Raw genomic sequence first — 70,078 nt, 5'->3', positions numbered from 1 at the left:
CTTTTGTTTTGACCAATGTAAACGGTGTATTATTTTAAATTGCAGGAGGCCATGTCTTGCACATATTGAAGAGCTATGAGTTTGTGTTAGGGCTCTCTGCCATTGATCTGTCGACCTTTTCATTGACACTTTGCGTTTTTCTTCCTTTGGACCACCTGTTTCGTGTTTTACCTGTGTGGGTTTAATAAAAACCTTTCTGCTGCTCCCCGTGGTGTCTGTGTTTCCTGAACTCTAACATGAGTAGAAATAGCTGATTGATTGTAATTGACAAGTGCAACGACTTGGTGGAGTAACATTCTGTCCTTTCCCAAATAGTCAGGTGCAAATATGACTTGACCCCAAAAAAATTCTAACAAAAGGTTTCTCAGTTGTTTTTTATAGTATTAGATGTCCTTAATAACATACTAAAAGTTTACCAAAGTTTGACCACTAGAAAGGTGTTATTTTCAAGATGGCGTCCAAGATGGATAGGAAGCCTGAGGAGACACCACAGGTGAATAGGGTAAAATTTTTAACTAACAGATATCACCATGAAACTTCCCAAGTTTATCACTTACATTAAGACAAATATTTTTTGTATTACAAGTTTTGTCAAATTGTATGTTTAAATATGTAAATGAGGCAATATCTCATTAAATATGCGCTAATTTGCATATCCGAAATCTGAACAATGGATAAAAGCCACTTTCAAAATTCTTGTTTTATTTTGTTGACATACTAGAGTCAGAAGTTTTTACAGAGGGGATTTTGGATATCTCTCTTTATCACTCTGTAAATGAGAAAATACTGTCACCAGCCCTAAAAATTCAAGTTGGTCGTGTTTTTAGGAGTAAAATGTTGTATAAATGAGGCTATGAATGATATATCAACAATCCCCTCTGTAAAAACCTTCAGAATATAGAAAGGGATCAAACTGGAAGGTTTGGTGTCTGTAAGTGCTGCTGAAGTGGAGATTTCGGGCTCTTATACAACATTTTACTCCTAAAAACACGACGATATTTGAATTTTTAGGGCTGCTAGTTTCAGACCAAACACTCTATAGAAGTGATTGCTGTCGGAAGATATAACTATTTAAGACTTATATTAACACAAACATTCTGCTTACTTCTGCTTTAAAGCATGAAAAGCAGTGTAATTTATTACCTTTATGAAAAACATGACGTTACTATGAAATGGACCGTTATTTCGACTTCTTGACATTATGACGTAGCCTAATCATCGTCTGTAAACTAAAGAGTTACCACGACAACAGTTTCAGTTTCTTTACAATCTAAATAAAGTTTCATGTGAAATGAACTCATTGAAGCTTCATTGTTTATTTACAGCATTTATTGTTTTGTAAACAGTGAAACAGACACAGATTAATGACGAGGAGACAGACGGGCGCTCGCTCTGATTGGTCCAGGAGAGAGACGGGTGCTCTGATTGGTCCAGGAGACAGACGGGCGCTCTGGTTGGCTGTAGAGCACTGGAAAAGAGAGTAACGACACCACCGTTGACTCCCGTGGTAAGGGTTTTGCGCCCCTAGTGGCAGGATATGGGTATTGCAAAAGCGCCCAGAACACTCATTCACTCCAATGTATGTGTGTTGCCCACTTGCTTGTAAATTGATGAAAACGGCCGTGTTTTTGTTTTTAGGTGTCTTGGTCATATCAAATTATACGTATAATTTGTTTATTACAAAATGTAGATTGAAACATTAATGTAGACAACTGTTTTTTGTGTGTGTTTTTTTTACTAGCCTATGTGTTAATATTCATCTGTAAAGGATCGTCAATGATGCTATTAACGTGGGTGATCTATAAATGTCCTTAAATTATTGAAAACACCACACTTGTTCATTCACCAACAATGCAGAGATGTCGGTTCTTGGGCGCTTTTGCAATAACCATATTCCTCCATCAGGAGGCGCTTCCATTGGACCAATGCGTGTCGTTACTCTCTTTTCCAGTGCTCTGATTGGCTGTCAGTCCCGTCACTGCACCATGTGAGTGAAGGCGTCCCACAGGGCGTCCAGCTGCTCCTTCAGCTCCTCCCCGTACGGCGCCAGGTTCTGCTGCAGCGCCGCGGCGAGGGGCGTGGCCTCGCTCCTCAGCTGCTCCGCCTGCCGCTGCAGCGAGGCCGCCAGCTCGGTGGCGAGGGGCGTGGCCTCCTTCTCCACCGCCGCCAGCTGCTGCTCCACACGGGCCCTCAGGCGCTCGGCCTCCTGGCTCAGGCCCGACAGCAGGTCGGAGGTCGCGGGCGCCACCTGAGTCTGCAGGGCGTCGGTGAACTTGTTGACGGCGACGGTGCTCTGGGAGATCAGACTGCTGCTCACACACACACACACACACACACATTTGAAATATTTAGTCATGCCCACATAACAAAGAAGTACAAGGGTTCTTACACAAAGGGACATAAACACTGCCAATGCAGTTGACAATTGAAGACAGTCAGTCACAAAGCGCCTGGGCGGCTGAACAAAGTTACATACAAAATGACCTACAGGTCAGATGAAAACAAACATTCAAGGATACAAAAAACATCGTCTCCTCCAGATTGAACGGCTACCAATAATAACCGAGACTGAGCAGCACCTGGCCAACTGTTTAGCGCTTCTTTTAGGGAGGCCGGTCATCTGAAGGCCCCTCACAACCAACTTATGCACATGCCCCAGACTACCAAATATAAAAACTATAAGTTTACATCTGTAGCCCAGCTGAGAGATGGTCTGCTTCAGCTGCTGGTATTTCAGCACTTTGGTTAGAAAGGCCTCCTCTAGGCTGTAGTCAAAGGTACAGCCGACCTCCAGAATGAATACCTCTCTATGATTTTCATTAACAACAACAACATCAGGAGTATTAGCTGTTAAATTAGAGAACATTGAGACATCATTACACAGGCTGAACATACTCGGCTTCACAGTAGAATGTTTATACAGCATGATGGAAGACCTGAAAATAGAGGAGATATCTGCTGATATCAAATCTACAATTCTGTCATGCCTACATATGTAGAGCCCTCTGTAAACATGGCAACCATTCAAGATAACCCTAACCCTAACCCTACATCCTTGTAAATCTATCTTTGTGAGGACATGTCATTGACATAATATATTCCCTAGCCCCTTACCCTAACCTTAACCATCCAAAACAAATGCCTAAACTTAACCATCACTCTTAACCTAATTTAAACCTGATTATAACCTAACGTCTTAACCCTCAAACAGCCCTTGGAAAAAGTGAGGACCGGCCAAAATGTCCTCACTTCCCAAAAATGTCCTCACTCTGTTGGTTAAAAACTTGTTCCGGTCCTCACAACGTAGTAAGTACAAGAACACACACACACACACACGCACGCACGCACGCACGCACGCACACACACACACACACACACACACACACACACACACACACACACACACACACACACACACACACACACACACACACACACACACACACAGTTTGAAAAAGTCATGACAAAACATCATCATCATCTTCTTCAGGGCCGGAACAAACCTCCACGGGACCCTGGGCAAAATGTTATATTGGTGCCCTCTATTACACTGCAAAAACTCAAAATCTTTCCAAGAATATTTGTCTTATTTCTTGTCAAAATGTCTCATTTCTGATCAAAACGAACCTCTTTCCACTTTAAATAAGACTCATCACCTAAAAATTAACATGTTTTTAGATCATTTTCACTTGTTTCAAACTAATTTTCACTTGAAATAAGTAGAAAAATCTGCCAGTGAAAGCAAGTTTTCTGTGCTTGTAATAAGAAAGAAAAACTTGTTCCACTATCAGATTTTTCTACTTATTTCAAGAGAAAAAATGCTTGAAAGAAGTAAAAAGTGTCTAAAAACCCCAGCTTTCCTTCCTTCTTCCTTCATCTTTCCCTTCGTCTTTCCTTCCTTTCTTCCTTCCTTCCTTCTTCCTTCCTTTTTGACCCAATTGACCAAATCTGTTCCCTCCCAGCTTTCCTTCCTTCTTCCTTCATCTTTCCTTCCTTCCTTCCTTACTTCTTCCTTCCTTTTTGACCCAATTGACCCAATCTGTTCCCTTCCAGCTTTCCTTCCTTCCTCCTTCATCTTTCCCTTCGTCCTTCCTTCCTTTCTTCCTTCCTTCTTCCTTCCTTTTTGACCCAAATGACCCAATCTGTTCCCTCCCAGCTTTCCTTCCTTCTTCCTTCATCTTTCCCTTCGTCCTTCCTTCCTTCTTCCTTCCTTTTTGACCCAATTGACCCAATCTGTTCCCTCCCAGCTTTCCTTCCTTCTTCCTTCATCTTTCCTTCCTTCCTTCCTTCCTTACTTCTTCCTTCCTTTTTGACCCAATTGACCCAATCTGTTCCCTCCCAGCTTTCCTTCCTTCTTCCTTCATCTTTCCCTTCGTCCTTCCTTCCTTTCTTCCTTCCTTCCTTCCTTCCTTCCTTCTTCCTTCCTTTTGGTCTTCATCCTCCTCCTCCTCCTCTTCAGTCTCTTACTTCACGTCCCTCCCCAGCTCCGACTCTCTGATCTGCCTCAGCGAGTCCTCCGCCGTCCTGGTTGCCTTGGCGACGTAGGCCCAGAAAGCGTCTTTGACCATGTCCACCTGAGGCTGGGACGGGTCGCGCCGCGCCAGGTTGGCATGGCAACCTGAGGAGGAAGATGAGCAGAGGAGCAGTTTGGTTTTTTTCAGATACGACAGGGGATTAAAGGGATAGTTCAACATTTTGGCAAATTGGCCCATCGCCATAATCCCTATAGTCATAGCAGTAGGTTTGTTACCTTTAATTGTCGGTGCAAGCTATTTCTAGAACGGCGGAGCAGAGCCGTGAGCTGCTCAGAGCTACGCTATACGGAGGCTCATGGGATTTCTTGGTTTCCCTCATCAAACTCATCAAATACACAATCCAACAACTCCACAACGCTCTGGTGGACAAGTTGTGACCTGCACATTCACCACGCTATGAGATAATAACACAACGTTACCAGACAAAGTTGTTTTAGAGGGAAATGCAGAGACTGCTTGATGAAAAACTGTCCCTGAAGGCAACGCACATCAGTGGTTTTGCATGAATTTACCACTGACACACAACACACCATCAACACACTCTCCCTCAACAGTCCTGTCTCCATCTCTGCTGCACAGAGGTCAGAGGTCACATCTCTGAGTAGCTTCTCTCCCTGAATACTACCAGCTTGACTGTGTTTCAGTTGGACCAGATCTAGTGTCGGTGCAGCGGCTCAGGAACAAGTCGCTCACACATTCTTCACAACTAGAAATCTACACAATTCTACATTTCTATTCTACACAACTTCAGTCACACGTTGATGTTGAAGATCACGAACACAGAACGAACCAGTGAAGGCGACGCAGACGAGCAGCAGCAGGAACCTCATGACGACTCTGGAAACAGAAGAAAGACTCAGTGATGACTCATCAATATACAGTTTATATATATATATAGTATACATACATATACATGTATATATATATAATGATAGATGTGATAATGCAGCTGAGTGTCTGACCTGCAGCAGCTGGTGAATCTGTGTCCGAGTCTCTGCTCTGCTCTGTTTATATACAGCTCATCTATAGGTCAGTATCTATACAGGTCAGTGTGTGTGTGTGTGTGTGTGTCTGTGTGTCTGTGTGTGTGTGTGTGTGTGTGTGTGTGTGTGGAGGCTGAAGTCCGGCTGACTGTGTCGAGCTGTCAGAGTCTCGTCTGACGTAACTTCACATACGTGTTGTCTGTGTGACAGAGTTTGGACGGTCGTTGTCTCTGTGATTCTGTCAATAAAGATTTGATCAAAGAGAAAAAACAAAACAAAACAAAATAAATCTGTGGTTTTATTTATTTATTTACTTCCTGTTTGTGTTTATTGTTAAAGTTGATCAAGTGTTTATCAGTGCAGTGATCAATAATCATCAGTAACAGTGAGTCTGATGCTTCACATTCATTAATAACTGTTGTGTTTATCGTCCTGTTTCCCACTCTAGCAGCAAAAAACTGATATTATTGATCACTGGGGTTGCAAAGGGGTGGAAAATTTCCAGTAAATTTCCAGAAACTTTCCATCCATGGGATATTAAGTTGGGGAATTTTGAAAATATTCCAAATTGGAAACCTTCCATGGGAATTATGACCTGGAAATTGGGGGCAATTTAAAGAAACGGTATCTCCAAACATAAATGTAAATATTTAATTTTGTCATAAGCAGACATTCATGCAAAATAATACAATTAAAAAACATTTCAGATTTATTTGTGAGTAAAATACCCCCCCCCCCCACTGTGTGCATGTGATGGAGGAATAGCATATAGATATTCAAGTGTAGTTGCTGGTTGTTTTAGCCAAGTCTATGCTACAATATATTTTCCCCAACTATATGTATAAGGGCCAACCTTCAATTTAGTAAATTTTCAGATTTATTCCCATTTATTCCCATGGAGAGTTTCCAACTTTGAAAATTCCCGGAATTCTGCAACCCTATTGATCACTGATCAGATCAATAACCATCTGAGAGTTTCACAGTGACTGTTTACTGCACAGTTAGATCAATCAACCAACCAATCAATCAATCAATCAATCAGGACTTACATACCATAGTTTTCCATGTGAACTTCTCCTGGTGGCGTTTTCACTCTCTCTCTTTCACATGTCAAAGTGTTCGTCAGTGATGTCATCACCTGAGAGGACGTGGCGACGACAGACGACCTTTGACCTCCAGCTGCTCCATAACAACCCAGAGCAGCAGCAGCAGCAGCGTCGTTGTCAAGGGAGACAGTATCATTATTATATTTTATTTTATTATTTATTGTCTTTTATTTTCCTCACTCTAAATCTGTGTCTACCATTGATCCTATGTTCTATTTATTATTATTTTATTGAACTGTTTTCTGACACGACTCTTGATCAGAAGTGTTCAGATGATGTGCAGCTGTAAAACCGGTCAGAGAAACGTTTATGTCACGTTCCTGTTGTCAGAGTCCAGAGTTTCACCTTTAACCTTTCAATGGAAACATCTGCAAACAGCAGCTGGACTTTTTCTACATTTCAGAAATATCACTTTTATTTTCTGAAAACCTGTGATGGAAACGCACGCACACACACATACACACACACACTCCTGTGACATCGCACCACATATGTATATTTCATTTTATTAAATAAAACTTGATGAACTGAGCTCTTTGTGTCAGTGTGGTTTCTACCCGGCAACAACAGAGGCTGAGATCTCTGCTCTGATTGGTCGGCTGCTCTGAGTGACGAGGACCAGACTGAGACGGGGAAGTTTAGTAGAAATGGATTTTTATCGTTCAGAGGTAAATATTATTTATATACAGACTGTTCATGATGATGGAGGGAACATAAACAAGGCGACAGAACCAGTGATGAGTGGAGGAGGATGATGGAGCGGCGGTGGCGCCTCCTGCTGGACGACGTTACAGTAAAAAAAGACAAAGAATAAAAACCAAAACAAACCAACGACAACAGAGTCAGTAACGAGTGTGTGAACCGATCACTTCCTGTCACACACACACACACACACCGACCAATCAGGACGATGATCGGAGTCGTTAAGAGTTGATGAGTCATCGTTTGTGACCAGACGCAGCTTCACACAGCTGGACAGTCTGAGGAGGGATAGAGTCCAGGTCCAGGTCCAGGTCCAGGTCCGAGTCCAGGTCCGAGTCCAGGTTCGGGTTTTAGCCGATGGTGACTCCGAAGCCGCACTGGAACTTGTTCTTGTGGTGGTTGAGGAAGGAGCAGAGCACCAGAGAGAGAGGAAGAGGAAGCAGCTTCTTCTCCAACGTGGCTCCGACCACCCAGTTACTGTCCACGGACCCTGGACCAGAGCAGAGACCAGAACCGAGACCAGAACCACAACTATTAATCTAATAATCGTTTTTTTAGTCGTTTTTAAAGAAAAAAAAGTCAAAATTCTCTGATTTCAGCTTCTTAAATGCAGGGGTGCAAACTCATCAGGGGTAAAAAAGGTGACAAGATAGCGACCCCCTAGGGGGGTCCGGGGGTATGCTCCCCCGGGGAAATTTTTTTAAAAACCAACTTTAAAGGTGAATTTACAGTCAATTTTAGCACGAGACTAGGGTCCAGATTTACTCAGGTTTGCACAGCTTTTGCTCCTGTTAAACCTGCACAATCTGTCTCTCTGTGTTTGGTTTTGAAATATGTGAAGGGGGTCTTCAGCCTATGCAGGTTTAGCATGAGCAAAAGCTGTGCAAAACTTAGAGAATCTGTCCCTCGATGTCCATCAGATGAACCTTGCAAACCTTACCTTCAAACTAAATAAAATTTAATACAGACTGATTGGTTCATTGTGAAACATTTATTTATTGATGTAAATGTGTTTTCTGTACGTAGGCTATGCTCCGAGGCAGCGCTGCTCTTTCTGTCCAATAATACACATGAAGCTTAAAAATGCCATAGGTTACATAAAACATATTAAGCAGCAATATGTATTTAAAAGATGTTCAAGCAAACGGTTCGGTTCACGGTTTTGTCGTCATGGTTTTCGGTTCGGTTTGGTATACTTTGATCGTTGGGAAAATCAATCATGTCTTGTATATTCAGGTTAAAACTGAAAGAATGAGGCAGTCTGACATCTGATACATCATTGTGACAGTCTGAGGTTAAAAGTAGGTGATCTGGTGGCAAGAGGAGACATTGATAGTTCCAACATGATTTTAATTTATTGGGCAAAGAAAGTTATCTAACAAATGCTAAGAACAATTAGATATTCACTGAAATATATAAACCTATATTTATTAATTGTGGTTCTTACAAAAAATATATCTTATAAAATATAAAAGCTAAAATGTAAAGCTCTGCCCCTTTAATTAGTGCATACAAAATAATTTAACTTTAGCCTACTACTTTTACAACCACATTATTTACCAGCAACATAAAGTGAAACAGAGGCAGAGGTGTCCTGCCACAGTCAGTCAACCTCCTCCTCCTCCTCTTCTTCCTCCTCCTCCTCCTGCTGCTGCTGAACAGGTCCGTTAATATAATACATCCATGCACAGGTCGCACTGGAGCTAGTCTCGCTCGCCAGACCCTCCTCCAGAGAAGGAGACACTGGAGCTAATAAATGCTAAACGCGCTAATCGCTAATTGGCCGCGATCGCGATCATCACACACACACGGTCCCATACAGCACCTATACAACGCTGCTGGCGCATCTTCTAGCTCCGACTCTTTCACTCGCCATGCTCAAAAAGTCGCGTTAGTTAGTCTGTATGAAAAGTGAAGCTTCAGGTGTGTATTGCTGGACAGAAGAGGAGCGCTGCCACCACTCGTTGTCATCCAGATAAGGTGCATGCGCCTTAAAGAGACAGGTGCCTCGCCTCGCCGGACCCCCCCCCCCCCCTCAAATTTTTTTTTATTGCGGATTTACACGAATCACACAAATGACCAATTTGGGATCCAAAACGGCGAATTTCGCCGAAAGGTGACAAGTTTGCACCCCTGTAAATGTGAATATTTCTGGTTTCTTTGTTCCTTTATGACAATAAACTGAGTCTGAATCTCTTTTATTAGGGTCTCTTTTCATTTTCTACTTTATTTTAATTTTGCTTATTCATTTTCTCCCCTAGCTCAGACCACTACTTAAAAGGGATAGTTCAACATTTTAGAAAATTGGCCCATTGCCATAATCCCTATAGTCATAGCAGTAGGTTCGTTACCTTTAATTGTCGGTGCAAGCTATTTTTAGAACGGCGGAGCAGAGCCGTGAGCTGCTCAAAGCTACGCTACGGAGGCTAATTCACCACGCTATGAGATAATAACACAACGTTACCAGACGGAGTTGTTTTAGAGGTAAATTCATGCAAAACCGTTGATGCGCGTTGCCTTCAGGGACAGTTTTTCATCAAGCAGTCTCTGTATTGAGTTGTTGGATTGTGTATTTGATGAGTTTGATGAGGGAAACCAAGAAATCCCATAATGAGCCTCCGTAGCGTAGCTCTGAGCAGCTCACGGCTCTGCTCTGCCGTTCTAAAAATAGCTTGCACCGACAATTAAAGGTAACAAACCTACTGCTATGACTATAGGGATTATGGCAATGGGCCAATTCGCCAAAATGTTGAACTATCCCTTTAAGATATGTAGTGTTTCCTCAGTTCCTGCTCTACGTGGGTGTTGGGGGGGTGTTTTAACAGATATAGAAACACAGTGTGATAAGACTTGCGTGGTGGTGGTGGTCGTCATGGTAACAGGTGTGAGGTCTGACCTTTGAACAGCAGGTTGGCCTTGGGGACGTCCAGCTGGTACCCGAACGACACGCTGGTGTCCTGCATCCTGGAGCTGGCCTCGAACTCCACACCCAGCTGCAGCTGTGGGGGGCAGAGGTCAGAGGTCAGAGGAGGAGGAGGAGGAGAGGAGGAGAAGAGGAGGGGGGGGAGGAAGAGGAGGAGAAGAGGAGGGGGGAGGGAGAGGAGAAGAGGAGAAAGAGGAGAAGAGGAGGAGACGAGGAAGAGGAGGAGAAGAGGAGGAGGAGGAAGAGGAGGAGAAGGAAGAGGAGGAGGAAGAGGAGGAGAAGAGAAGAGGGGGAGGAGAAGAGGAGGAGGAGAAGAGGAGGAAGAGGAAGAGAAGAGGAGGAGCGGAGGAAGAGGAGGAGAAGAGGAGAAGAGAAGGAAGAGGAGAAGGAAGAGGAGAAGCGGAGGAAGAGGAGGAGAAGAGGAGGAGGGGAGGAAGAGGAGGAGAAGAGGAAGAGGAGAAGAGGAGGGGGGGAGGGAGAGGAGAAGAGGAGGAAGAGGAGAAGAGGAGGAGGAGAAGAGGATGAGACAAGGAGGAGGAAGAGGAGGAGAAGAGGATGAGACAAGGAGGAGGAAGAGGAGAAGAGGGGGAGGAGAAGAGGAAGAGGAGGAGAGGAGGAGAAGAGGAGAAGAGGGGGAGGAGAAGAGGAGGAGATGAGGAGAAAAAGAGGAGAAGGAAGAGGAGGAGAAGAGGAAGAGGAGGAGGAGGAGTAGGAAGAGGAGGAGACGAGGAAGAGGAGGAGAAGAGGAAGAGGAGAAGGGGAGGAGGAAGAGGAGAAGAGGAGGAGGATACGAGGAGAGGAAGAGGAGGAGGAGGGGAGGAAGAGGAGGAGAAGAGGAAGAGGATGAGGGGGAGAAGAGGAGGAGGAAGAGGAGGAGGAGGAGAAAGAGGAGAAGAGGAGAAGGAAGAGGAGAGGATGGGGAGGGTCGTTACCTGGTCGTTGGCTTTGTGGTAGTAGGAGGCGTGAGCCCCCGCTGAGCCCAGCGTCATGGTGGCGATGTAGTTGCTGCCTGTGGAGAGAGGAGGAGGGAGGGAAGGGGGGGTTAGTGAGGAGGGGGGCTATTGGTCCAAACTGCCCCCCACCCCACCTGACCAGCACTCACCTGTGTACCTGCCCACTAGTGACATCACTGCCCCCTCCTCTCCTGGTCGACGGTGGTAAACCAGCTCCCCCCCCAGGGCCAGGGAGGGGGTGACGGACTGGAGGTAGTGGCTCACTACGATACCTGGGGGGGGGGGGGAGGAGAAGAGGAGAAGAGGGGGAGGAGAGGAGGAGGAGAGGAGGGGGAAGAGGAGACGAGAAGGATGGGAGTAGGAAGAGGAGAAGAGGAGAAGGAAGAGAAGAAGAGGAGGAAGAGGAGAAGGATGGGAGGAGGACAAGAGGGGGAGGAGAGGAGGAAGAGGAGGAGGAGGAGAAGAAGAGGAGGAAGAGGATGAGAGGAGGAGAAGAAGAGGAGGAGAAGAAGAGGAGGAGAAGAGGATGAGACAAGGAGGAGGAAGAGGATGAGGAGGAGAAGAGGAGGAAGAGGAAAGGGGGAGGAGAAGAGGAAGAGGAGAAGAAGAGGAGAAGGATGGGAGGAGGACAAGAGGGGGAGGAAAGGAGGAGGAGGAAGAAGAGAAAAGGGGGAGGAGAAGAGAAAGAGGAGGAAGAGGAGAAGAGGAGGAGGAGGAGAAGAGGATGAGACAAGGAGGAGGAAGAGGAGAAGAAGAGGAGGAAGAGGAAGAGGAGAAGAAGAGGAGAAGGAGAGGAGGAGGAGAAGACGAGCAGAAGAGGAGGAGAGGAGGAGAAGAGGAGGAAGAGGAGAAGAAGAGGAGGAGAGGAGGAGGAGAAGAGGAGGAAGAGGAGAAGAGGATGAGACAAGGAGGAGGAAGAGGAGGAGAAGAGGAGGAAGAGGAGAAGAGGATGAGACGAGGAAGAGGAGAAGAGGAGGATGTATTCAGATTCAAATTTAATGTTTAGTCCCTAAAGAGTCATTTTAAATTCATGACTATTTTACTTTCCCACAAAAAAGTTGTTTATAAAAACTAAAAACACGAATACTATTTTTCCTTCATTGAAAAATCCCGAGTCTATGAATATTCATGAGTATGCAAATGAGCCATGACTTGCGTCCCGCTTGGTTTAGGGGGACTTTGATATTTAACTCATCAAATATAATTATTCAAATATCAAAGGGAGACTGATTATTACTGATTGTGTGTTACTGATTATTATGGTCTGTCCCTGTGTGTGTGTGTGTGTGGGGGGGTGGGTGTGGCCTACCGGAGCCGACCGTGACATCAGGGTTGCCCAGGGTGACGGTGGCGGTGAAGTCGTCTCCTCTGAACTCAGCGTCTCCCTGCCAGTTCACAAACTTGTTCTGCTGCGTCTGCAACAGGGGTCACGGTTACACACCGAGTACACACACTGATACAACACACACACACACACACACACTGAACCAACACACACACACACACACACACACACACACACACACACACTGAACCAACACACACACACACACACACACACACACACACACACACACACACACACACACACACACACACACACACACACACACACACACACACACACACACACACACACACACACACACACACACACACACACACACACACACACACACACACACACACACACACACACACACACACACACACACACACACACACACACACACACACACACACACTCAGACAGGTGTGTGAGACAGGTGTGTTACCTGGAAGGCGAGCTTGGAGCGCACCCTGCTGGACAGCTGGTGGATGATCTGAGCGTTGAGGCTGCCGCTGTTGTCCATGTCTCCCACCATGACCGGGAAGAACTGGAGGGGGGGGGGGAGAGAGGAGGAGGAGAGGAGGAGGGGAGGGGGAGGAGAGGAGGAGGAGGAGAAGAGGAGGAGGAGGAGAGGAGAAGAGGTGGAGGAGAGGAGGAGGAAGAGGAGGTGGGGAGGAGGAGAGAAGTGAGGAGGAGGTGGGGAGGAGGAAGAGGAGGAGGAGAGGTGGAGAAGAGGGGGAGGAGAGGAGGAGAAGAGGAGGAGGAAGAGGGGGAGGAGGAGGAAAGGAGGAGGAGAAGAGAGGAGGAAGAGGAAGAGGAGAGGGGGGAGGATTAAGAGGGGGAGGAGGAGAGAAGGAGAGGAGAAGTGAGGAGAGGAGGAGGGGAGGAGAAGAGGGGGAGGAGAGGAGAAGGGGAGGGGGAGAAGAGGAGAAGAGGAGGGGGAGAAGAGGAGAAGAGGGGGAGGAGATGAGAAGAGGAGGAGGAAGAGGAGAAGAGGATGAAAGGAAGAAGAGGAGAAGAGGGGGAAGAGGAGAAGAGGGGGAGGAAGAGAAGAGGATGATGAGTAGATGAGGAGGAGGAGAAGAGGTGAAGAGGAGGAGTAGGAAGAGGAGAAGAGGAAGCGGAGGAGAAGAGGAAGAGGAGAAGAGGAGTAGAAGAGGAGGAGAAGAGGAAGAGGAGGAGAGGAGGAGAAGAAGAAGAGGAGTAGGAGGAGAGGAGAAGAGGGGGGAGAGGAGAGAAGGAAGAGGAGAAGAGAGGGAGGAAGAACTGTTAACACAACACAACACACTAACCACCTGGTGTCCATATGAAGGATGAAGGTCGTGTGTCATGTGACCGTGTCTCTCTCTCTCTCTCTCTCTCTCTCTCTCTCTCACCTCAGCTGGACCCGTCTGACTGGAGCCGACGTACGTGGATCCAAAGCGGTAGGTGGAGTCGCCGGTGGTGCTGAGCAGAACCGTGTGGTTCACCTGCAGCCAGGAGGAGAACATCAACCGGACGAGCCTCATCATCATCATCACTAAATATTGGTGAATGAAGGAGTTTCTCTGCAGATAATGTGATATTTAGAGGCTGCATTCTGCTGCCCTGTAGACTCCATTATAGTCTGGATATACGCCGCTCTCGGCTGGAGATCATTTCATCACAACGACTTGTAATGACACCAAAGCTCTCTGGGTGAAGGTGAGTGAATGAATAGGCCAGTGGTTCTCAACTGGTGGGTCGGGACCCAAAAGTGGGTCGCGGACCCGTTCTGGATGGGTCGCGGACAGCTGGTCAAAAAAGTAAATAATATTTAATGCACATCTGATGTTGGACATGTCTTTTATTTTGAAAAATAACTTATATTGAAAGGTACACGAGACACGTGAACACATGCAGTTGTAATGGTCCTCAGCTTCTTATTATTTGTTCTGAATGCAAAGATATCAGTAATGTGGCCTGAATGCAGTGAATCTTGTTTTGTTTTGTGGGTCTTTATTTTGTGCAATTTGATATTTATTCACTTTTGTGAACATGCTCTGAATGCAGAGATGCATTAGAAGTCAAACTTATCATTTGTTGGTCTCCATTTTGTGCAGTTTGATATTTTTTTATTCACTTCCGTACATGCAGTTGTCATGGTCCTCCTCATTTTCATTCATGTGCTCTGAAATGCAGTTTGCTCAATAAAGAGCAAAATACGTTTTTAAAGGCTTTAAAAAAAAAAATTCTTGGTTTGAATTCTATAAAAGTGGGTCGTGACTTAATGACCATGGGAAAATGTGGAGCCCAGAGTGAGACTAGTTGAGAACCCCTGGAATGGAGTAATAACTCTCCTGATGCACTTGTTTTATGTCTGATTCTATTGATTCTTTTCTTTTATAACAGAAGACGTTGTTAGTTTTGCATTCAAGTGACAGTTAGTCTTTTACATGAGTGACTTTTTGTTGATTTTTTGCCGTTGTACCGAACCGTCACTTGTGTTACAGCCCTGATCAATCCCATTTCACCCCTTGGCCCTACCACTTACCCCTACCCCTCCGTTTTGCGCGTTCACGTGTAGGGGTAGGGGTGTCCCAATCCCCGTTAGGACAGAGGGGTAGGGGGAAGTGGTAGGGCTACATACCCCTCCAAACGTAGATTTTTCAGAGGCACACTCCAAACGGAGGGGTATGAAAAGTTTCCCAGAATGCATCTTGTGGCAGCCGGCAGCGGTGGCTGTAAACGAAACGCTGTTTTATTTCTTGCTGTAGCGCTGTTATTACGTCACTTTCTTAAGTTTTAATATTTTTTCTTGCGAGAAAGTAACTGTTTAGGTCCCAAATGTGCGGTTAGTTTATCCAAATGACGGCTGGTTAGAAGTTTGCTCCGACGATTTTTCGGAGAAGTGAAGCTCCAGGAGGAGCGGCTCCTCACAGAGACAGCAGCCGGTCTGCAGCGCTGCTCCGCCGGCCAAATTACGTCCTCGTCCCGGTCCCGCCGGGAGAGAAGGCGGTCGTTATTTAACTTATCCGCGGGTTTTTAGAGGTTTACCACCGGCATGTTAATGTCTTTTTAGCATTTAAATGTTGGTCTCATTGATGAAATCTGACAATTGTGGCAGTAGCATTAGTTTATTTGAATGAAAAGTGAAGCTTCATGTATCAGACAGAGGAGCAGGCAGCTGCCTCTGGGCTCTGTGTACAGAAATCACCACATTTACATCAGTAAATAAATGTTTTACAATGAACCGATCAGTCTGCATTAAGTTTTATCTTATTTTATTAAGTTATATGGTACACGGCTATTTGATTTCTGGCAAAAGCTCAGCATCAGCTTATGTAAAAGCCAGTGAGACTACGTGATGACGTATGTGACTGTTGAAGGGGTGTCCCAATTCGGAGGGGTTGACTTTCTACCCCTACCCCTTGTAGCTCCGTTTCAAGGGGCGAGGGGCAAGGGGTAGGGGTAGGGGTAGGGGTAAAAAAGAGAAATGGGATTGGGCCTTAATCTTTATTGCAGACACAACAAGCGGTCCAGTACTGTAGGAACTGATAATCATTCATGTAGGAGCTAATGATCGATACTGTAGCAGCTCTAGTGGTTCTGACCTGGAAGTGGTTGCTGAGGCCTTTGTTGACGACGAGCCGGACTCCCTCCATCTGCATGGGGAAGACCTCTGAGGAGGAGGAGGAGGAGGAGGAGGAGAGGGGGAGGAGGAGGAGGAGGAGGAGGAGGAGGAGGAGGAGAGTGACAAGACAGTTATTGGAATTAATACCACTGAATTTCAATAAAATAATTCTGACTTTTTAATCTCATCTTTTATATTCTTTCTTGTATCTCATATTCTTCTATTTCAGTTTTGTCGTTTTTATTTAAGCTTCGTTCACTTTTACATCATGATGCAGTTCAGAACCTCCTGATGGTCCATGTTCATGTTCTGGACCACTGAAGAGGAGGAGAAGAGGAGGAGGAGGAGGTGAGGAGGAAAGGAGGAGAAGAAGAGGGGGAGGAGAAGAGGAGGAGGATGAGGTGAGGAGGAAAGGAGGAGAAGAAGAGGGGGAGGAGAAGAGGAGGAGGAGATAAGGAGGATGAGGGGAGGAGGAGAAGAGAAGGAAGAGACGAGGAGGATGAGGAGAGGAGGAGGAGGAGACAAGGAGGATGAGGGGAGGAGGAGGAAGAGGAGAGGAAAAGGAAGGGAGGAGGAGAAGAGGATGAGACAAGGAGGAGGAGAGGAGGAGAAGAGGAAGAGATGAGGAGGATGAGGTGAGGATGAAAGGAGGAGAAGAGGAGAAGAGGAAGAGACGAGGAGGATGAGGGAAGGAGGAGGAGAAGAGGATGAGACAAGGAGGAAGAAGAGGAGAAGAGGAGGAGGAGGAGAAGAGGGGGAAAAGTAGAGGAAAAGGAGGGGAGGAGAAGAGGATGAGACAAGGAGGAGGAGAGGAGGAAGAGATGAGGAGGAGGAGGAGAAGAAGAGGGGGAAGAGGAGAGGAAAAGGAGGGGAGGAGGAGACAAGGAGGAAGAAGAGGAGAAGGAAGAGAAGAGGAGGAGGAGGAGAGGAGGAAGAGGAGAAGAGGATGAGACAAGGAGGAAGAAGAGGAGACGAGGAGGAGGAGGAGAAGAGGGGGAAGAGGAGAGGAAAAGGAGGGGAGGAGGAGAAGAGGAGGAGGAGATGAGAAGGAGAAGAGGATGAGACAAGGAGGAGGAGGAGGAGAAGAGGATGAGACAAGGAGGAGAAGAGGAGGAAAGGAGGAGTAGAAGAGGAGGACGAGACAAAGAGGATGAGGGGAAGAGGAGAAGAGGAGAAGGAAGAGAAGAGGAAGAGAAGAGGAAGAGACGAGGAGGATGAGGAGAGGAAAAGGAGGGGAGGAGGAGAAGAGGAAGAGATGAGGAGGATGAGGTGAGGATGAAAGGAGGAGAAGAGGAGAAGAGGAAGAGACGAGGAGGATGAGGAGAGGATGAAAGGAGAAGAGGAGAAGAGGGGGAAGACCTGGTTCTGGTTCTGTGTGTGTGTGTGTGTGTGTGTGTGTGTGTCTGTGTGTGTGTGTGTGTGTGTGTGTGTGTGTGTGTGTGCTCACCTTTACATTTGCGGTGACACTCATCGAAGGCCCCCGGGTTGGGGAGGGGGGGCTCGGCATCCTGCTCCTGCCCCGGCGTCGCCCCGGACGACGGGAGGACCGACGACACCGGGGGCATCCCGAAGCCCAGGGGCATCGACAGGGGGGAGGGGGAGGGGGAGGGGGAGGGGGGGCCGCCCGAGGCCGCGGGAGGGGCGGGGCTGGGGGAACTGGCAGCCAACACACTGCCCATACTGAGGAGGGGGGGGGGGGGGGGGGCAGAAACAGGTTGATGACTCATCATAACCATCACATGACTCAGCAATAATGTTAAACATGACAGAACAAACTCTGTTAAACTGTACAATGTAAATATATATTATTATAACAGACATAATCAGAACACACTGATGTGATAATGTGATTATTATGGGATGAGCGGTGTCAGCTGATATTAACTCAAGACTCTTCATCCTGATCAATCAACCAATAACAGATCAGCTGGTCTGAGCCGGTCGCCATGGAGACGATGAAGCTAAAACTCTGATTATCAATGTTATTATGATGTTGAGAGAGGACAGCCAGCTTCATCATCATCATCATCATCATCAGAGGTTAGGAGGAAGGAGGAGGAGGAGGAAGAGGAGGAGCAGGAGGAAGAGGAGGAGCAGGAGGAAGAGGAGGAGCAGGAGGAAGAGGAGCAGGAGGGAGAAGAAGGAGCAGGAAGAGGAGGAAGAGAAAGGAGGAAGAGGAGCAAGAGAAGAAGAAGGAAGAGGAAGAAGAAGAGCAGGAGGAAGAAGGAGGAGGAGGAGGAAGAGGAGCAGGAGGGAGAAGAAGGAGGAGGAAGAAGAGGAGCAGCAGGAGGAAGAGGAGCAGGAGGGAGAAGAAGGAGCAGGAAGAGGAGGAAGAGAAAGTAGGAAGAGGAGCAAGAGAAGAAGAAGGAAGAGGAATAAGAAGAGCAGGAGGAAGAAGGAGGAGGAGGAAGAGGAGCAGGAGGGAGAAGAAGGAGCAGGAAGAGGAGGAAGAGAAAGGAGGAAGAGGAGCAAGAGAAGAAGAAGGAAGAGGAAGAAGAAGAGCAGGAGGAAGAAGGAGGAGGAGAAGGAAGAGGAGCAGGAGGGAGAAGAAGGAGGAGGAAGAAGAGGAGCAGCAGGAGGAAGAGGAGCAGGAGGGAGAAGAAGGAGCAGGAAGAGGAGGAAGAGAAAGGAGGAAGAGGAGCAAGAGAAGAAGAAGGAAGAGGAATAAGAAGAGCAGGAGGAAGAAGGAGGAGGAGGAAGAGGAGCAAGAGGAAGAAGAAGGAAGAGGAAGAAGAGGAGCAGGAGGAAGAAGAAGGGGGAGGAGGAAGAAGAGGAGCAGGAGGAAGAAGAAGGGGGAGGAGGAGGAAGAGGAGCAAGAGGAAGAAGAAGGAGGAGGAGGAAGAGGAAGAAGAGGAGCAGCAGCAGGAGGAAGAGGAGCAGGAGGAAGAAGAAGGAAGAGGAAGAAGAGGAGCAGCAGGAGGAAGAGGAGCAGGAGGAAGAAGAAGGAGGAGGAAGAAGAGGAGCAGCAGGAGGAAGAGGAGCAGGAGGAAGAAGAAGAAGGAGGAGGAGGAAGAAGAGGAGCAGCAGGAAGAAGAAGGAAGAGGAAGAAGAGGAGCAGCAGGAGGAAGAGGAGCAGGAGGAAGAAGAAGGAAGAGGAAGAAGAGGAGCAGCAGGAGGAAGAAGAAAGAGGAGGAAGAAGAGGAGCAGCAGGAGGAAGAGGAGCAGGAGGAAGAAGAAGGAAGAGGAAGAAGAGGAGCAGGAGGAAGAAGGAGGAGGAGGAGGAAGAAGAGGAGCAGCAGGAGGAAGAAGGAGGAGGATGGAGGAGGAGCAGTGTCCCTTTAACCTTTCACCTCCTCCACCTTCATTCATCTGAAGGAGAAACAGGAGGAGGAGGAGGAGCAGACAGGTGGAGGTGACCCTCCCGGCTGCCGTACCCTGACACCACCTCCTCCTGCACCTCCTCCTCCTCCTGCTGCTCCTCTACTTGTTCCTCCTGTTGAATGGATATGAAGGTGTTAGCTTAGCTTAGCATAGCTCCTCCAGCAGCTGTGGCTAACGGCTAGCAGCTATTAGCGGCTAACAGCTAACAGCTAACAGCTAACTGGCACCAATCAGAGCAGCGCGGGAACAGACATGAGCTCGTGAAGCAGCAGCAGCAGCAGCACGCGCACCCGGTCCCGGTGAGAAGAGCCGTTATACCGGAGCTACCGGGGCTAACGAGGCTAACGGAGCTAACGGAGCTAACGGAGCTACTCACGTTGTTTCCAGAGGACGATGCAGCCGGAAGCTGATTCACTGGCACCACAGAAGAAGAAGAAGGAGAAGGGAAAAGGGGGCGGGGCCATGTGCGTAACGCGTCACTTGGCCCCGCCCCCTTTTCCCTCTCAACGCGCTCTGATTGGACGACGGGGCCACGGGCCGCGGAGATGATTGGCAGAAAACAAACCGTCAGTCGTTTCGTCTCGGGCTGACGAGTCGAGGGGCGTGGCTTAGGAGCGATGACGTATGCTGCTGCCCGAATGCGATTGGCTGACTGGAGTGAGGTCAGCGGGGACGAGAAATCCCGAGCTCACTGATTGGCGGAGAGCGCAGACGTCAGCGCGGAGGGGGGCGGGGCATAAAAATGTTGATATGAGAAAATCCTCAAGGTCAAAAGGCAGCGACACACACACACACTGTGTCTATTTATAACTTTAACACATCTGATTGTTGCTGTTGAATTGGTTTTATAGATTTTTATAAAGTCAACTAGAAAATGCATTTCCTGAAGGAAATACGGGTGAATGCTGAAAGCTGGAAGCTGAATGAGCTGATTACAATGTTGAAACAATGCTGAATTAAGTTAAGAAACAATCTTGAAAACATGAAAAAATATGAAGAGTATGAAATGGTTGGAAATTACTTGAATTGTTGAAGATCAGTATGAAGAAATTGAAAGTTTGAAGTCTACTTAGATTTACTTAAAACTGACAGTTTGAAAACATTTTTGAACCATTACTAATGTAGATTAAACAATATCTGAATAGTAAAAGTAGAAGATGAAAGATGGAGGATGTATGAAATGGGTGGTAATTACTTGAATTAGTGAAGAATAGTATGAATGAATTGAAAGGTTAAAGTGCACTCAGATCACACACTCACTGTGTCTATTTATAACTTTAACACATCTCTGATTGTTGAAATGGTTTTATAGATTTTTATAAAGTTAATTACACAAACAAGGAACTTAACCATCTGTGTGTGTGAACCGCTGCAGATCATTTAAACCTGATCAGTTTATTTTTCCTGCTACTTTTCGTTTTGTTTCTTAAGTTTTCTGCATTTTTCTGTCTCAACTTTCTGTTGTTGAACCGATCACAGACATCGATCACAGCTCAGTGTGACTGTATTAACTGTGTCAAATAATCAACAGTTCATTTACCAACGACACGGTGTGTTCAGGGACCAGGGTATCATAATTTTTTATCCATTTGCTATATTCATTGTCATTATTGCACATGAGAGCCCTGATACTGCAACCTTATTGTGTGTCTTGTGTTGTGTATTTTCCTGCCACTGTGAGGACGCAGCTCTTTGAGGATGAATAAAGTCAGGAAACATTTAGCTCCTGTGACAACAACAGAGATGAATGAATGAATGAGGAGCAGACAGTCGTAGATCTCAGCTGAATTTATTGAGTGGTTGTCGGGCCCTGCAGGAGTTTGAGTCGAGGACAAAGTAAAGACACGAGTTCAGTTCACACTCGTCCTGTTTCACCAGGAAACTACAACATTTCAATCAACAGATCAAACAACTCGTTACAGTTTCACCTGATCAACAAGAGAGAGAGAGAGAGAGGTGGGACAATGACTCAGCAAAATAACAAGTCCATCAACTCCAACACATGAGCCTGCTTCTGATTCACACAGAGAGAGGCCTCCGGGGGCCACAGAGAGAGGCCTCCGGGGGCCACACAGGGGCCACAGAGAGAGGCCTCCGGGGGCCACACAGGGGCCACGGAGAGAGGCCTCCGGGGGCCACAGAGAGAGGCCTCCAGGGGCCACAGAGAGAGGCCTCCGGGGGCCACACAGGGGCCACAGAGAGAAGCCTCCGGGGGCCACAGAGAGAAGCCTCCGGGGGCCACGGAGAGAGGCCTCCGGGGGCCACAGAGAGAAGCCTCCGGGGGCCACGGAGAGAGGCCTCCGGGGGCCACAGAGAGAAGCCTCCGGGGGCCACAGAGAGAGGCCTCCGGGGGCCACAGAGAGAGGCCTCCGGGGGCCACACAGGGGCCGACAACTACAAGACAACTGAGGATGTGACTACAGAATTTTCCTGTTCCAATCCAAGCTGAGTCACCTGATCACTGATCTGAGTTCAGATTGATTTGAGTTCAGCCAATCACTGATCTGAGTTCAGACTGATCCGAGTTCAGACTGATCACTGATCTGAGTTCAGAGTGATCACTGATCTGAGTTCAGCCGATCACTGATCTGAGTTCAGACTGCTCACTGATCTAAATTCAGATTGATTTGAGTTCAGATTGATTTGAGTTCAGCTGATCACTGATCTGAATTCAGATTGATCTGAGTTCAGATTGATCACTGATCTGAATTCAGATTGATCTGAGTTCAGACTGATCTGAATTCAGATTGATCTGAGTTCAGACTGATCACTGATCTGAATTCAGATTGATCTGAGTTCAGATTGATCTGAGTTCAGCCGATCACTGATCTGAGTTCAGACTGATTTGAGTTCAGCTGATCACTGATCTGAGTTCAGACTGATCCGAGTTCAGACTGATCACTGATCTGAATTCAGGTTGATCTGAGTTCAGCCGATCACTGATCTGAGTTCAGCCGATCACTGATCTGAATTCAGATTGATCTGAGTTCAGCCGATCACTGATCTGAGTTCAGCCGATCACTGATCTGAGTTCAGACGATCACTGATCTGAATTCAGACTGATCCGAGTTCAGACTGATCACTGATCTGAATTCAGGTTGATCTGAGTTCAGCCGATCACTGATCTGAGTTCAGCCGATCACTGATCTGAGTTCAGACTGATCACTGATCTGAATTTTTCTCAAGTTTTTGGTTTTTTTCCGATGCAGAATTATTGAACCAGCAGAAGAGTCGTCCTGAACCTCTCCTCTTTTTGTTTTTCATCCTTTTTAGCAAGTTTCTGACAAACACCCCCCCTCCCCTTCCCCTCCCCCCACCCACCCACCACCCCCCCCGTCAGCACAACAGACCTGAGGTCAGAGTGCACACACACACACACACACACTCTTCGTCGTCTCCTCTGTGACGGTTCCTTCAGTCTGTTTCTTCCTGAGATCTCGACACTGAGGAAAACGTTACGACTGGAAACTGATCAATCGTCCAATCGTCTGATCAGATCAATGACAGATCTGAAAAGGAACGAGGCTCCGGGTCTGAGCCGGTCACCGTGGAGACGACGAGTCGCCGTCAGGACGCGATGGACAGACAGAGACGTGGAGCATGACTCAGCAGAGACACACGTCCACAAACAAACAAATAAACAAACATCACGTCACCGACGGTGGAAACACTCAGACGGACGTTTAACAGCCAACACACACACACACACACACACAGACACACACACCTGTCTTATTGTCGTCTCTTCAGATGAACCGACATCGACTGAGTCACTGAAACCTGATTCAACAAAAAATAGATTTTAATCCGACGTCAGTTTCACTGAAGCTGCAGGTGAGTCCACACACACACACACACACACACACACACACACACACACACACACACACACACACACACACACACACACACACACACACACACACACACACACACACACACACACACACACACACACACACACACACACACACACACACACACCACACACACACACACACACACACACACACACACACACACACACCACACACACACACACACACACACACACACACACACACACACACACACACACACACACACACACACACACACACACACAATCCTGCTCGTCTCTCTCTCACACTTTACACTCTCAAACAGAAACAGAAACTCACACACACACACACCTGCTGGTCTCTCACACTTTACCTCATGCACACACACACACACACACACACACACACATATACACACTCTCTCTATCACACTCACACACTCTCACACACACTCCACTTTTTTGGTTTTGCTTCAATGTAAATCCTGAAAATCGTTTCCATGGAGATGAACACGACGTCGTCGCCCGTGAAGCAAACTACTATTTTCTCTTTTTTTTTTTCTCTTTTTCAAACTGTAAACGACAAAAGTGTGTAAACAAAGAATCATTTACAATTTTGTCTCCTCAAAAATGATTCATAACCTCGTAGAGGAGGAGGGGGGGGGGGGCTGGAGGGGGGAGAGGGGAGGGGGGCGGGGGGGGCTGAAAACAAATCCCAGCACGTTGACCACGTGGATGAAGGTCACAGTGCTTCGACGCTTCCTCGACTCTGAGGCTCCGACGTGACGTCACTCGAGCAGAGCAGAGCGCGAGTCGGTTCAGGCTCCAGAGTCGAAGTCGCAGCCGAAGCTCCAACATCAGAGAAACAAAGTGAAAGAAAAGAAAGAAAAGAAATGAAAAGAAAGAAAAAAAAACTCCTCTTTTTTTGTGTCTTTTTCTTTTTTATGGTTCGTTGACGCTCGACGGGAAAAAACAAGGAGGAGTCACAGCTGCCGATTCAAAGATGCTACAGTTCTGCTTCACACAGCTCCTCTTCATCCTCCTCTTCCTCCTTCTCCTCCTCCTCCTCCTCATCAGCCTCTTTAGGAAACAACGCTGTGCTTCTGCTGGGGGGGGGGTGATGGGGGTGGGGGGGTTCAGGGGGGTAAAGAAAATCATTTAGATGCTGTCGCTGCTCAAGTCTCCATCACCACCATCATCATCATTATCTTCATTATCATCGAGTCCAGAGAGTTCGTGACGCAGCCGCTCCAGATTCACACGATACTGTACATTCACCAACTGTTCGTCACCAGGAGAGTTGTCGATAAAGTTTCATCTCGGGGTTCAAAACTAAACTAAACTGAACTAAACTAAACTAAACTAAAGCTCAGAAACGAAGGAGCAGAAAATTCAAACTGTTGTTTTGCACCAACGTCTTGAGACTTCACCTGCCACACACACACACACGCACACACACAGACACAGACACACACAGACACACACTGACACACACACTGACACACACACGCTGGGCCGCCGTCAGAACCAGGAGCTGCTTCTTCCTTCGACACTTCGTCACTTTTCTTTTCTTAACTCAGAACCAGCGGCGCCTGTGGTGCAGCGGCGGCACGGGACTGCTGTTCGATTCCCCTGCTCTGTGTGTGTGTGTGTGTGTGAGTGTGAGTGTCGGGGAGAGGGAGGGAGGTGGGGGTGGGGGGGGGGGGGTGCGTGTCTATAACGGTGACGAGGAGGAACAGTCGCGCTGCGTTGAAATAAAGCTGCCGTTTTGTTATTGCAACGTTCACATGGAAAGAAACGTTTCACATTCAGGACGATGGAGTTGGAGACGCACACACACACACACACACCTCAGCAGAGTGTGTGTGTGTGTGTGTGTGTCTGTGTGTGTGTGTGTGTGTGTGTGTGTGTGTGTGTTGTCTTTTCCCTTTGCATAATGCAACGTTTAAATAAAACCAGACGGACGTGGAGTTTGTGCTCGTTCTGAGTTTAAGGCACTTGAGACGACAGAGCGACGCCGGTCTGAGCTGCACCACCACCGATGATGATGATGATGATGATGGAGATGATGAAGACGACAGCTCGTCTCCCTGACGACCAACCAACGCTAACGAGCAGGAAACACTGAGAAGTCCAGTTTGAGGTTGGTGCAAAACAAGAGGAAGAGGGGGAAGAGGAGGAGGAGGAGGAGGAGGAAGAGGAGGAGGCTCTGAGGGAACAGAGAGGAGGAACAGCTGGACGTCCACATGTCGGAGGAGAAACAGGAAACAGCTGATGTGTGAACGCCGGCGTCCTGACGTCCTGCAGGGAGACACCAGAGGTCACATTTAAAAGGTTGCAAACACTATTACATTCAATCTTCAGAACTTCAAACTAATCAGACCTTTTTTAACAACCGGTACCTACATTGTATGATATTTTCCCATATCAACTACTGTTTCACAGGAGCCACGACTCTTAGACCAACTGAACAAGTGTACAAGAGAGCCCATAAGAACACATTCGTATCATCACTGTAACATCCTGGTAAAATATATATTTTTTTAATTTCGACAATCTTAAAGCAGAAGTGAGCGATATTTTTGTGTTAATATAAGTCTTAAGTAAGGGATAATGCCCGACGAGGTGTCGGGCATTATTGCAGAAGCAACCGTCCTCCGCTTCGCGTCGGACGGTTCACGCCTCCGCGTCGTCCATTAATTTCTGATAATGGACACCTCGTCGGGCATTATCCCGCTTATACCATGGTCACTTACGAGATAAATACATATTAAATCAATTACTTATAATTTAATGTTGTTTTTACCGTTAAAATGTTGTTTTTACCGTTAAAATCACATGTCTTTAAGCGGCTGAGCCGAGCGGACTATTTAATAACACTCGTCGGCGATAAAAAAAAAAAGAGGGACCCGCTGTGACCGCAGCATAACGTTACAGTGACTCTGCCACAGCCTGATAGTTGATCAGTGAAGGGAGGTGAGGTGACGGCTTAAATGTTAGGTGACACAAAGTATTATTTCAGACGGCCAGTGCACTTCTTACCGCTTGTGTGTTTACAGACTCCAGTGCCGTGATGCGCTGAAAAAAAGTTGTTATGGTCCGAGTGTCCGTTGCCGTGGTTACCAACAAGCGTTTGAGCCAGCGCAGTAATATTTAGAACGTAATCAGGCTATTTTACCGGAACATCTTTATGGGTGTCCATTATCACTTTTTAATGGACACCCAGCAGCCAATCAGAATCGAGGATTCACCCAGACCATGGTATAAATAGTTCTATCTTCCGACAGCAATCACTTATATAGAGTTTTTGGACCGAAACACGGGTCTGTCAGTCACTCTGCTCTGCTCTGAGCCGAGGAGAAAACTTTTCTCGTATCCTACAACCTTTATCCAATGAGGAGAGAGAACGGCATGCAGGGCTGTGTGTGCAGCCAAGGGATGCGCCTGAATGTGGTGACGTAGGGACGAGGACCAATAGATCCATGACGAGGGCGGGGGCTGCTAACTCCATCGGCTGACAAGAAGTTATGGTGCGTTCAAAGCAACCCGTAACTCGTGTTTTTCCGACCTGTGAAGTCGTACCAGTTCGATCTGGTACGAGTTCACGGGTCGGAAGTTACGAGTGGCCGTTATAGTGACTTTCACAGGTAAAACAGGTCGGAAAAACACGAGTGGGTTGCCTGGAACGCTACAAAGTCGTAAGTCGTGACTTGAAGCTGTAATTTACGGTTTCAAAAGCCTGCCTGGAACGCAGCATTAGCCAAAACGACCGAATCGCATACTTCTGCTTTAAGTATTTTAAACATGTATGTGCGATCTATAAATCTCTACACGGCCTGTACCCACCGCCCCTGGAAGAGTAGATTAAAAAAACAACCACTAAGGAGAATAGGGACCAGAGCTATACACAAGAGGAGACTGAGGTACAATTTAGACGCACAACATTTTCTCAAAACGTGTCACCAATCCAAGGATGTTTAGAATGGAACGAGCTACCCATTAATATTAGAGAGTGTCTGACTTTTAGGACTTTTAAAGCACAACTTACAGACTGGATATTAGACAAACTTGTGAGCACCTGTAATCATATTTAATCTGGGTCTTTCTTGTGTGTGCAGCTGTATGTCTATGACCGGTGCGTGTGCAATAATGTAGTCAAGGTGCAATCATGTAACCATGCTCAGTCTGGGTAAAGTAACCATATCTAGTCTCAGCGTGTGTAATTGTATGTTTTTATAATTCAACGAATCATGCTCAATCCTCCTGCAATCATGCACATCTACTTATTTTGTTATCTATCGGTCCTCTGTCTCTATGGACTTTTTATGTTAATTGTTGTATTGTTTGGGGACCACGGATGTAATCTAGCAGCAGTGTTAAATCCGGTGTATTTAATTTAATATGCACTGTCCCATCTACATAACCAAATAAATAACTAAAATAAAACAAACACAGACGGACTGGGGGGTGTGTGAGGCTCCGCCCACCTGCCTAGGCGCTGCTGTCCTGACGGCGTCCGGGCTTCTCCTCCTCCTCCTCCTCCACGTGGCAGTCGGCGGCGGCGTGGAACTCGGCCACGTACAGACTCTTATCGATGCAGCTGGGGATGGGCTTGATGTCCGTGACCAGCTGGTCCTCGATGGCCTTCAGGTTGAACCGGTCCTCAGACGTGATCAGGTTGATGGCCAGGCCCAGGTGGCCGAACCGCCCTGAGGGGGGGGGGGGGGGGGGGGCAGAGAGAGAGAGGGGGGGGGTATAACATAGCAGCAACACACAGAGAGACCGGGAACACACCCAACAGTCACCGTGGAGACGAGTCGGAGCAGATGGACACGGCGCCGTGACCTAAAGCCACTTGAAATGAAATTTAAGACCGACTTCATAATAAACACAAATGCAGAAAAAAAACAAAAAAACACCACATCAATTACATAGGGTTAGGGACAATTTTACCCACTTTCCTATGTGATCCAAGGTAAAGTGACTGCTACATGAACATTGGATTGTGTCTCTTTCCAGCTGTCCTTTCAAAATAAATGCATAAAAAGTCCGGGAAAAAAAAAAAAAAACACTGACTTGGGAGCTGGTGACGGTGAGAGATTTATCGTTGTAGGCCGCCACTAACTTCTCTATGTCGGAAAGTTACCAATTATCTTGAGATTTGAGACTACTTACAACCATAAAATACCACTTACTAAGTGTTAACATTGATTTTGATTGATTTAAGACATTTTAATGCCAATTAAGGCCTTGTTTTTAGATTAATGAATTCAATGCCTTTTAAGACTTTTTAAGGATCCGTAAGAACCCTGGGCAACCTGTCAGAATAGAGACGTCCTTCGGCTCCTCAATGACCAGCGCGATCGAACTTTGACGTCAGCAAGCGGCTGAAAATATTTGTTGTTATAGAAACTGTCTTGTCTGAAGCGCACCCTCAAACGTTTTTGACGCTTTGGAAGCTTTTGGTGTGAACACAGAGTTATCCTCCTTCATGGGCTTTTAGGTTTAGGTAATAGGTCCTTCAAATTAAAAGCCCTATGGCCTTTCAGTTCAGTCATATTGATTTTGACTCAATTTTGACAAGACAAGGCTCTAAATGTTTTTTTTTTTCCTGCGACCAATCCACCAATGAAATTTTGGTCGGCTAAAGATTTTTTATGACTATTTGGGGGTAGCCTTATTAAATTCTGTGCAAAAAGATGTGAAAGCACAGTGATGTTAAATACTTGACAGTTTAAAACAGTTTTCAATAACGTAGTGAATTTAAAAGTACATGGGTGCTGGGTTTTTTTATAATCGTGATATCAAATTAGTATCGAGAATCGTGGAAATTCACAGGTATTGGTATCGAATACTGAAATTCTGGTATCGTGACAACTCTATCAGGAAGAGGGACAGACACACACACACACACACACACACACAGAGACACAGACAGAGATACACACACACACACACACACACAGACACACACACACCTGATCGTCCGATGCGGTGCAGGTAGGTCTCTGCGTTCTTGGGGAAGTCAAAGTTGATGACGACGTTGACGGCCTGGATGTCGATTCCTCTGGTGAACAGATCTACACAACGACAACAACAACATCATCAACGATCATCGACAGGTTCAGACTGGATCTCATCACCATGACGACGACAACAACAATAATGACAACAACAGTAACAGTGACCTGTGCAGACGAGGTTCCTGCAGAGTCCGTTTCTGAAGTCATGAAACACACGGTTTCTGTATTCCTGAAAGACACAACACACACAGATCACATTGATGCCCTCTGTTGTGGACGTCGGCATCTCAGACCATCATTGTGTATATTTTACTGTAAATTGTTGTTTTATAAAACAAGATATCCGACAGCGAACTGTGAGGAAACGCTATCTCACTCCAGAAGTGGCTGCAAATTTTATCCATCTTTTACATGACACCCCTGCAGATATTTTACCCTCCTCCTGTGATTTTATTGTCGACAGTTTTAACAGTAAACTCAGGTCTACTCTTGATTCTGTTGCCCCTCTACAATTGACCCTTTGTCAAGGCCCCGCCCCCCACGGTTACTGTTGCTAGGTTGGACAAACAATGGTCACGGAAGGGTTAACTCCCATTGGAAACCACTGAAAATTAGGCAGATTTAAATTGCTTGTAAGGAAAATTTTAATTAACTTATACATAAGAAAAATAGTGTCCATGATAGAGGACAGACGTGACTCAATAGCGATTGAACGGGCATTACCTGACTTTTCCGAAAAATGGGGAAAAATCATTGTTTTGGTCACTCACTAGCTAGTAGCTAACGACGCTAGCTAACGTTAGCTACAAGCTAACGCTTAATCTCCGCCGATCTCCCGTTTCTCCTCGTAAAACTTCACAAAGTTCAAAAGACATTAGCAGCGGTAATGTTACGTTTGCTAGATAACTTTGAAGGTATTAGATCTTCTCTGTCTATGAACACGACCAGAGAGTGGACTGGAGGATGAATGAGCTTCAATAGCACTTCAGTACAGCCAGGGAAAAACAGGCTCACTTCTCATGAGGACTGCACAACAACAACAAACAAAACTTTGCAGTTAACCCCTGACCTATGCCTAGAGCTCCCCCTAGTGGACCACCCCCAAACCCTATTATTAAGCTCAACTAACAGAAGGTTAAAGTAATATGTTATACAGTACACATGGGCCAAGTAGCCTATGTTTATTGATGTCTTAGGTTTGGGGAATGGGATAAAAATGACTCCAGGAATACGTTCCAGATATCGTGAGTTGCTATTGCAGGAACCCCAGGCACATTTTAACCATATTGAAAAATTATTAAGTAGTTTTTGCCAAAAAACTTGCTGTCTACCTATCTCGTTTCATAGGGTTTCATTCCAGGGTTGTCCAACCTTAGAATGTTGTGCAACATGTGACATGGGGAGAAGCGCTCTGATTGGTGGATCAGCAGACCAATCAGAAGGCCAACAAAGGGTCAATTGAAAAGAGTATCATCCAATCAAATAGCCCCCTGGAGAAATGATAAAATCAAAAAACTTACTATTTTACCTCATTTGATCTAGTATCTCTCTTATCTTCTCATTCTATCTATTTTACTTCATTTTACCTAGTGTCTTTCTCCTCTTCTCAATTTTATTTATATTATCTAGTGTTTTCCCCACTGCAAATGAGTGAGCATTAGATAGCGTTTCCCCGATAAAATCCAATGTTCTAAAATTATTGTGTGAATGTGTATGTGTTTGCGAATTTATGTATGTCTCCCTAACATGTGTTCCCTATGTCTCCCAATATGTGTCCCCTATATTGCTTGTTTTTAACATGTGAAGCACTTTGAGCTGCCATGGGCATGAAAAGTGCTATACAAATAAAGACTGATTGATTGATAACGATCATTAATCCTCGTTAATCATTGTGTGACATCATGACGTGACATCATGAGTCGTGGTGACGTGTCGTCATGGTGTCTGACCTGCATCATCTTGGCGTGGATGTAGAAGCAGGAGTATCCCAGCTGTGTGATCTTCTTGGCCAGCAGCTCCACGCGCTGCGTCGAGTTACAGAAGATGATGGACTGGTTGATCTGGAGCTGAGACACGAACACACAGACACACAGTGTTGATCTCTACCCTCCTCTGTATGAACGTCTGTATGAACATCTGTGTGTGTGTGTGTGTTACCCTGGAGAAGAGTGTGTTCAGACAGTGGACCTTCTGCCTCTCGGTGACGTAGGCGTAGAACTGCGTGATCCCCTTCAGAGTGAGTTCCTCCATCAGGTTGATCTCATACGGCTTCTGGAGGTGTTTGGCCTGGACACACACACACGGACACACACACACACAGACACACACACACACGGACACAGACAGACAGACAGACAGACACACACACATGAAGTTTTAACATGAAACTGAAGGAAGCTGTGACTGAAGCTGTGAATCATGTTGTTACGTTTACGTTAAATAACTTCATGTCGTTCTTTTGTGATAATGTTGTAATGTTCTAACTGTCTCTGTGGAGAGAACAGTCCTCATTTAGACCCCCCTCCCCCCCCCCGTGACCCCAGTGTGACTTCTCACCATGAACTTCTGCACGCTGATGGGGAAGGTGGCCGAGTAGAGCAGGATCTGTCTGTGCTTGGCCAAGAAGCTGATGATGTCCTCGATCAGAACCACAAAGTCCTGAGACAGCAGCTTGTCCGCCTGAGGAGACACAACCACCAATACTCATCAATATTCATCAATACTCATCACTGACTGATCAATACCAGGGTTTCCTCCAGTGTATTATAAGCCTGGCGGGCCGCCAGGTCTTACTTGCCCCACTGCCAGGCTAAGCATCGTTTATTAATTTTTTAAAATCAGTTTTTATACTCCATCAACACGTGATCAGGTGTCTTTTTCATCACCTGACAACGTCACAACTCCGTCGCGCATAATGGGACACATCACAGACATCCTGCTCATCAGACAATAGACAGCATCAGACCGCTGCTTCACCAGCTGACCGAGAGGAACGCACCGAGTCCACTCAGTCAGCTGCTGTAGCATGGCTGTTAGCTGTTAGCTGTTAGCTGTTAGCACGTCGTCCCCTGCACAGCAGAGCTCCGACTCCTGTGAGCCGCGGGGCTTTCACCAGGTGAGAAAATGATCCACTGTTTCATTTTTCAGCTCGTAAAGTTCGCGATCACACACGTCGTCTTCTCTGGTCTAAACAGCAGATCCGTGAGTGTCACGTTTGCATGACGACTGACCGGAAAAAGAGCGGGGTACGTCATGTGTGCGTGACTCCAGGGCCGCCGATGCCACCCTACCACCGGGCTTAACAAGTTTTCTGGGGGAAAACCCTGAATACTCATCAATATTCATCTATACTGATCAAAACTGATCACTAACTGATCAATACTCATCACTTATCACTGACTGATCCCAGTATTGATCCCAGTATTGATCCTCCCCGTTACCTCGTCCATCACCATCATCTGGACGCGGTCCACTTTGGCCACGCCCTTCTTGATCAGGTCCAGGATGCGTCCCGGCGTGGCGATGACCACGTGCACTGCAACACAGAGACTGATGATGTCACACCTGGACAGCGGATCAATATCTGTTATTGATGAAGAGGATGACGATGATGACGATGATGAAGATGAAGAGGGGTTGAGTCTCACCGGTCTCGTCCAGGCGCATGATGTCGTCCCTCAGGTTGGTGCCGCCGGTCGTCGCCATGACCTTGACTCCGCCCAGGTGCTTACTGATCTGGATGCTGATCTGGCTCACCTGCAGCGCCAGCTCCCGGGTCGGCACCATGACGACGGCTGGTCGGGGGGCAACAAGGGACACGTCAGAACGGGAGGGGGAGGAGGGGGAGGAGGAAGAGGAGCAGGAGGAGTAAAGAAGAAGAAGAGGAGGAGGAGTAAAGAGGAGCAGCAGCAGGAGTAAAGAGAAGGAGCAGGAGGACGTGTAAAGAGGAGGAGCAGCAGGAGTAAAGAGGAGCAGCAGCAGGAGGAGTAAAGAGGAGGAGCGGCAGAAGGAGGAGGAGTAAGGAGGAGCAGAAGCAGGAGGAGTAAAGAGGAGCAGCAGCAGGAGGAAAAAAGAGGAGTAAAGAGGAACAGCAGGAAGAGTAAAGAGGAGGAGGAGTAGTAAAGAGAAAGAGGAGGAGTAAAGAGAAAGAGGAGGAGGAGGAGTAAAGAGGAGCAATAAAGAGGAGGAGTAAAGAGAAAGAGGAGGAGGAGTAAAGAGGAGGAGCAGGAGGAGTAAAGAGAAAGAGGAGTAAAGAGGAGCAGGAGTAAAGTGGAGGAGCAGGACGAGTAAAGAGGAGCAGCAGCAGCAGGAGTAAAGAAGAGGAGCAGCAACAGGAGTAAAGAGGAGCAGCAGGAGGAGGAGGAGTAAAGAGGAGCAGCAGGAGTAAAGAGGAGGAGGAAGAGGAGTAAAGAGAAAGAGGAGCAGCAGGAGTAAAGAGGAGCAGCAGGAGGAGTAAAGTCTGACCCTGGATGTAGACCTTCTTGAGGTCGATCCTCTCCAGCAGGAGGAGGAGGAGTAAAGAGGAGCAGGAGGAGCAGTAAAGAGAAAGAGGAGCAGCAGGAGTAAAGAGGAGGAGCAGGAGGAGCAGTAAAAAGGAGGAGTAAAGAGGAGGAGCAGGAGTAAAGAGGAGTAAAGAGAAAGAGGAGCAGCAGGAGTAAAGAGGAGCAGCAGGAGGAGTAAAGTCTGACCCTGGATGTAGACCTTCTTGAGGTCGATCCTCTCCAGCAGGAGGAGGAGGAGTAAAGAGGGCAGGAGGAGCAGTAAAGAGAAAGAGGAGCAGCAGGAGTAAAGAGAAAGAGGAGCAGGAGGAGCAGTAAAGAGGAGGAGTAAAGAGGAGCAGCAGGAGTAAAGAGGAGTAAAGTCTGACCCTGGATGTAGTCCTTCTTGAGGTCGATCCTCTCCAGCAGCGGGATCAGATACGCTCCGCTCTTCCCGGTCCCGTTCTTGGCTCGAGCCAGAATGTCTCGTCCTGACAGGGCGATGGGGATGCTCTCCTCCTGCAACACAGCGCCATGACGTCACTATGACATCACTTCCTGTCTCTCACCTGTAACCGTCTGGTTCTGTAGCGTCCTGCGGTGCGGTCCAGAAGCGGCCGTACCTGGATGGGGGACGGCTTCTCCCAGCCCATCTCGAAGATTCCCATCAGGAGCTCTCGTTTCAGGCAGTAGTCTTCAAACTCGTTGCCCTTGGTGGACGTGACGTCCTGCGGAGGTCAGAGGTCAGAGAGGTGAGGACACAACAACCAAGGGGGTGGATGATCGGACTACACGCAGGCGTAGCTCACAGTCGGCCATATTGGAACGGGCAACTTGCTCTGACTCTGGCTGCAGTTACAGTGCAGTAGATAGGTGATCCACTCATCTTCATTAAAAAAACAATTCATAACTCGGTGTAAAATAAAATCAGTATGTAGCTATTACTAGGGGTGGGAGATGATCGATTCACATAAATATCGCAATATCTTTTTGGACGATTTTTAAATCAATTTTTTTTTTCAAAAATCTATATTTTTGGGGGGAATTTTTTTTTTTTGGAATTCTTTTTAAAATATTGTGCAATGTGCATTTGTTAGCCTTTTTTACATACAGAGAGTACAGGTTTTGAAAAGGGTTTAAGTTCACTTTATAATGGAGTATGTTAATTTATAGGCTCCTACAGTATTTGTGTGCAGATAAATGTTAAAGATGCAGACTAAAAATCGAGAGAATCTGCAATATCGTAGAATCACAATTTAAATCTAATCGCCATCCAAAAAAATCGTAGAAGAATCGAATCGGGAGAAAAGCATATCGTCCCAGCCCTAGCTATTTGCATAATGTCACTATAATGTTACTTTTACAAAAAAAAAAATACATGATTAAAATTATCCGTGATTCTAAGTATGCAGCATCATAACTGCATAGACGTTCATAAAAAAAATCAAACCGTTTTGAAATCTGACAAAAACTGAGCAAGTTGTGGTCATTATAGCAGAACATGAACCACAGGCTTAATGCTCTGAGGGAGAGAGTTGCCCTTACCAAGATGGCCGCCGTTCTGGCTACGCCTTGTCATTGGGCATCTAGTCTTCTTATATATATCTATGACAACAACAACCACAACAGAAGCAAGTGGACTGAGACTCACGGAGGTTTTGACCCTGTGGTCTTTGGGCGGGAGCTTCAGACTCTTCTTCCAGTCGTCTCCAAACTTGATGCCTCCTCCTCCTCCTCCTCCTCCTCCTCCGTCCTGGGGGGCGCCGCCTGCTTTCTGTGGGGGGGCCAGCATCTTCCCCTGCATGGCGGGCGCCATCGGGCCCGGGCCGGGCTTGGTCTGTCCTCGGAGCTGCCCGTTCTGCTTGTTCAGGCCCATGACCACGGGGCCCACGCTCTCCGTTCTGGCCGTGGCCATGACGACGTATCTCTTGTCTCGGGTTCTTTTTTGTTTTTACCTCTTTTGAGTCTTTGAGTTTCGTCTCTTAGGTTTTTGTCTTTTTAAAAATTCTCTTGAAAAGTAAAAAAGTTTAATAAAGCATTAACAAACGATATTCTCTGTGTGTGAAGTCCAAAGCTTCTCAGCGCAGGTTGCGGGAGTATTTACATATAGACAGGTACGGTCAGTTCGGTCCCTTCAACAACAGAGTGACTGACGTACCGGGAAAAACTAAAACTAAACAAAAACACGTCTTTACACAAGAGCTCTTCAAAATGAAGAGAAATCTGCATTCAATGCATTAATGTACCTGCTCACGATATAGAAAATTATATGTCAGCAGGTATCAAAGCGCTTTAAGTCCTGAAATAGAACAACTAAGGCAATCTGAGCTCGGGGAGAAGCTGCTTCAATATAATCTGAGTTCAATACTTTAACTTGTTTCTACTGGTTCCTCTCTGAGTCCGTCTCTCAGCTCGGCTTGGCTCAGCGTCTCCGTCCTCCAGCTGAGTCGCAGTCTTCCCCCCAAATCATTCAGTCTGTAACGCTCGCTTTTACTTCCACCGTGGGAGTGTGTGTCGCTCCACGCGTGAAAAAAAAAAATCAACAACAAAACCAAAAGGATCCTGAAAACACACGTCACAGCGGCGGCTCCACGGCTCCGCCCCCGACCAGTCGTCGTCTGCTGCAGCTGCTGCTCCTTCGCTCCTGACACCGACGCCGCTCTTCAGCTCCGTGTGTGAGACGCCTCGACGTGTCGCCTGGAGGACACACAACAACAACAACACACAGGACACACAACAACAACATCATCATCATCATTATTATTGTTATATCATATTTATCTGCTGTTTGATTCTCCAGCAGTTGTTCCTCGTGTCTAGAGCTGCAACTATTAACAATTATTTTCACTAGCGATTAATCTGTTGATTATTTAAATGATTAATTGATTAGTTGTTTGGTCAATAAAATGTTAAAAATGTTAAAAACATCAATCAGTGTTTCTCAAACCACCAGACGACATTCTCAAATGTCTTGTTTTGTCCACAAACCAAAGAGAGACTCAGGAACAAAGAAACCAGAAATACTCACATTTTAGAAGCTGGAATCAGAGAATGTGTGAAACATAATTTTGTTTTTATGTGACGCATAAGAATGACAAATAAAACCTATCTATCTAATTTGGACTTTTTTTCTTAAAAACTACTCAAACTGATTATTAGATGATCAGAATAGTTGATGATTAGTTTATTAATTGATTATTGTTGGATTAATTGATTAATTGTTGCAGCTCTACGTCATGTCATCAATAATCTCTCAGTCACTCAGATTAATGTGTCACAGCTCATCAAAGCAAAAATAAGACTAATCATAATAATAATAATAATAGTCTTATCATCTTGCACTATTTACACATTTCACTCCACTATTTAGGCTGCATTTTATACAGTTTAGATATATTTATGTCCAGCACCACCATTGTGGTGAACAAACTGCACACCTGACCTTACACCTTACTGTGTCCTAGTTTCCTTTCTGCTTGACGACTATCAACACTGTGTAAAAATAACTTTTATTCTATTTTGTAAATAACTATATACTCTTGGCACATAACTGTACAGAGTGTCTCTCTCTCTCTCTTTTGTTTCATATAGCCTATTTGTTTTATATCATTTTATATTTGAATATTTTTCTACTTTTTTAGAGTTAAATTTTCCTAACACTATAATAATATATTATAGTGATAGAATTAATTTGATGCACATTTCTACAATTAAAAGTGTAACAACAACAGTGAATGAATGTTTGATTCTCCACAGTCAGAACCAGTAACATGAACATCCACCTGTTTGTCTGTTAGTGTCTCGTGCAGCACATCAGTGAAAACTTGTGCAACAGATTCAGAGTTCAGAGCTTTAGCAGCTAATTCACTAACTGGTTTGGTTCAGACCGACAGGTGGCAGATTAAAGACCCAGTGAACAGACCTGGGATCAGCGCACACAGCTCATATCTGTCCCTGGTGACAGTTTGACATCCTTTACTCAGTCTCTGGTTTAAAAATGTTCAATAATGTGTATTTATTTATCTATCCCTGTGTTTTTACATTCAGTTTATTATTTATAGTTTATCCCTTTTCTCAGTAAATCAACATCTTGTGTTTCATTGTCTTTACAACCAGTGATGAGAATAACAGCCTTATAAAATAAACAGCCTTACTAAAGGTGCTACTTTTTTCCACTAACGAGTAATCAAAAACGTTCCTGTTTCCCCAGTTACAACACCGTTATGGATAATAAAATGCTCCGTTACTAGACTCTTACTAGACATTAGTTTCAGTTAATCAACTGGTCGGAAAAAAGGCGTTTATCAAGAACTAACCAACTCACTCAGTATTTCTCCGGGCGGCTGCTGGGCGGAGGGATTTCAAAAGAGAAAGTAGTTCAGAGTATTTGCTTAATGTGTCGTTATGTTACATGATTATCTCATAGCGTGGTGAATGTGCAGGTCACAACTTGTCCACCAGATCGTTGTGGATTGTGTATTTGATGAGTTTGATGAGGTACAGGGCGACCTGTACTGTTCACCTCCACCATTGTGTTCACTGAGCAGCTCACGTCTCTGCCCCGCCGATCTCACAACAACATGCACCGATAATTAAAGGTAATGAACCTACTGCTATGATGACTATAGGGGTTATGGTGAGAGGAGGATCTGACTAAATGTTGAACTATCCCTTTAAAGCCAAGATTGACTCTGATTTTTCTCTGTTAGAAAGACGTACTGTTTGATTTCAGAAAGAGTTAACTTATATGTACTAAATTTGATGATCATTTATAGCTTTTAAAAAGGAAACTGAACAGAACATCCGAAGTAAATCTGACTGTTACAACAAGAAAGCTGCAAAAACTTTTTATTTGTGCTCATTTTTTAATCTCTTTATTTACAAAAAAAAAAAAAACCTTCCTGGCTCCTGTTCAACTATTTGTATTGTTTGTGTAATAATAATAACTGCACGTGTACTTTGATGCTGTTATCAATAAAGATTGGATACAAATTTTAAAACAACATCGGATCAACATTAGCCGCGTCGAGCTAACAGCTAACTGCTAACTAGCCGTTAAGCCGTTGCTATGTTTGTATTTGACTTTTTAAGCTTTTAATTTGTCAATTATCTGCGTAACGCTTAACCATCGATGATATTAGTCTATTATCACCGTTAGTTATTTATAAAATTATCAATAATGTGATGATATATGACACAATTAGCAGTATCGTTAGCCGCCAGGCTAATTTAGCACGGACGTTAATAACTGCTGTTTTAACGGAAGCGGACGGTTCAAAGTGTCTGGAAACAAACGTACCTCCGTTAGTCTGTTATTTTAAACGGTTCTCCGGTCTGCGGCTGCTCCGTGTCTTTCTTTCTCTTCTAACTCGCTCCAATAACTGAATTTTACTGGAAATAAATCGTCTCTATTGTGTTTCTTCTTCCTTTAAATCAACATGGTCGCCTCCTCCTCCTCCTCCTTCTTCTTCTTCGTCTCCTCTTCCTCGGCGTCTCTCCTGTTTATCTCACGCGGCCTCGCGGCTCCGCGGCGCCGCTGCCGCCTAGAGGACAACAGAGGTACTGACAGTATATATATGGGTCATTCCGCCAAAAGAGTGCCATTTGCTCATTAAGCCGGTGCATATTCTCATTTGTCCAGGTCATAGTATTTTAAAGGAGGTTAAATCGAAAGCAACTGGACTTAGTTATTTGTCTAGGAAGACGTTTCACCAGGCTTCATCAGTTCATGTAGCATGATCTGACCAGGCTGGGACTGGTCCAACTATCTGGTCCCAGCCTGCCTGGTCAGATGCGTACATGAACTGATGAAGCCTCTTGGATGAGAGGTGAAACGTCTTCCTAGACAAATAACTAAGTCCAGTTGCTTTCGATTTAACCTCCTTTAAAATACCATTTGCTCATTGTAACTCTTAAAAATTAAACTTCATTTTTCATTCTATTTCAGTATAGAATTTTTTAATATACACATTTACTCATTCAAAATGAGTACTGGTCAATCTCAGGCTACTTTATTTAATTTATTGCTGCTTTTATCATTGCATTTTTGAAGAATGAGTAACAGCAATGAGGGTAACAGCAATGAGTTTTTAGCATATAATCAGCAATTGTGTGAAATCCAGCCAAATAGCATCTATACTAATAGCTTGAGCACACAGAGCACATTCTTAGGATTTAACTGAATATTTTACTTTTGATATCAACAAACACTGTCTAGAGATAATTTAGGTAACAGGAATCAGTTTTAAGAGTGACCGACCCTGACATAGCTACAATATCATTCAATTTCAGGAAAAATAAATTACAGAATTTAATTTTGGTCTTCCCATGACTTTCAAAAGACCTAAATTATGTCACTTCCAGCAGAACATGTCACTGGTGGAAGAGTGTAGAATGTGTTTGGGTAACAGCGCTGAGTGAAAACCTGGGGACAGGACTAAAATGTGAATTTTAACCAAAATATAATTAAGTTTTAATTGTTATATAAGTGTAGATATATAATATAAAGTCACACTAATATGCAAAAAAAATGAGATTTTAGAAGGATTTTATTCATAATGCATTGTGGTAAACTATAGCGTTTGGCTCTGGGGACATGCAACAAAGGCTATGTTTCAGTGTTTTGAAAGCCTTTTTATAGTAATTAAAATTATATATCTTTAATTTCTACAGTGATTCATGTGTATGGTGCTTTGTTTATTAATTAAATGCAATTTATATTATATCATTACATGTTTTTATACATTTAATATGCTGGGGAAAGAAATGGCACTCTTTTGGTGGAATCGCCCATATACTACATATTTATACTATGGCAGGTCAACAGCGGTACTGTCACTGTAATACCTAACACCAAACAATAATGGGGCGGTGCGTGGCGTAGTGGTTAAAGCGGCCGCCCTTTGTAGAGACTACAGTCCTCAATGCAGGCGTCCCCGGTTCGAGTCCTGCGTCGGGCAGACCTTTCCTGCATGTCATTCCCTCTCTCTCTGCCTCCCCCTTTCCTGTCTATCTCACTGTGCTATCAAATAAAGGCAAAAAGCCAAAAATATACTTTAAAATAACCAAACAAACAATAATATAATATAATACTAATACTATTTCTACTACTACTAATACAATACTATCATTACTACTAATACTAATACAGGCAACTTTAGGCTACTACTACTAGTAAACTAATACTACTACTACTACGAATACTAATATGATACTAATACCAATACTAATACTAATACTACTAGTAGTATGAGTATAATAATAATAATACAAAAATCTGCCAACAGAGTTGAGATATTTGGCAGAACAAATACATCCATGTGGTTGTGGTTGGTGTGGTGGTTTAAATCCCTGTGTGACTCATTGACAGAACTGGGTTGTGTTGATGGTTTTTTCTTTTAACACAATAAATATTCAAACGTGTCAAACTGCAGGTGTGAAACCATGAATGAATGAATGAATGTGGATCAAAGAGCAGAAACAGAGTGAGGTTGTTCATGGTGATATTTTACTGTTGTTATTAAAACAGATTGAGAAACAAACAGTGGATGAAGACGTGAAGACGTCCGTCCGTCCGTCTGAGGAGACGAGCTGCTCCCTCAGTGGGACGACATGGTCGACTGGATCCAGTCAGTGAAGTGACAGACCTGAGATCAGCAGAGAAAGAACAGTCGTGTTAACTCACATCTACACCGCAGCACGTCAGCTCAGACAGGTGTGTGTTCAATAACTTAAAGTAGAAGTAAGTGATATATTTGTGTTAATATAAGTCTTAAATAGTTATATCTTCCGACAGCAATCACTTACATAGAGTGTTTGGACCGAAACACGGGTCTGTCAGTCACTCTGCTCTGCTCTGAGCCGAGGAGAAAACTTTTCTCGTATCCTACAATTTTTATCCAATGAGGAGAGAGAACGGCATAAAGGGGCAGTCCTCTCTGTGTGTGCAGCCAAGGGATGCGCCTGAATGTGGTGACGTAGGGACGAGGACCAATAGATCCATGACGAGGGCGGGGGCTGCTAACTCCGTCGGCTGACAAGACGTTATGGTGCGTCCAAGGCCACTCGTAACTCGTGTTTTTCCGACCTGTGAAGTCGTACCAGTTCGATCTGGTACGAGTTCACGGGTCGGAAGTTACGAGTGGCCGTTATAGTGACTTTCACAGGTAAAACAGGTCGGAAAAACACGAGTGGGTTGCCTGAAACGCTACAAAGTCGTAAGTTGTGACTTGAAGCTGTAATTTACGGTTTCAAAAGCCTGCCTGGAACGCAGCATTAGCCAAAACGACCGGATCGCTTACTTCTGCTTTAATAAAACTTCAAAATAAAAGTCCTTCCATCATCAGACACAGAATCAGGAGGTCGGCTGTGTCTTTGGAACTAATAAAGCTTTTTTTTTTCAGCCTTTGTGCCAGTTATTGATGAGGCTGTGGAGTTCTCTCAGGTGAAGGATGGATGAGCAGCTGATTGGAGGAAAGAGAGCAGCTGATTGGAGGAGGAGGAGAGCAGCTGATTGGAGGAGAGCAGCAGAGGAACTGACCTTGGCGTAAACACCTGGACGGTTCTCCTCGGCACAGCCCCACCCCCAGGACACGACTCCCTGCAGCTCCCCGCCACACACCAGAGGACCTCCAGAGTCTCCCTGAGGACACACACACACACACAGTATACACCACAGTCAGACACGTCATCAGTTAAAGGGCTGTATGTTCCTAACATTTTAGGTCTAAAAGAAGGAATCTGAAGGTTTTCAGTTTAAAGGGATAGTTCACCCTAGAATGATATTTCGCTCATTATCTACTCACCCTCATGTTGACTAAGGGCTGGAAGAAGTTTCAGAGTCCACCGTCCCTTCTCTGAGTTACAGGGGGTCTTGGCGTAGCAGTGCATTTCAATGCAACGGTTGCAAAGGGACACCAGAGCTCTTCGTAAAAAAACACACACAAAAAAACATCCAAATACCTCCATGCTGCTCGTATGTAATGTCCGTCTTGTGCTGAAGCCCCAAATTGCGTAATTGTCCCGAAAAAAATTAAATAAGTCTATATTCCAAGCTTGTTTGTAGCATTAGCTCCTAGTGTCTGTTGTCCGGTTCCGCTGCCAGCGCGCATGCGCAAGGTTCGCACTGATACTGAGACCGACTGAGACTCGAGTCGGTCTCAGTGCGAACCTTGCGCATGCGCGCTGGCAGCGGAACCGGACAACAGACACTAGGAGCTAATGCTACAAACAAGCTTGGAATATAGACTTATTTAATTTTTTTCGGGACAATTACGCAATTTGGGGCTTCAGCACAAGACGGACATTACATACGAGCATCATGGAGGTATTTGGATGTTTTTTTGTGTGTGTTTTTTTACGAAGAGCTCTGGTGTCCCTTTGCAACCGTTGCATTGAAATGCACTGCTACGCCGAGACCCCCTGTAACTCAGAGAAGGGACGGTGGACTCTGAAACTTCTTCCAGCCCTTAGTCAACATGAGGGTGAGTAGATAATGAGCGAAATATCATTCTAGGGTGAACTATCCCTTTAATGTCTCCTGTTTTGCGGTAGTTGTGTCTGTCCCCGCATCGCCACGGCAACGATGAATGAGAGCGGATTGATGTTCTGCTGCTTAGGTTGTTTCCATCCCTCAAAGCCACAGACAGCGTCAGATGGCGACTCAAACATGCACCCAGAAGTTTATTTACTTCCGACATGTTTGTAAAACTAGATCTAATTCAAAGTCTGGCGGAGTCGAGACCCAAGTTGACGCTCGGTGTGTTCAAGCTCCCGTTTGTGTCATAAACACAGGAATATCAACTCTTGACTTGCTTGAAGTAAATAAACTTCTGGGTGCATGTTTGAGTCGCCATCTGACGCTGTCTGTGGCTTTGAGGGATGGAAACAGCCTAAGCAGCAGAACATCAATCCGCTCTCATTCATCGTTGCCGTGGCGATGCGGGGACAGACACAACTACCGCAAAACAGGAGCAATTAAACAGAAAATCTTCAGATTCCTTCTTTTAGACCTAAAATGTTAGGAAAATACAGCCCCGAGTTGAATTTGCCCGGAATCGTCCTTTAACTGAGAAAGTCACAGGAAGGAAACTGATGATGGAAAAAAAACAAAAAGTGTTTTGAGACGTCATCAGTGATAAAATGTGTAAAAGTTGTGTAAGTGTGATGGTGTGTGTGTGTGTGTGTGTGTGTGTGTGTCTGTGTGTGTGTGTGTGTGTGTGTGTGTACCTGGCAGGAATCCTTCCCTCCCTCCAGGAAGCCGGCGCAGAACATGGCGTCGGTGATCCTGTTGGGATACGAGCGCTCACAGTCGAGCTGCGACAGGATGGGAAGATCCAGGCAGTGGAGACACTTCAGACAGCCGACTACACACACACACACACGCACACACACACACACACACACACAGGACAGGTGAGCACTGACCTCTGACCTCTGACCTCACTTCATGGGAACTTTTTTTTTTAAACCAATCTTTAATTAGATAACAGCAGCAAAGTACAAAAGCAGTTATTTAGTAGTTAGAAGAATAATTACATGAAAAAGAATAAAGCAAAAACAAATAAATAGATAGACACAAGATTACACATCAGTTAAAGCACATGTGGGCAGTTTTAAAGGGATAGTTCAACATTTTGGCAAATTGGCCCATTGTCATAATCCCTATAGTCATAGCAGTAGGTTCGTTACCTTTAATTGTTGGTGCAAGCTATTTTTTAGAGCGGCGGAGCAGAGCCGTGAGCTGCTCAGAGCTACGCTACGGAGGCTCATGGGATTTCTTGGTTTCCCTCATCAAACTCATCAAATACACAATCCAGCAACTCCACAACGCTCTGGTGGACAAGTTGTGACCTGCACATTCACCACACTATGAGATAATAACACAACGTTACCAGACAGAGTTGTTTTAGAGGGAAATGCAGAGACTGATGATGAAAAACTGTCCCTGAAGGCAACGTGCATCAGTGGTTTTGCATAAATTTCCCTCTAAAACAACTCTGTCTGGTAACGTTGTGTTATTATCTCATAGCGTGGTGAATGTGCAGGTCACAACTTGTCCACCAGAGCGTTGTGGAGTTGTTGGATTGTGTGTTTGATGAGTTTGATGAGGGAAACCAAGAAATCCCATGAGCAATTAAAGGTAACGAACCTACTGCTATGACTATAGGGATTATGGCAATGGGCCAATTTGCCAAAATGTTGAACTATCCCTTTAAAACTGCCCACATGTGCTGTAGTAGTAATGTATTTCTACTTACAGGGGCTCTTCGTGGCCCCCCACCCTGACACCAGGCACTGCGTCCCGGCGGCGGCGCAGCGGCGGGGCAGCGCCACCGGCTGGACGTACTGGTTGAGCTGAGCCGGCTCGGCCAGCTTGATCAGCATGATGTCGTTGTTGATGGTGTAGCGGTCGTAGTCGGGGTGACGCAGCACGGCGGCGGGGGCGATGAACTGCTCGGGGCCGTCCTTGTAGCCGATGTGGTGCTCGCCCAGACGCACCTCAATGTCCTCGCCCCTGGTGCATGATGGGAAGAGAGCAGCAAGCGGTGAGCAGTGAGTGACAATAACAAGGTGAAAGAAGTCTCGTTTAAAATTTTACATCAAATCAACCCTGCAAAGAAAACCCTTGAAAGATTTAAACTAGACATTGACTATTAGTCTACTTGCCAGCCCATAGGGCCCCATTGTGAACCCGGAAATGTTGAGTACCCCAAAGTTTTATGTTAGATAGCAGAATCAATTTCTGACATTTTCAAAATTCAAAATGGCTGTCTAAACCGGAAGTGACCAGATTTTAACCACCAGTGGGCCGATTTTGATGGATTTCAAAATCTGGTCATTGGTTTAGACAGCCATTTTGAATTTTGAAAATGTCAGAAATGGATTCAGCATCATCAATAACCCCTAAAACCACTCCAATATTGCCCAGATCAGCCAAGTCAATTTTGTTGAAATATTGCCCATATAGGCAATTATGCTAATTTATGCTAATTATGTCAATTATGCTAATTGCCCAATGTATATAAGTTAGCATCTGGCAGTTTCTGAATACTGGGGACCCATACTATCTATTTCTAACATAAAACTTTGGGGTACTCAACATTTCCGGGTACTCATTGTTGGCAAGTATACTATATGTGTGTGATTTCGGTAACACTTTACAATAAGGGTGCCTTAATTAACATTAGTTAGCACATTATTAAGCATTAATATATTAACTAATGTATAATTAATGCTGAGTAATGTGTACATAATGATAACTAATTACATGATTATGCTTAATCATTTATGAATTAACTTTGAGTAGTAAACTCAAATTAATTAACTGCTTACTAATAGGCTACATTAATTAATGTGTTTCTTATAATGCTAAGTAATACATAATAATGATTGTTAATACATTTTTAAACAGTTAATTAATGCTTAATAATGTACTAACTAGTGTTAATTAAGGGACCCTTATTGTAAAGTGTTACCGATTTCACATCTTCATTTATTATGAATGATGACCAAGACAAAGACTTGTGTTTTTTCTGTCAGTTAAAGGAATAGTTCACTCAAAATTAAAATTTCACTCATTATCTACTCACCCTCATGTGGACTAAGGGCTGGGAGAAGTTTCAGAGTCCTCCGTGGCTTCTCTGAGTTACAGGGGGTCTCGGCGTAGCAGTGCATGTCCATATAACGGTTGCAAATGGATACCAACTGTCTTCGTAACAAAAAGACACACCAAAAACCATCCAAATACCTCCATGCTGCTAGTATGTAATGTCCCTCTTGTATTGAAGCCCCGAAATGCGAAATTGTTCCGAAAAAACCCCCTGTAACTCGGAGAAGCCACGGAGGACTCTGAAACTTCTCCCAGCCCTTAGTCGACATGAGGGTGAGTAGATAATGAGTGCAATTTGAATTTTGGGTGAACTATTCTTTTAATCTGGAGTTTGGGGAAATTTCATATCCACAAAAACAAAACAAATGGGCCAAATCTAAACCGAACATTGTACCCTTGAGACATGAACTGCACCGTTATGCTGCCACGATCAAGGACATTAGAAATAAGAAAGCCGCCAAAACGTACTCTATTATGGAGACATTTTGTGCAAGTAATTTGTAAAGGCCTGCTTTTTTGTCTCTTTTTCTGTTCCCATGGATGTATTTCAAGTATATACGGGTGTATGTATGTATGCAACTTTCTGTGTCGCACAATTAATCAAATAGGGTAAAAAAAATAAAAAATAAAACCCTCTCAGAGCCACTGTGACCTTTGACCTCTGACCTGTGACCTACTTGTAGCAGTGGGCGGCGCTGACGACCCACAGCTCGTTGATCAGCGTTCCTCCACAGTAGTGCCAGCCGTTGTTCAGAGACACCTGCCAGGGGACGGAGTGATCACGGCACTCGTAACCCCCGACGATACGGTCGTCGGCGCCGAAGACGGCTAGGAAACAGGAAACAGGAAACAGGAAACAGGAAGCAGGAAGCAGGAAGTAGGAAGCAGGAAGAGGGAGGAAATAAGGAGGAAAACAGGGAAATAAGAAGTTCTCATAGTTTATACACACTTTAGATTTGGTTTCATAATGGAGGACAAAAAAATAGAATACAACATAAATAATTTGATTATACTCGCCAAATACTTTCTACACAAATGCAAATTCTCAAAAACTACCCCACGATTCTGTCTTTTTTTTTTTTTTTAAAGAACTGCAACTTTACTTTGGTTCATTAAAACTTATGAAAACAAAGAAAGCCCTATTGCTGTATGACAGTTTATCAACTTTTACTTTTGATTGATACCCTTTAAGAATTTTTTTTTCTGTTCTATTGCTTTACTTTACTGTTATTGTTCTGCTTATATCCTGTTCTTTTTGAATACTATAAGAAATGCTACGCTCAGTTCTGAAAGCAACGACTTTTGTAATTGCATTCGTATAAGCTTATTTGTATTGTATTTTGCACCTTGCAATAAAGAGAAAAAAGAAAAGAAAAGTTCATACTCACTTTATACCAGGGGTTCTCAACTAGTCTCACTCTGGGCTCCACATTTTCCCATGGTCATTAAGTCGCGACCCACTTTTATATAATTTAAACCAAGAATTTTTTTTTTTTTTAAAGCCTTTAAAAACTCATTTTGCTCTTTATTGAGCAAAGTGCATTTCAGGGCACATGAATGAAACTGAGGAGGACCATGACAACTGGATGTATGGAAGTGAATAAAAAAATATCAAACTGCACAAAATGGAGACCAACAAAATGATATATTTGACTTCTAATGCATCTCTGCATTCAGAGCATATTCACAAAAGTGAATAAATATCAAATTGCACAAAATAAAGACCCACAAAACAAAACAAGATTCACTGCATTCAGGCCACATTAATAAGAAACTGATATCTTTGCATTCAGAGCAAATAATAAGAAACTGAGGACCATTACAACTGCATGTGTTCACGTGACGCGTGCCTTTCAATATAAGTTATTTTGATGTCCAACATCAGATGTGCATTAAATATTATTTACTTTTTGGACCAGCTGTCCGCGACCCATCCAGAACGGGTCCGCGACCCACTTTTGGGTCCCGACCCACCAGTTGAGAACCACTGGTTTATACAACAAACATGAAGCTGCTCTGTTGAACACAGGAAGAAGAAGGAGGAGAAGAAGCAGCCTCCTCCTCTCTCCTCCTCCTCTTCTCTGCGGTCGACCAGCAGCTCTTTAACTCACCGGTGGCCGTCAGCAGCAGGAGGACCGGGACCAACATCATGTCTCTGGTTTGTTCTCCTGCAGACGTCCAGCTGCTCACATTTAAACTGTGTGTGTGTGTGTGTGTGTGTGTGTGTGGCGTTGGGGGCGTGGCCTCTGTGTGAACGGCGGCAGGTGAACAAACAGCAGCAGACTAACTAACTCTAACCCTGAGTTGATGAGAAGCACCAAGCTGTGACCCAGACATCTGGTCCATCGGGTCGGCAGGTTCACCAGACGGGAGGCGTCTCCACGGTGAGGTCACGGTGACAACACGGTGACGTCAGAGCTTGAAATAATCCCACGCACGCACAGCGCTGCTGGTTGTAGTTGTGCTTTATTAAAGACTTGATGTATAAACTCTAGTTCCTCTACAGTGTTAAGCTCCGCCCACAGACGCCGGCTGCAGGCGGAGACAAGGTGAAGGCCTCGGATCAATAAACTGTAAACATGTGACAGGTCATACTATTACTCTACACATTAATATTATTATTATTATTATTATTAATAATATTAATAATAATATCATCATTAATGTTATTAATGAGAGTTCAAACAGCAGCGTTTTAATTTGAAGGCACAGCAGCTTCCTGTTTCCTGTTTGTGTTCAACTCAGTAGGAAGTTCATCGTCATCATCACAGCTGGTGTTGTTGGTGTTGTTGTGCGGCTCCACAGGTTTATTGCTTTATTGCTTTATTGCCCCCCCACCCCCCTGATCGTGGGACTCGAACACGTCCCTGATCCTGGCCACGCAGGCGGCGGTGGCCACCTCCGTCTCCTTGGCGATCTGCGACAGGCTGAGGAAGCCGTGCGGCAGGTCCTCCACCACCATCAGCGTCACCGGCTGACCGATGGCACGCAGCCGCTTCGCAAACATCACCGAGTCGTCCAGCAGCGCGTCCAGAGCCGAGGCCTGAGGACACACACACACACACACACACACACACACACACACACACACACGCACACACGCACACACGCACACACACACACACACAGAGGTCAGAGGTCAGAGGTCACGGCTGGTTTCTCCCTCTCCTTCCAATTTTTAATAATGCGTTGGACAGGGATAATTCAACATTTTGTTAAATTGGTCCATTGCCATAATCCCTATAGTCGTAGCAGTAGGTTCGTTACCTTTAATTGTCGGTGCAAGCTATTTTTAGAACGGCGGAGCAGAGCCGTGAGCTGCTCAGAGCTACGCTACGGAGGCTCATTATGGCATTTCTTGGTTTCCCTCATCAAACTCATCAAATACACAATTCAAACAACTCCACAACGCTCTGGTGGACAAGTTGTGACCTGCACATTCACCACGCTATGAGATAATAACACAACGTTACCAGACAGAGTTGTTTTAGAGGGAAATTCATGCAAAACAGCTGATGTACGTTGCCTTCAGGGGCAGTTTTTCATCAAGCAGTCTCTGTATTTTCCTCTAAAACAACTCTGTCTCGTATAGGGATTATGGCAATGGGCCAATTTGCCAAAATGTTGAACTATCCCTTTAACCCAGTTTCCATCTCAGTAATCTCCTTAGATGTTTTATTTGCTTGATGCCAATAATGTGACCCTTCTGAAACAGATGAACATCTTCTCCACGACCACAGGATGAATGTGTGAGGGGTGTGTGTGTCCAGGTGTGTGTGTGTGTGTGTGTGTGTGTCCAGGTGTGTGTGTGTGTGCGTGTCCATGTGTGTGTGTGTGTGTGTGTGTGTCTCACCACGATGTGCACCGGGGGCAGCCCTCTCAGCAGGTTGTCTGGAGCGAGCAGCGGCGACACAAACGGGTTCCTGATGATGGGGCAGGACGTCGGCCGGATGAAGGCGCGGCACTCGGAGCGCAGCGGCTCAAAGCCTTGTGGGTAATCCACCTGGCCCTCGGGGGCGGGGGCGGGGCCGGGGCCGGGGTGGGGGGCGTGGCCCGACGGCGCCCTGTGGGTCCCGGACCGCCGCTGGGATGCGGCCGCGCTGCGCGTGGGATCCAGGAGAGACTGGATCCAGTTGGAGGCGCCGTGCGTCAGGTCGCTGAGCAGCAGCGCCGTGTCCCGGCCCAGAGCGCTGAGGCTGCCCCCCCCCACCGAGGGCTGCACCGAGGACGAGTCTGCACCTGGAGGGGGGCAGGAAGGGTTCAACACAACAGGAATACATAATTATAATAATAAAAATGCCTCTTACATTGACTCCAGTTGTTCACATGAGATCAGAATTCATAACATTTTCAAAAAGTTTTTGACATAAAATTCTGATATTTGCAAAACTTCATATTTTAAAAGGGATACGCCAACATTTTTTTTTTTCCGTGTCTTGCCTCACTCCCGAGTCCATGACCAGCAGATAGACACCATCCTTTCCACTGTGTGTGCAGTAACAAGGGAGATAGAGCCGTATCGCCCGTAATTAGCTTAGCTCAAACACTGGAAGTGTATGGGTAGTGTTAGCCTGCCTCCACCTAAAGTCATCAGAGAAACTCCTCAGCAACTCTAAACGGAAACCGGCGGGCCGACCTTCGTCTCAGAGCTGACAAAACTCTCCGGTAAGGCATCTTGAGCGGTCAAATGCCGGTAACGGGACGAGATCGGTCAAAACGGAGGGTTCAAGCAAAGACGGTTTATTTTGGTTCAAGCTAGCTACATCGAGGGTAGGTTAGCTTCCTATTTCAAAGTAAAAGCACAAATTCTATCGTCATGGTTTTCTGTATGTAAAGGGCAACGGGTGTTTTATTTTGTGAAAGTTACCGGAAGTGCGTTGGTCACAACGGCTAGCTTGAGTAGCGCCGAATTCGTCCCAACAAAATTGTAAACAGCTGGTATTTAGACAAATTAGCGACACACTGCTGCTCTAAACGGCTACTTTCTCACCTAAACATGTTTGAAATGTGGATAAAGTGATATATTTACAGAGTTTAGAGCTAAAATGATATCAGCTTCTGACTGCTGATTTCGGCTCGGGTAGGAGGCAGGCTAACACTACCTATACACTTCCAGCGTTTGAGCTAAGCTAATTACGGGCGATACGGCTCTATCTCCCTTGTTACTGCACGCACAGTGGAAAGGATGGTGTCTATCTGCTGGTCATGGACTCGGGAGTGAGGCAAGACACGAAAAAAAAAATGTTGGCGTATCCCTTTAAGTTTTACAGTTTGTTTTTGTTTTTTTTACAGGTTTAAATGTACAAAGTGTCTAAAGTATTGGGGCGACATTTTGGTGAAAGTTGAAGCAGGTACGGTTGGTTTGGTAGGAATATTCAAAGCTTTTATGGGAAGTAGGATTTCCTAGGAAGAAGGAGAAAACGAAGAAGAGGATAAAAGAGAAGAAGGCGACAGACCTGCGTAGGCGTTGATGCACTTGGCGAGCACGCCGAGCGGCAGCATGGGGTCGATGAGCGTGAGCAGGCGGGACGGCGAGGCGTCGGTGGTGAGCAGGGTGGCGGGGTAGGCGGCCATGATGCCGTCGGGGACTCGGATGCCGGTGGACAAGGCCTTCATGGAGACGGTGACACACAGGTTCCCCCCCGCGCTGTCGCCCGCCAGACACACACGCTCCGCCGTGGAGCCTGCACACGCACACACACACACAGAGACACACACACAAAAACTTATTTCAATGCCATGATTTTGTCACATTATAATTACTGTATGTCCTGTTGGTCTCAGGCAAGTCCATCTGTCCTGAAACCCATCAGGTCACTACACAAACAAGCTCTGAAAATATTAGACAAGAAAGCCACGACAGTATCATCACTGTGAAATACTAAACAAATATAAAATGCTTAGCTTTGATAATCTAATGATGTATTCTGATGTCCGTTTAGTGTACAAAATAATTCATAATGTTGCCCCTCCCCCACTGAAAACCTTTGTTAAACTCTGCTCTGAGCACTCCACCAGAGCTTTAAGATCTGTCTCAAGTGGAGATTGTAACATCCCTAAGCGTAGCTCCGCCTTTGCTCAATCTGCCTTTTCTTTTAAATCTGTCAAATCATGGAACAATCTTCCAACTAATCTGAAACTTTGTACAGACTTCAATGTTTTTTCTCGGGAAGTCAAACAATGGATCCTAAGAAATCAGTCATGTCAGCATTAATTATGTCAGCATTAATCATTAATCATGAGCCCAAATTATTTTTAACCTTGGCAAAGTGTGAAGTATTTTAATAACTGTATGTTTCTTTCTGATATGAAATATGTCTTGAGTGAGAGGGTGTATTATGCACATGTGTATGGATGTTTAGAACGCTATGTACATTGATAATTCTTACCTTTCTATTGCTCTTATTCACCTGCCCAGGGACTACGGATGGAAAGTAGCTAGTCAGCTAAATCCGCTACAAGGCATCTCTTCTCATTTCAAGACTAATGTTATTTTGTACATTGTCCCTGATACAAATAAACGTATTAAATAAAATAAATAAACACACACACACACACACACACACACACACACACACACACACACACACACACACACACACACACACACACACACACAGGTGATAAGTCTATAGTTAATGTGCAGGTTTCCACCATGTGACTGATAGTGACTGATACACTGAGTCCACATTAACTCCATGTGCTGCTGTCAGTCAACAGACTGTGTACGTGTGCACGGTGCACGTGCACTATTATCATTTATACTGAACTCATGAACACATTCTTATTATTGTTGTGTGTATATGTAACAACATCTATGTCCCGTCTGTCCGTCCTGGGTGAGGGATCCCTCCTCTGTTGCTCACCCTGAGGTTTCTCCTGGTTTTCCCTGTTAAAAGGGTTTTCCATGGAGTTTTTCCTCAGTCGATGTGAGGGTCTAAGGACAGAGGATGTTGTTACGATGCCATGTGAAGCCCTTTGAGATGAACTGTTTGTAAGAACGGGCTATACAAATAAAATTGCCTTGCCTTGCCTATTGAATGATGTGTAATTTATTTACTGTGTGTTTTTTGTATGTGAAGCCAAAGACAAATTACCGGGTCTGGCTGCAGGTTTGAGTCTCAGTTAGAAGTCGGGTCTGTTTCTATTTTCTACAAGTTCTCGTGAATGAACAAAACCTCTCAAAGCCCATGATCGCCTGTTTGAGCCCTTTCTAAGCTGCTTCATTCCTGCTACAGTTTGAGTTAGGTTACAGGCCTGAACATTAAAACCCGACCCGTGGGTGTCGAAGCTCAGACCCGTCGCAGCCGGACTCACCAGCATTAATTCTTGCCAGAATGCGGCCAAAAACGTTATTATATGTTTCTGTCCAGTGCTGATTTAACTAGTTAATGAAGCTGCTCTGGATCCGACTCTTTCCTTCTGTTCTGGCTCTTTAAACAGCAACAAAAGAACCAGAGGAGAGGAGTTTACTCTCTGTTCTAGATGAAATAAAAGCCTGTCCCATGTAGACGCCTGTCTCTGGTAGAAGACGGGTCAGTTCAGCAGATAAAAGCATGAGCTGCTGTTCCTACGCTGTGATTGGTCCAGTCAGACAGCAATAGGCTGTGATAGGCTTTATGCTGAGCTCCACTACTTCCTGAACTGTAGTCTACGTATGTGCACAAATCACCACATTTACATCAATAAATAACTGTTTTACAATGAACTGACCAGTCTGCATATATTTGTAATTTATTTTATTAAGTTATATTACATGTTACATGGTTACAGTAGCCTACATGGCAAAGACTACTCTATACCACCTTGGTTAGGGTGAGACGGTCATGGGCGCATTTCATTACACAATGTAGACTGGTCAGATGCAGACTGGAGATCTGGCAATTTGCCTACTGCAGATTTAGCTTTTGTTTGCATACTACATTTTGGCCAAATCAGTATAGGTACTAGTAGTAGACATCGTCATGGTAACGCAATGCTGAGGGAGTGGTTCATTTGCATTTAAATGGAGGGGCCACTGAAACAGACCGTTTTGCACAGCCCTGTTTTTGAGAATGCTGTGATGTTTGATCTTTGGGGTATTTTGACCGAAGCACGTCACAGACATGTCTTTAAGACACCCAGGAACTATTTTAGTTTGTGCAAAAAGGAGCATAATAGGTCCCCTTTAAACAGGCGCCTTTACTTCCTGTCTTACATTATTGGACAAACTGGTGTGTGTTTGGCTCTGACCTCAGTAGACACAACAATGGTCAGACACACCTGAAGTAACCAGTTTGTCCAATAATGTAAGACAGGAAGTAAAGGCGCCTGTTTAAGTTTAGCCTCGCGTCACCATCTTCAGACAAGCGAAGAGCCTGGTGTCTGTTACCTCCGAATTTCGTCTGCATTCTGGTTCCTGTCTGTAGCGGAAACCGAAATCACCAAATTCACCAAAATAAAAGTGTTCACCAACATAAAACTTATAAAATAAACATTAACTTGTAATACAATAAAAGCAAAATGTTAACTTAATGGCTCGGGGACTTTCTTGTAAATTATATTCCTTAAATTAAAGAGTTTTACCGCATTTTATTAGCTTGGTGCTTTTATTGTGACGGAAAGGTCTGTGTCTCTCGCCCTGGTTCTGTTTCCTACCAAAACAGTGAGTCAACGGCCACAGACTAAACCCTATTGGTACAGTCTTAGACAGTGCCAGGCTGTGATTGGCCCAGTCAGACAGTGGCAGGCTGTGATTGGCCCAGTCAGACAGTGCCGGGCTGTGATTGGTCGACTCACCCAGCAGGTGGCAGTGCTTCAGGGCCCAGCAGTATGAATAGAAACATTCCTCCAGCGCTCTGGGGAACGGAGCCTCGGGAGACAGGGAGTAGTCCACGGAGAGGACGGGAACGTTCAGCTGCTGGGACCAGGACCGGATGTAGTTCTGTCGCCATGGAAACACAAGAATCAGACTCATCTCAACTCAGGAACATCCAGAACCAGAACCTGCACTAGTACTATCAGTACCCGTACAAGCACCCAGGGTTCCTACACATTTGAAATTTCAAAATTCCTACTTTGACCTACTTTTATCTCATTTCCAGACGTCTCGGTAAAAAAAAAAATCTAATAATAAGTTACATTTGAGTAAATAGATGTTCATCCTGTAAATAAATTATGCAATTAATCGTTTGTTTTCATTATTCTGAACTTGTAGCTATACCATTATGTCACCAAATACTTTCCAGGAGATTGTAGCTCGGTACAAAATAATGAACCCAGATTAACCCAGATAACCTAAGAGTTAACCTAACCCAAACCCAGAGGAGTGTCATAGAGAGCCTTAAAGCGGAAGCAGGAAGTAACGTCGCCATGGGACCTCAACTCGGAAAAAGTCTCCATGCAAGTGAACGGGAGCGAAAGTTTTATTTCGTGATCCGATTGAATTGTGCCATGAGAAAAAAATATGACCTCTACCTGTTTAAAACATCACGTTTCATCCGAAAAAATCAGCAGTTTATCGTAAAACGGCAACAGAAGAATGTATTTAGTGTGAAGACGCTCTACGGACTACAGATCTGTGTCCCACAAAAAATACGTCACCAACTGACACGAGAAAGGGTGGCATGTGGTGACGTCACCTACACGACTTGTAGTCTTTCTGGTTACGGATTCTTCTGAGTTTTATTCTACAATAGTTTTACGGCAAACTGCTGATTTCTCTTCATGAACCGTGATGTTTTAAACAGGTAGGGAGGTCATATTTTTCAATTCAATTCAACCGGATCACGAAATAAAACTTTAACTCCCGTTCACTCACATGCATAGGCGGCCTTACCTATGTTTCAACCGTTTCAATTGAAACGGGCCCCAGCCACCAGGGGGGCCCCCAGCTGCCAGCCACCAAGTAAAAGACAGTACAATAATTCATAGGTTTCACCTTATCATACACACACACACACACACACACAGGCCTACATCCACCACACACACCAACAGCTCTGTCCACCGTGTGGTCACACACTCGACCCCTGATCTGCTCTACAACCACTGATGCGCGTATAATGCCACACCGCGACTGTAGCCTACTAATCGCTCCTAATTAATAATACGGCAGGAAATATCAATAACAACTTGGCTTACCTTTGAAAACGCCCGCAAACTATCAATAGACCCTCGTTTTCCTTCTCCCAGTATTATTCATTTTCTCTTAGCGTTTCTAATGTCCTTTTGTTTTTCCTGCTTTCCTCCTGACGTGCGCCCAGTTGCGTAACCTGATGATTGACGTCTGTCAATCCCTTTCCTCCTCTTTTCTTTTTTTCCTCGGGTTAAAATGCCTCCAAACAGGCGATCTATGAGTACGTCCTAACTTAACAGAGAAATAAAACACAGCGAGATCACAATTAAAATGTGATATTATTCGCAGCTTTCCTCCAGTGGCTGCTCCAGCACCGCAGCACCGACAGGATCAGCGCCTGTAGACGTCTGTCTGTCCGCATGTCTCGTCCTTTCCTTGTCATGGTGCTGAAATAACGCGGAGCACTTTGCTCTCATTACTTTTGTTGCCAATTTAAATTCAGAATATTGTTAAAGCCTACAGTTTTTGACTGTGTTAAGATTCCTGTTCATGTCTGAAAATGTACATAATGATTTTGCTAAGTCCTGGTTTCTTGCCCTGATAGTGCGTACCTGGGATGCATGGATAGTGCGTTTACTGCGTCCTTTCAGGGTTTAAAGCATCAGCAACACATGGGCACATAGCTGGCAAATAAATTTATGTTTAGGGTAGGGCCTCATATGAAATATTGAAACGGGCCCCCAGATGTCTAAGGCCGCCACTGCTTACATGGAGACTTTTTCCGAGTTGAGGTCCCATGGTGACCGTTACTTTCTGCTTCCGCTTAGGCTCTCTATCATAAATATATTTAAGATAAGATAAGATAAGATTACACTTTATTGTCAGATCACTCTGAAATTTGTCTTGCGTCCCATGACGTCCAAGGTTTCACACAAATAATAACAAAATACCAAAAACATACATTTACAAAAAAGCATAAATGTTACCCTCAAAGGTCACATTTAAAGAAAAACTACCTCCTAACTCCATTCACAACATAAATCCAACATTACAATGTGTCTTTGGTGCAACACCCAGTGCTCAGTCTGTACATGAACCCTAGGGTCTACTCTACTTAGAGCCCAAACTCTGATTTAGCAGTTTGACAGACTGAGGGACAAAAGAGTTCCTCAGCCTGTTCAGTCGAGCTTGTGGAACTCTAAACCTTCTGTTTGATGGCAGAAGCTGATATTCCTTGAATAACACGTGAGAGGGGTCAGATGAGATATTACTTGCTAGAGACAACATTCTTTTAGTGTAGCTATGCTGCTTGAAAATGTAACTCCAAAGTTTGACCCACAATCTTTGAACAGATATGTAGCAGTCTGGTTAGTTTGGTTTTAAGTTGGACAGACAAACAACTAAACCAGGCACTAATTCCATACTGCGTAACACTCTGCACTATAGTTTCCATTTTACAGACCTGGAAATGAATAAAATCAAACTCCATACTTTCAATACTTGTGTAGGAACCAGAACCAGTACCGGTACCAGAACCAGAACCAGAACCAGTACCGGTACCAGAACCAGAACCAGAACCAGAACCAGGACCAGAACCGGTACCAGGACCAGAACCGGGTCAGTACCTCGTGGGACCGGGACGTCTGGGCCACGAAGCCTCCTCCGTGGAAGTGGATCAGCAGTCCGGGCGATCGAGGCTGTTTCTGCACCCAGGGCAGGTGAGAGACGGAGATGGGGGGCGGGTCGGTTCTGGAGAAGGAGAGCAGCTCCTCACTGTCCTGGTGGGGGGGGGGGGGGGGGGCAATCAATCAATCAATCAATCAATCAATCAATCAATCAATCAATCAATCAATCAATCAATCAATCAATCAGGCTTATCAATAACCAGAGGTGGGTAGTAGTAACTTGTCAGAGTAGTTTTAACGCAGCACTTTTAGAGTGTATGTGTGGAGAAGTAGCGATACTTTTACTCTATTACATTGAGTTACGTTCCTCTCGCTACTCGCTACTTCTTTGTATCGATACAATGAGCGATCAACAGAAGCTCCGTCATGAGACTCCGTTAACCAATCAGACAGAGCCAGGCGGTCACATGACCACACACAACATCTCTGCAGTAAACAGAGCTGGTTTCATTCATGCTCTGATCTCAGAGGTTACTCAGCAGTTACTCAGTAGGCTACTTGAGTAGTTTTTCCACCAAGTACTTTCTTACTCTTTGCTACTCAAGTAAATATCTGGATGGCTACTTTTGAATTTTACCTGAGTAATATTATTCTAAAGTAAATATATATAGACCGAATCGCCTTGTTGTTTACAACTACTTCCGGGTAGAAAACCAGCACGTAATGTGAATGAGAACAGTAACGAACGAGAGTTTAGCTAGGGTATATATTCACGCCCTATCACCGTTTAGACAAATCTGAAATGATTGAAGAAACATTACTATTTCTGTGTGTGTGTTTTGTGTTGCTATGTGTGGTATTTATTCAGTTTGGGGGAATCACATTGTCTAGAAAGCATCAGTGGCTGCAGCTGGCAGGGACAGCTAACGGCGGTAGCTAAGCTAATAGCAGTAGCTAAGCTAACGGCAGTAGCTAAGCTAACAGCAACTAAGCTAACGGCAGTAGCTAAGCTAACACCAGGACGTCAGCTGTTAAAACCCTCCCGTTGTCGGACACGACATGAAACTACTCCAGTTAGCTCAGTCATGTTGGAACTCAGATATCCGCTGGAGAAAATATTTTTTCATGGACCGTTTATTGAGTCACTGAGTTATTAAAGTTAAACAGGTAGCTAACCGTTAGCCCGGCTAATCTATGATAACCATGACTAATTACAAAAAATGTGCACACATAAATAGTAATGTTTGTCCAATCATTGGTTTTATAAACTTTACAAACATCAGATTAGTCTAAACGGCGATATAGTGACATGAAAAATTAGATATATATAGCGAAACTCTCGTCCGTCACTACTGTTCTCATGCTGGTTTTCTACCAGGAAGTAGTTGTAAACAACAAGGAGATTCGGTCTATCCTCTTACTTGAGTACCAGTAACCTCTGTCAGTGACGGAGCAGAGAGAGAGTGTGACGTCATACCTGTCCCTCCCGGAGCTCGTAGGAGATGAGGCGCATGTTGACCGGCCCCGGGCCCCAGTGGGCGATGGGCGGGGCCACGGTGGCGCTGAGGGCGGGGTCAGAGGCCAGGGGGAGGCGCAGGGGGACGGGGGGGGCAGTCAGGGTGAAGTTCACCTGCACCTGGGTGGAGGCGATCCTGCTGAAGCCCTGACGACACAGAGAGAGAGACAGAGAGACGGTTACCACGGTTACAGGTGAGACATGCCCTACACCAGTGCTTCTCAACCTTTTGTACATCAAGGACCCCTAAACTGACACAAATTAGACCACAGACCCCCATTGGACCAAATTTAGAAGTAAACACCAGAAATACACAAATATTTGTTCTGAGACTAAAGAACATTACTTTTTTTATACTTTTAAATTAGGGCCAATGGCGTGAATTTTTGGAAATATTATAGAGAAATTTCTGGAAAAAAGTGGTTTTTCTCCAAAAACATTTAGACATTTCTAGGAAGAAGTGGTAAAAATTCTCCCAAAAAAAAGTAAAAAATTTTCTTTAAAAAAGTGGTAACATTTTCGTAAAAAATGTTCAAAATAAAAATAAAAAAAAAAATTTTCTAGAAAAAAGTGGTAAAATTTCCAAAACAAAAAAGTTTTTAAAAAGTCTAGAAAAAGTGGTAAAATTAAAAAAAAAAAAACTTCTAGAAAAAAGTGGTAAAATTTCTCGTAAAAAAATGTTCAAAATAAGAAAGTAAAAATTTTCTAGAAAAAAGTGGTAAAATTTCTAAAACAAAAAAGTAAAAAAAAAAGACTCTGTTGAGGCTTTCAAGAAGCTCCTCAAGACCCATTTCTATGTTTTGGCTTTTAACTAGCACTTAATCTGTTTTTTATATAATGCTGGGATTTAATAATTTGTATCTCTTCCTTTGATTAATTGAAGTGTATCATGTTGTTGTGTTGCATTGATGTTGTTTTATGCTGTGACCTGTTGACTGTGAAGCACTTTGGTGCAAATGCTCTTTGCTTTTAAAGGTGCTATATACAGGGTTCCTACAGCTTAAGCCAAGTTAAATTTAAGACTTTTTAAGACTTTTTTAATGCCACTTGAAATGAAATTTAAGACCGACTTCATAATAAACACAAATGCAGAAAAAAGAAAAAAAAAACACCACATCAATTACATAGGGTTAGGGACAATTTTACCCACTTTCCTATGTGATCCAAGGTAAAGTGACTGCTACATGAACATTGGATTGTGTCTCTTTCCAGCTGTCCTTTCTAAATAAATGCATAAAAAGTCCTGAGGCCTTATTTTTAGATGAATGAATTCAATGCCTTTTAAGACTTTTTAAGGATCCGTAAGAACCCTGTATATAAATAAATTAAAACTTAAACGGTGCGGTGATGGACGGGTGAGTTGACTCCGCCTACCGAGAGCAGGCCCGACTCCGTCAGGTTCCAGAACGACTTCCAGAACTGCAGGTCCAGGTTCTGGGTGATGCGCTCGAACTCGGCGCCGCGCAGGTCGGGGTCCATGACGTACTTCCCCGACGTGAGGAGAGAGAGCGCCGCCAGACCTGCAGGAGGGGGGAGGGGGAGGGGCTTATTCTGATGACATCACGTCTGAAAACGTCGACACAGGAAGAAGTGAGAGCGAAAAGGAGGAGGAGCTTCACCTAAACCCGACTGCTGCTTCCCGTACGTCTCGCCGTACGACACCATGCTGATGACCACGGTCTGCAGGAAGGGACGCAGCGTCGGGGAGAACTACCACACAAGAGACAGGTCAGTGAACGCAACACAAACAGTAATTAACTTTTGAACATCTGGGTCCAGATGTTCAGAAGTTAATCTGATCAGATTCTGGATCATTGATCAGATCTTGTTTCTAAACTAAAACCAGATCCTGAGACCAGATCACATGATCCAGTCTCGGTTTTAATCCGGATCAAACCCTCAGTTTGTGGAAAACTTTGATCCAGAACATCAGGATTATTCTGATCCAGCCGTTTGGTGGATTCAGGAACAACATGGGATTTAGATTCAATTCAAACTGGTCAAATAAACAACATTTATAATGTAAAATATTTATACATTTATTGATTTATAGATACTGAATCAAGTGGGCCACTTTGAAAACGACCAAACCCAAATGAAAGGAAGCTGGAGCCCTTGATATATTGCAGAGCTTTAATAAGGTGCAAACAGACGTTTTGATGCTGCTGCGTCTTAAAAGTTCTAAATTTGTGGAATAATCAAAAGTTAACTTTATTTACTTTATCACTGTGATGGTTTTTAAAAATCAGGAGCAAAATATAAATCAATAAATGTTTATATCCTACAAATGTTGTTTATTTGACCAGATTGAATTTAATTCAAATCCCATGTTGTTCTAGCCTGACAAGCCAGACTATATCATTAACATGTCTAGTCTGGCAACGACCAGTAGACCTCGGCTCAGTCCAGGGGGCGGGATGAAGGCTGTCTTTCAAACTGCCTCTGCACCAATAGGGTAGCGCTACGACCAATCAGAGCAAAGAGCAGGATGACGTTAGCCTGACAAGCCAATTAAAATGTATGTCGTCATGGCGTTAAACCCGCCCAACGACTCTCTAAACAGATAGAGCGCTGTGATTGGTGAACACAAACGGTGTTCGAGACTCAAAAAGTTCCTATGGCTCGTTTCTAGACCCACCTACGGAGCAAATATTTTTGCTGCCGCTAGGGTGCAGCTAGATTTCTAGGCTAATGTTGTTCCTGAATCCACCAAACTGCTGGATCAGAATAATCCTGATGTTCTGGATCAAAGTTTTCCTGATCCGACTAAAAAGTTCTGATCAACACAAACTGAGGGTTTGATCCAGATTAAAACAGAGACTGGATCACGTGATCTGGTCTCAGGATCTGGTTTTAGTTTAGAAACAAGATTTGATCTGATCATTGTTTCAGAATCTGATCAGATTACTTCTGAACACCTGAGCCTGGTTGGACAGGTGAGACAGGTGAGACAGGTGACCCCCCTCCCCCTTACCTGGAAGCCCAGACAGCGGCCGTAGAAACAGGCTTTGTGCATGGAGCTGTACTCCTGCACGAACCTGCGGCTCTGCTCTCCGTCCTGCAGCGAGTACAGCTGCCCCCGCTCGTTGTCGTGCAGCAGCTGCTGCGCCAGGTGCAGCAGCGCTCGCAGCTGCCGCAGGGCGCCGCCGTACGACTCCAGCTCCGCCGCGTTGTGCTCCGCCCGGAAGAACGCGCCGCTGTAGTTGGACAAGATGTAGCGCACCTTCTGGATGATGTGCAGCAGGCAAGAGTTCAACACCTGAGAGGGAGAGACGGGTGAGAGGGAGAGACGGGTGAGGAGTAGGGATGTCACGATTACTTGTTTTCACAATTAATCGTGGTATTAAACGGCACAATTAATTAATTGTAAAGATTCCTAAATAATGTCACTTCCCAAAAAAGATCATGTTGGAACCGTATCGGCAGATGTGCGCTAAAATAAAGGTAAATACACAGATACTGGTCCATTTAACTAACATAACATTGAATTGGTAGGAATTTAGATGTTAGTGTGTCATTTGTATTAAAAAACAAAACAAAACAAAACAAAACAAAACAAAACAAAAAACCATTAAAATAAATGTTAATATTTGGTATAGATGACAATTTATGACCTGAATATTTCAAACACTTCCCCTGGGGGGTTAATAATTGGTCACATATTGATAGATTAGATACCTGAGATATTTTGTGTAAACAATGAGTAATGTAATTATATTTTGACTATATTTGATTTTACACATTCATAGTGTTGTGAAATTAATTAATGCATAAAAATCGTGATAATCGTAACACCGTGATTATTTCTCTGACAATAATCGTGTGATAACTCATTAGCAGAATCAGTCACAGGTCACATGACCCGGCTGTGGCTGTGACATCACACTGTGGCTGTGACATCACACTGTGGCTGTGACATCACACTGTGACCTCACCTTGACCAGCGTGCGGTAGCCGTTGCCGGGCGTCTGGTCGTCGAAGTCGTAGTGATGGAAGACGGAGGTGAAGCTGCCGACCAGCGGCCGCAGGACTCGGCCATGTTCCTGGATCTCTCTCAGACACGTGACCAGTCGCTCGGCAACCGCTCCGTACGGCAACTCAGAGGGTCCACACAGAACGGAGACGGTGTCCTTACACACGGCGTCCAGGGTGGAAAACACAACCTCATGGTCCATGTCTGAGGCTGCAGAGAGAGGGGGGGGGGTGATGTCATCATCATTACATCATCATCATCAGGACACAGCAGGAGGAGGAAGAGTGAGTAAACATAACAACATCAGGCCAGATGTGGAGTCACCTCAAACAAACATATTGATTAAAATATTGAAACCTTTGATCTGAGTCCAGACGTTTAAATAAAGTTTACTGAACTTCATGTGACGGTTTAGAAACCAAGACGCTCCACTACGAGTCAGTTTCCTGTCCCGTGGGTTTCTCCATTACTCCGCCCCCTTTAGGAGACCGGCAGACCATGACTCCGCCCCCTTTAGAGACCAGCGGGCCGTGACTCCGCCCCCTTTAGGAGACCAGCAGCAGCAGCAGCAGGTCTTGAGTCTATTGACTCCAATGGGAGAAGTGAAAGTGAGCCCAGATCAGGCGTGGCGCCAGGATTTCAATTTTGGACGGGCCAGAGTCATTTTGGATGGGCCTCTACTTAGGAAAAAATAACACTAACATACATAGAGCTGGAAATTATTCCTGAATGACTCGTTCGTGTCTATATTGCCCTGAAAGCACACACCATTTCTGCTGAGACGAGCGCGGTGCGCCGCTCCCTCTCCCGTTAAAAGTTAATCTAGCTCACCCAGCGGACCTCTCTCTCTCCTCGTATCTCTCTCTCTCTGCTGTTACTTGTGTGTTTAACCAAATGCACGAAAAGCCAAATCAAATCAGAAATGCGTAGCCCACTTCTTTTTAACTCACAGACATTTATTTTCATAAAGTAGGCTAATAAAATATCTGGACATTTTGCCATCGTTAACATTGAGACAACAAGAGACATACAGGCTGAAGATAGGCAGCACGGTGTGTGTGTGTGTGTGTGTGTGTGTTGCAGAGTGGGTGGTTCACTTGGGAGTAGGCGTGTGTGCGTGCGTAAGTGTGTGTGCGTAAAGGTGGGCACTCACCGGTGACACAGATGAGAGAGAGAGAGAGAGAGAGAGAGAGTCAGGGTTGGGAGTAGCCGTAATTTTTGTTGACCACCTACTCATTCATTCATTAATCACCCTTTTTTCCTGTTTAATCCGCCAGTCTCATTTTTACGTTTATCCATCCTTGCTGCGCTGTGATAGCTCTGTGCTGTTTTGTTACAATAAATGCACCAAAAGCATTTTTGGATCTCAGCGTATCTTTATCATAATCTACTATAGCGCGTCACAAATCTACGTACCTGAGGACCCAACCTCATACTCTCAGCGGCTTTAAAGGTTTGTGTTTGGAAGCCGCAACATCAGGAATGGAAGAAGAATCACGCAAAAAGGCACAACAAACAGGTTTTGCACAATGGTTTGCACAGATAAGTCTTAAAATATGTGCAACACCTTCTCATCACAATCCATGCCATCTACACTACGTTATCAGCTGTTATTAAAACCCAACTCATCACAGGATCATATGTTATTAGACCACCGCTAACATTACACAACAAACCGTTAACAATTAATCCACACTCAAACCGAAGCAACAATAATGTTAACTGTACTTAACAAGCTGTTATTACAAGGTTTACAACTGATATGACAGACTGGGCCGTGAGTGTGTGTGTAAAGAAGAGAGGGAGGGAGAGAGAAAAAGTAACTACGTAAAACTGTTAGCTACCGTAGCTCAGGCGTCGGTCTCCCGTCAGGTAAAAGCTGCCGTTTATTCCTCAAATGAAGCTCATGAAGTTGTTGAGCCTCTCCGGTACAGTTATCCATCACTGTTGTTGAATTAGCCGCTAAACAGCTGGAAGCTAAAATCAAGGGGGCGTCTGTTTGTTTACAATTCACGAAAGCAACGTGAACGTACGTGCCGCTCACAAGAGTTACGCAATGAGGCAGCGTACAACGAGACGGCGAGTGGCTTCTACGGCCGGCCGGAGGTAAACTCAGTTGAGTCGCGTTTATTAGACTATGAAAATCACCAGAATGCTGACACATTTAAACCTGTGGTAAAGTTATCTGAAATAAAAATATATAATTAAACCTTAGATTAACTAAAGTTATGTTCACCCTGTCATTTTGGATGGGCCAGTTGTACAAGTGGGTGGGCCCAGGCCCGTTAGGCCCACCCATAACGCCGCGCCTGGCCCAGATTATGGTCGATTCTTGCGCTCCAGAGTCACTGAAGTAACCCTAACCCTCATATTGGACTCATTTCATCACAACACACGTCTCTTCTGAACATTTAGACACTAAAATGGACAAATTACAGACAAATCAGAAGAAAATGAACTTTGTTCCACAACACACTCTCTCCAGATCTGACACAGTTCTCCATGGTAACGACAACTAACGCTTGTGAACGCCCGCACTAACTAATGTTTATAATCTTAAATCTAACTCTGCACAAGCAGAATAATAGCAGCACACAGTCTAAATCGACTTGCAAAGCAAATATTCACATTTCCAGCAAATTAACTGGTTGCAAATGTGCAAATAGATGAAAAATTGACTTGCATCATCTCTTTCTTTTTTTTCTTCTTTTGGACCAGTCCCAGCCTGGTCAGATGCGTACATGAACTGATGAAGCCTCTTGGATGAGAGGTGAAACGTCTTCCTAGACAAATAACTAAGTCCAGTTGCTTTCGATTTAACCTCCTTTGAAATACTATGACCTGGGCAAATGAGAATATGCATCGGCTTCTTGCATCATCTCATATTTTAGAGGCCAGATGCCTCCATGTGGGGCAGACTGAGCCCTGGTACAACATGACACAAACACAGTCTGATTGGTCGTCTCCTGAGCTCCTTCTAACTGCTGATTGGCTCAAAGCAGAACCATAAAAACCAACTGAGAGATAAAACACAGATTCAAAGTACAAATATATTAAAAAACACATGATTTAAAGTGAAAAACAAAGAGCTGAGACTCACTGTGAGAGAGAGAGAGAGAGAGCACACAGCCTGAAGCAGCTGGAGAATCACCGCTCTGTTTGATCAGCAGCTGACACAACCGTCTGACTGTGTGTGTGTGTGTGTGTGTGTGTGTGTGTGTGTGTGTGTGTCTGGCCACACAATAACAACACAACAACAACACAACACAGGCCTGCATCAGTCTTCAGACTGTGGAGGAGGAAACACTCAATACTCCAGACCTCTGCCCTGGTCCTGGATCAATACTTATGATGATCAGTTGGCTCCAATCAGCTGATCAATGACTTGTTTCTACTGTTTCTCAATCAGAAACTTTATTGATCCTCAGAGAGAAAACAGGCCGAGTTCTGAACTTTAGACGGACATGAAAGGAAACAGCTGGTTTCATATACTGTGAATATGATCAATATATAGAATAAATATGTGAATGAGGAATGTGACTCTGAGCTGAACTTTCAAAATAAAATTTAAAGTTTTTGTCATTTCTATTTAAATTATTTTTAGACTATTTATGAAAATGTTGTTTCCAATATTAAAAACAAACACACCGTCTCCATGGCAACCAGCAGTAGCCTACTCTTCATGATGTAGCCTATCATGACATCATCATAGCCTTCTACCGTATCTAGGTCACCAAAATAAAAGCCTCTGACCCGCACCTCAAACAGCTGATCGTGACGTCAGCCCCGGCCGGTGTGGAGTGGACACACACACCGACACACACACACACACACACACACACACACACACACACACACACACACACACACACACACACACACACACACACACACACACCCTCCTCAGAGCGCTGCTGAGGGGGGGTCCTGGTCCTGGCTGGTCCCGGTCCTGGTCCCGGTCCCGGTGCCAACTTTAGATCCGGTTCAGACCCGGTTTGGTCCCAGTTCGGTCCAGTCGCGCGCCCTGTTGCTTCCTGTTTCTGAAAACACCGTCGACACCGGATGACGTAGTTTCATATCCGTCACTATAACGTCCAGGCTGCGTCACAACAACTGACAGATGACAACAGATACTAGGCTACTACTAGTTTTATATTTCTATTTCTGTATCACTCCGCGCTGTTTCACACGGACTATCCACTCACCGAGCCGCATCTTCCTCTTCTTCCTCCTCCTCCTCTTCTCCCTCCTCCTCCTCCTCCTCCTCCTCCTCCGGTGTGCGGTGGCCCGGGGAATGCTGGGTAACGTCACGTGTTGGTGGTGTGTTGGTATGATCAAAAAGTTCCTGTTTCACCAACAGACTGAGACCAGAGCGATAGATATGAGACATGTTCGTCCTGGCACGTGGCGAAGAGCGCGAGGTGGGTGGGGGGCGCGTGCATAATACATCCATGGGCGCGTGCCATAGCAACAGGTTACACACACCTCTATGCAATGTTCAGGGTCCAGCTCCAGTTCAAAGTTTTCAGTGACTGACAGACCCGTGTTTCAGACCAAACACTCTATGTAAGTGATTGCTGTCGGAAGATATAAAACTATTTAAGACTTATATTAACACAAACATTCCGCTTACTTCTGCTTTAAATACAAAAACATGACAGGATATGTGAGTTTTAAGACTCAGTGTCATGATTTACTGCGACACTTGAACACAACATCAGTGTCATGATTCACTCAGGATGTTATGCCACAGCAACAGGTTATTACACACACACCTCTCTATGCAATGTTCAGGGTCCAGCTCCAGTTCACCGGCTGTGTGTGTGTGTGTGTGTGTGTGTGTGTTAACTTTAAAGTTAAAATGTCTTCATATTTTACAGTAAAGTATTGTTGTTATTATTATATAATTATTGATCCAGTAATCTGTCAGTGTTTGTTTTTAATCACGGAAAGCCTCAGACACACACACACACACATAGCCGGTGAACTGGAGCTGGACCCTGAACATTGCATAGTTACAGGTGTGTGTGTGTGTGTGTAATAACCTGTTGCTGTGGCATAACATCCTGAGTGAATCATGACACTGAGTCTTAAAACTCACATATTCTGTCATTTCTCAAATGTTTTTATATTTAAAGCAGAAGTAAGCAGAATATTTGTGTTAATATTAGTCTTAAATAGTTATATCTTCCGACAGCAATCACTTCTATAGAGTGTTTGGTCTGAAACATGGGTCTGTCAGTCACTCTGCTCTGCTCTGAGCCGAGGAGAAAACTTTCCTTGTATCCTACAACCTTTATCCAATGAGGAGAGAGAACGGCATAAAGGGGCAGTCCTCTCTGTGTGTGCAGCCAAGGGATGCGCGTGAATGTGGTGACGTAGGGACGAGGGCAGGGACTGCTAACTCCATCTGCTGACAGGAAGTTAGCCAAAACCACCGGATCGCTTACTTCTGCTTTAATGTAAATGTTCATCTTGTACTATATTTGTTTTTTAACCTGTTTCATCTCATCTGTTCTCTGCTGTCACTCTGCCTGAGGATCAATAAAGTTTATGATTCTGAAACATTTTGTTATTTTCATGTTTTCCAGTCAGATGTAGTTCAGTTATAATCGACTGCAGCAGAGTTGCAGGCGTGACCTAAACCAGGGGTTCTCAACTAGTCTCACTCTGGGCTCCACATTTTCCCATGGTCATTAAGTCGCGACCCACTTTTATAGAATTCAAACCAAGATTTTTTTTTTTTTTAAGCCTTTAAAAACTAATTTTGCTCTTTATTGAGCAAAGTGCATTTCAGAGCACATGAATGAAACTGAGGAGTTACCATGACAACTGAATGTATGGAAGGAAGTGAATAAAAAAATATCAAACTGCACAAAATGGAGACTAACAAAACAATATATTTGACTTCTAATGCATCTTTGCATTCAGAGCATGTTCACACAAGTGAATAAATATCAAATTGCACAAAATAAAGACCCACAAAACAAGATTCACTGCATTCAGGCCACATTAATAAGAACCTGATATCTTTGCATTCAGAGCAAATGGAGCAAATAATAAGAAACTGATTTTTCAAAATAAAAGGCATGTCCAACATCAGATGTGGATTAAATATTATTTACTTTTTTGACCAGCTGTCCGCGACCCATCCAGAACGGGTCCGCGACCCACCAGTTGAGAACCACTGACCTAAACCATCTAAAATTTAAATGATCTTCACAACATCAGTCTGTGTTGTTCTTCATCATCAGGATGAAGGAGTTCACTCTGCTTCGCTCCGGCAGAAGATTTACTGTGCCAAGGTGTATTCAATTCAATTCAATTCAATTCAATTCAATTTATTATTATATGATAATAAAGAAGTCCTTGATCCTTGAAGCTCAGACTGTGACCAGTGATCAGACAGTGGAGCCCTCTAGTGGTCGATAGCTGACCTGCACCACACTGGGCTCAAGGTTTAAAGCCACCAGGTAGATTTACACATGAGGAATTAGATTTGGTGAAAAACAGTGAACAAAATTTAAAGTG

General features: G+C 44.8%; 5 protein-coding genes and 1 long non-coding RNA gene across 7 annotated transcripts; all 6 read right to left on the bottom strand.

The window, feature by feature from the left end:
• Positions 1-1,958: 1,958 nt before the first annotated feature.
• apoa4a (apolipoprotein A-IV a) lies at positions 1,959-5,411 on the bottom strand. Its single transcript, XM_085790313.1, has 3 exons — positions 5,326-5,411; positions 4,468-4,618; positions 1,959-2,309 (listed from the first exon to the last, which is right to left on the bottom strand). The coding sequence occupies exons 1-3, from the start codon at positions 5,363-5,365 to the stop codon at positions 1,976-1,978; spliced, it is 525 nt and encodes a 174-aa protein (XP_085646439.1). The 5' UTR covers positions 5,366-5,411; the 3' UTR covers positions 1,959-1,975.
• A 1,905-nt stretch (positions 5,412-7,316) lies between these two features.
• tomm40l (translocase of outer mitochondrial membrane 40 homolog, like) lies at positions 7,317-17,804 on the bottom strand. Its single transcript, XM_085790777.1, has 9 exons — positions 17,572-17,804; positions 16,105-16,172; positions 13,909-14,001; positions 12,978-13,079; positions 12,512-12,617; positions 11,352-11,474; positions 11,182-11,258; positions 10,223-10,325; positions 7,317-7,816 (listed from the first exon to the last, which is right to left on the bottom strand). The coding sequence occupies exons 1-9, from the start codon at positions 17,801-17,803 to the stop codon at positions 7,677-7,679; spliced, it is 1,044 nt and encodes a 347-aa protein (XP_085646903.1). The 5' UTR covers position 17,804; the 3' UTR covers positions 7,317-7,676.
• Positions 17,805-21,218: 3,414 nt separating this feature from the next.
• LOC146977992 (uncharacterized) lies at positions 21,219-23,482 on the bottom strand. The gene is made up of 2 exons (XR_015037033.1): positions 22,605-23,482; positions 21,219-22,208 (listed from the first exon to the last, which is right to left on the bottom strand). It is a non-coding gene; the product is annotated as an uncharacterized LOC146977992 (long non-coding RNA).
• A 1,443-nt stretch (positions 23,483-24,925) lies between these two features.
• Positions 24,926-39,284, bottom strand: LOC146977991 (putative ATP-dependent RNA helicase ddx6). Its single transcript, XM_085790773.1, has 13 exons — positions 39,066-39,284; positions 35,418-36,463; positions 34,390-34,494; positions 34,156-34,285; positions 32,936-33,082; positions 32,729-32,823; positions 31,845-31,967; positions 31,446-31,574; positions 31,238-31,354; positions 29,454-29,517; positions 29,244-29,345; positions 27,753-27,974; positions 24,926-25,566 (listed from the first exon to the last, which is right to left on the bottom strand). Exons 2-12 carry the CDS (start codon positions 35,679-35,681, stop codon positions 27,757-27,759), a joined length of 1,494 nt encoding a protein of 497 aa, XP_085646899.1. The 5' UTR covers positions 35,682-36,463; positions 39,066-39,284; the 3' UTR covers positions 24,926-25,566; positions 27,753-27,756.
• A 1,967-nt stretch (positions 39,285-41,251) lies between these two features.
• LOC146977990 (trypsin-2-like) lies at positions 41,252-48,608 on the bottom strand. Its single transcript, XM_085790771.1, has 6 exons — positions 48,488-48,608; positions 47,054-47,204; positions 45,025-45,281; positions 43,994-44,130; positions 42,306-42,407; positions 41,252-41,412 (listed from the first exon to the last, which is right to left on the bottom strand). Exons 1-6 carry the CDS (start codon positions 48,525-48,527, stop codon positions 41,365-41,367), a joined length of 735 nt encoding a protein of 244 aa, XP_085646897.1. The 5' UTR covers positions 48,528-48,608; the 3' UTR covers positions 41,252-41,364.
• Positions 48,609-48,823: 215 nt separating this feature from the next.
• On the bottom strand, positions 48,824-67,403 carry lipea (lipase, hormone-sensitive a). Of its 2 annotated transcripts, none has more exons than XM_085790768.1 (11): positions 67,307-67,403; positions 63,510-63,757; positions 62,549-62,833; positions 61,194-61,284; positions 60,949-61,094; positions 59,536-59,721; positions 58,059-58,211; positions 55,155-55,299; positions 51,833-52,060; positions 50,230-50,615; positions 48,824-49,419 (listed from the first exon to the last, which is right to left on the bottom strand). In XM_085790768.1, the coding sequence occupies exons 2-11, from the start codon at positions 63,747-63,749 to the stop codon at positions 49,192-49,194; spliced, it is 2,088 nt and encodes a 695-aa protein (XP_085646894.1). In that variant the 5' UTR covers positions 63,750-63,757; positions 67,307-67,403; the 3' UTR covers positions 48,824-49,191. The 2 variants fall into 2 exon arrangements, with proteins under 2 accessions (XP_085646894.1, XP_085646895.1); XM_085790769.1 differs by having other exon boundaries at positions 67,301-67,337.
• Between the last annotated feature and the right edge of the window lie 2,675 nt (positions 67,404-70,078).

Source organism: Trachurus japonicus, chromosome 11 (genome assembly GCF_045865225.1).
Source record: "Trachurus japonicus isolate A0001 chromosome 11, Traja_1.0".
Taxonomy (NCBI): domain Eukaryota; kingdom Metazoa; phylum Chordata; class Actinopteri; order Carangiformes; family Carangidae; genus Trachurus; species Trachurus japonicus.
The sequence above is the reverse complement of the archived record's forward strand: the minus strand, read 5'-3'. Positions and strand labels throughout refer to the sequence as shown.

Bases quoted from the DNA above. Each gene is read 5' to 3' on its own strand.
- apoa4a (XM_085790313.1), bottom strand. From the start codon at position 5,365: ATGAGGTTCCTGCTGCTGCTCGTCTGCGTCGCCTTCACTG. The intron at 4,619-5,325 runs GTTCGTTCTGTG...CTTCCTCCTCAG, and splicing joins CGTCTGCGTCGCCTTCACTG to GTTGCCATGCCAACCTGGCG. The intron at 2,310-4,467 runs GTAAGAGACTGA...GTGTGTGAGCAG, and splicing joins GAGCTGGGGAGGGACGTGAA to CAGTCTGATCTCCCAGAGCA.
- tomm40l (XM_085790777.1), bottom strand. From the start codon at position 17,803: ATGGGCAGTGTGTTGGCTGCCAGTTCCCCCAGCCCCGCCCCTCCCGCG. The intron at 16,173-17,571 runs GTGAGCACACAC...CCTCCTCCTCAG, and splicing joins GTGTCACCGCAAATGTAAAG to AGGTCTTCCCCATGCAGATG. The intron at 14,002-16,104 runs GTCAGAACCACT...TCCTGGCTGCAG, and splicing joins GCCTCAGCAACCACTTCCAG to GTGAACCACACGGTTCTGCT.
- LOC146977991 (XM_085790773.1), bottom strand. From the start codon at position 35,681: ATGGCCACGGCCAGAACGGAGAGCGTGGGCCCCGTGGTCATGGGCCTG. The intron at 32,824-32,935 runs GTGAGACTCAAC...TCTGTGTTGCAG, and splicing joins CATGCGCCTGGACGAGACCG to TGCACGTGGTCATCGCCACG. The intron at 29,518-31,237 runs GTCAGACACCAT...TGTGTCTTTCAG, and splicing joins TCCACGCCAAGATGATGCAG to GAATACAGAAACCGTGTGTT.
- LOC146977990 (XM_085790771.1), bottom strand. From the start codon at position 48,527: ATGATGTTGGTCCCGGTCCTCCTGCTGCTGACGGCCACCG. The intron at 47,205-48,487 runs GTGAGTTAAAGA...CCTGTTTCCTAG, and splicing joins CCTGCTGCTGACGGCCACCG to CCGTCTTCGGCGCCGACGAC. The intron at 45,282-47,053 runs GTAGGTCACAGG...ATCATGCACCAG, and splicing joins AGCGCCGCCCACTGCTACAA to GGGCGAGGACATTGAGGTGC.
- lipea (XM_085790768.1), bottom strand. From the start codon at position 63,749: ATGGACCATGAGGTTGTGTTTTCCACCCTGGACGCCGTGTGTAAGGAC. The intron at 61,285-62,548 runs GTAAGGGGGAGG...CTTGTGTGGTAG, and splicing joins GCCGCTGTCTGGGCTTCCAG to TTCTCCCCGACGCTGCGTCC. The intron at 59,722-60,948 runs GTAGGCGGAGTC...CTGTGTCGTCAG, and splicing joins CGGAGTCGGGCCTGCTCTCG to GGCTTCAGCAGGATCGCCTC.